At 40.5% G+C, this 72,089-nt stretch overlaps 2 protein-coding genes across 4 annotated transcripts; both read left to right on the top strand.

Moving 5' to 3' along the window:
• Positions 1-15,659: 15,659 nt before the first annotated feature.
• Positions 15,660-50,394, top strand: RESF1 (retroelement silencing factor 1). Of its 3 annotated transcripts, none has more exons than XM_028144136.2 (7): positions 15,660-15,770; positions 17,687-17,774; positions 20,260-20,319; positions 33,527-33,588; positions 37,730-42,709; positions 43,777-43,854; positions 49,678-50,394. In XM_028144136.2, the coding sequence occupies exons 5-7, from the start codon at positions 37,789-37,791 to the stop codon at positions 49,848-49,850; spliced, it is 5,172 nt and encodes a 1,723-aa protein (XP_027999937.2). In that variant the 5' UTR covers positions 15,660-15,770; positions 17,687-17,774; positions 20,260-20,319; positions 33,527-33,588; positions 37,730-37,788; the 3' UTR covers positions 49,851-50,394. The 3 variants fall into 3 exon arrangements, with proteins under 3 accessions (XP_027999937.2, XP_008138755.2, XP_054575150.1); XM_008140533.3 differs by having other exon boundaries at positions 15,663-15,770; positions 43,771-43,854; XM_054719175.1 differs by lacking the exon at positions 33,527-33,588 and having other exon boundaries at positions 15,663-15,770; positions 43,771-43,854.
• Positions 43,992-48,023, top strand: LOC129149812 (polypyrimidine tract-binding protein 1-like). The gene has a single exon (XM_054719179.1). It carries the CDS (start codon positions 44,059-44,061, stop codon positions 46,519-46,521), a length of 2,463 nt encoding a protein of 820 aa, XP_054575154.1. The 5' UTR covers positions 43,992-44,058; the 3' UTR covers positions 46,522-48,023.
• Positions 50,395-72,089: the final 21,695 nt, after the last annotated feature.

Raw genomic sequence — 72,089 nt, 5'->3', positions numbered from 1 at the left:
AGCGACCCTTTGTGTAGGACCGCTTTTAAGCACATTAACCACATCCGGTTTTTACAGAACAAGTAACCCAAGACAAAACAGTTTTTCCCAAGCAACATCAGGATCATGCCAATGACGACCATGTTATTCACAGGGTCATCCTGTTCTTCAGAAAGCTGACAGTGTTCTGTGAAAGAAGGCTACGTGCTGGGAAGGGGCCATGAGACCATATCTCAAGGCTTGGCCTGGTGTCAGCACTGACATCTCTATCTGGGGCATAGTCCACGGCCTCTCTGGAAGCATGCTCAAAAATTCCCACTCTCTAACATAGCTTCTGGTTTTTTATCTGATCCTTGCCCCTCCCACATTCTGTCTTAATCCTTTTGTACCATTGGTCCTTTAGCTGGTAGGCTTCCTAGAATTTAGTTTGCCTGCTTGGCTTGTTGGGTTTCCTAGAATTTTCTTTGTCTACAGGTCTCTTGTAAGATTTGCCCTTTTGCCCTGGCCAGTGTGGCTTAGTTGGTTGAATGTCGTCTAATGAACCAAAAGGTCATGGGTTCAATTCCTGGTCAGGCCACCAAACCAACCAACCAACCAAACAAACAAACAAAAATGCCTTTTTGGTGCTGTAAGTCATTTTAACTGTATTTGTACTTTTCTCCCTGTTTCTGTCTGTGATGATTGTATTTTACTCCCTACCTCTCTGTTTTATTCAAGTCTGATCCATTCATCCTGCTCATGTCTAATTACCTATTCGAACAGTTTCAACATGAAGAACAGATCAGGAACAGGGCTTACTCAGCCAGCCTGTCCCTGCAGTTTGAAGTGATACGTCAAGGGGTCTTGGGTAATGTTCTCTTCTTGATGTGGCTGGGGGCTGAGCAGCAGAGGGTCCAGTTCTGATTGAAATGGAGGCACCACAATTTTAGAAAATGGACCAGAACACTGTTATGTTAGCATAAAACTTTATTCAAGAATGCTGGGTATGAGAAGGCTTCAAATGAGCAATCTAACCTGTGAAAGGATGGCATCTTAGCCGGAGGAGTCAGGTGAACTTTGGCTGATTTGCAGAATGGTTGGTCAAAGATAGGTGGTTGGGAAAGAGAGCAGTAATTCTTGTGGATGAGCTATGGTTTAGTTGAGAGGAATTTAGGAGGATGATAAGTAGGGGTTATACTCATGTGTCAAGGGGTTATACTCGTAGCCGCCCCCCAAAAAAACAAAACAAAAACAACTTCAAAGCTCTAAGTACCTGAATTGCTGGGCTATTTCCCATGATTTACGTATTTATGTATATATTTTTATATATATATTATATATATATATATTTATATATATATAAATATATTTATTGATTTTTTACAGAGAGGAAGGGAGAAGGAGAGGGATAGAGAGTTAGAAACATCGATGAGAGAGAAACATCGATCATCTGCCTCTTGCACACTCCCTATTGGGGATGTGCCCGCAACCAAGGTACATGTCCTTGACCGGAATTGAACCTGAGACCCTTCAGTCCACAGGCTGACGCTCTATCCACTGAGCCAAACCGGTTAGGGATATATATATATATTTATAGAGAGAGAGAGACAGAGAGAAGAATAGGAAGATAGAAACATTGATGAGAGAGAAACATCCTCGAGCAGCTGCCTCTTGCACAGCCCCCACAGGGGACAAAGCCACAACCCCCAGGCATGTGCCATTACCGAGAATCCAACTGGTGACCTCTTGGTTCATGGGTCGATGCTCAGTCATTGAGCCACAATGGCCGAGCTATTTTCCTTTTTGATGACTGAACCCTGTGGTCAATGGCTCAGGTTTTGTTTCCTGTTTTCCAAATTGGCCTTGAATTTGCTTTCTTCAATTTACCAGATCTTTTTCCTGTTAAATAAACACAACAATGAGATGACATAGATTGAGAAGTTGGTACCCATTGTCAATGATGGGGAAAGATTAACTTTCTGGGTATTAATGAAAGGAAGTATTCTGGCAATATTTGTTATGTTGAAGTTATAGTTCAATCCAGCAATCTCCCTCTTGGGAATCTTTCCAATACTTTTGGATTGTTCACAAGTGGCCAAAATTGGAAACAAAGTGAATTTCAATAGGATAAGGATGAATTTTAAGTGGTTATGAAAAATGTCTTAGAGCTGTCACTGTGACCTGGAGAGATTGTTATGGTCTGTTGAATAAAACAAGAATCAGGAGAGTATGTACCATATGCTATTTAATGAAACAGCGACTAAAATACTTCTATATTTATTAATATATGGTTAAATGAGCATGGAGAAAAGTACAGAAGTATACATTGATTAGTATATAGCTGGTTTATCCTTACACCAATTCCAGATTTCCTGTTTGTTATATAGTAAGTCTTGAAATTAGGTTGTGAAATTCCTTCAGCTTTTCTTCAGCACAGGCAGTCCTTGGGTTATGTCGGACTCGATGTATGTTGTTTCATAGTTATATCACCATCTCCCATTTATTTATTTAAAAAAAATTCTGTCATTTTGATGTATGTACGTATGTGCTTTATGTTTTTTATTATTTATTTACCACAAGTAAAGGTCAGGAATTGTTATCTTTCTTTTAAAATTTTTTTACTGTTTCACTTCGTTACTGCTGTGTATGTGTTCCATGTGAGTGATGTAGGTGCTTATGAAGGTGGGTTCCGACTTATGGCAAAAATCGCGTTACGTCGCGTTGTAGGAACGGATCTCTGACGTAACCCGAGGACCTACTGTATTCTTTTTTGCTGTTCTTGGTGTTACTGTTACTAGACAGGGAACCTGGCCCTGAGTGGGTCTGCCTAGGGCTGGCTGATAGTGTATGGGTTCTTGACTTCATGCAGGAAAAAATTCACAGCATGAGTCCAGGTGAATATGCGAGAACATTTAGTAAAGCTGGGGACAGTTGAACAAGGAAAGTCTAGGCTAGGTGACTTTAAATGACTGGGAAGTCAAAGAAAAGGGGACCTTGATTAGCTCAGAGGAGCTACTGCTGCCTATTGCTCACCTGGTTGCAAGTCTCATGGGGGTCCCTTGGAGTTTAGGAGATGCATGCCTTGCGGGGGGGGGGGGGGGGGGGAGGCAGAGGGGAAAGAAGGGGTAGGGAATGCTCCTGGGAGGCGGAGTGCATGCTGGGACCTTAGGTTTGAGGGGTTTTAAAGGCTGGGAATTTAGGTGAGGTCTTAGGAGAGGATCTCAGTAGAATATTCATCAGTTTTATGCTGATATGCCAAAATGAGATTTATTCCCTTAACTTTCCCCGTCCTTTGTCATGGTTGGCAAATGGCACTGATACATGATATTTGGATTGAAACATGCGATGTTCCCCTGGGCAGGATGGTTCCCTGGATTCTTTGTCTGTAGGAGTCGAAGAATGAATCCACAGACAGAAGATGGTATAGCAAAGGTGGAGATTTACTGAAGAACAGGTACAGACTCCCATATGGGGAAGGGGAAAGAATTTCACAGCACAGACTCCCACATGGGGAGGGGGAAAGAGTGCCTTTGACTTCCTGTTTCCATAGTTTATAAAGGAAAGTGCCTGTGTCCTGATATCCCTTCTGATTGGTCAATATTCCCTTTTGAATTGGTTACTATAGTAACTCAGGAGGCCCTCCTCCCTCATTGTCATCCTATTCCCTCTGGGCTTTCTTCCTTCTTCTTTATTTTGTAAATATAGACCTTTTTGCTATTCCCAGTTTTCTTGTCTTATGAAAATGTAACTTCTCCCAGTCTGTAGCCCTGTGTTTTTTTCCATGGACCCCAATTCTAAAAAATTCCCCAAACCTGCCTGTATTCCCCTAAAATTCCTATTTCAGCACTAATTGAATTTCTGCTTTCTAGCTCCCTGAGTAGGGTGATTCAAGCTCTTTATTCTCTGATTGGGAAGAAGTGTAAACCATTTACCATTCAAAAATTTCTTTATTTATTGCCCTGGCCATTGTGCTGGTTGTTTGAAGCTCCTCACAAACACCAAAGGGTGGCGGGTTTGAATCCTGATCAGGGTATATACCTATCCTACAGGTTCAATCCCCTGTCAGGGCATGTGTGGGAGGCAGCCAATTGATGCTTCTTTCTCTCTTTCCCTTCCTCTCTCTAAAATCAGTAATAAAAAGAAAACTTAAAAAAATTTTAAATTTACTTATTGATTTTTATTTGTTATTAGTATTAATATTACTATTTTAAAAAATATTTTTATTGATTTCAGAGAGGAAGGGAGAGGGAGAGAGAGTTAGAAACAACAATGATGAGAGAGAATCATTGATCAGCTGCCTCCTGCACATCCCACACTGGGGATGGAGCCCACAACCTGAGGATATGCCCTGACCAGGAATCAAACCTCATAGGTCGATGCTCAGCCACTGAGCCATGCCAGCTGGGCGACTTATTGATTTTGAGAGAAAGGGAAGGAGAGAGAGAGAGAGACATGAACTTGCTGTTCTTCTTATCTATGCATTCATTGGTTGATTCTTGTATGTGCCCTGAACGGGATCAAACCCACAACCTTGGTGTACAAGGATGCTGCTCTAACCAATTAAGTGACCTGCCCAGGCCTAAACCATTTACTCTTAAGTGTTCTTGGTTTAGGGAAGATAGAATTTTGTGATTTATTAGATGGCTGTAAACTGCTTGGCCATTTAACTATCTGTCTCAGTTTCCGTATTCTGGTTGTCCTGGCTTACTAGCTTGTCTTATTACTAAACCCAACTTCTTTTTCCTGATGATAATGTTACAGAAAACCAGAGAAGAACCAAGCAACGCTTAGAGAGATGGAGTTGCATTTAATATTATTATTATTACGCGTGGGCCCAGTCCAAAAAATCGGTATCACTTTGGTTGGTTTCAGCTGGAGGCCAAATATGTGTTTTGGTCTGTTGTTTCTAAAAAGCTACTCAATATCTTGTTAAACAGAAGAGGACCCTTTTGAGCTGGTTCTGCAGTTACTTTTGTCCTTTGATTTTCCAAGTGCAGGTCTCCAATTATGCTCTTCTTATCAAATCCAAAGGGTGTTTTCCAGTTTACTCTTATTTTCATCTTTAACAGTGAGATAGTCTAGGGGTAACATTTGGACTCCATCTTGACCAAAAGAACTCCATCTTTGAGGTTGGACTCATAATTTTCAGTAAAATTTCATAGTTAAATAAACCTTACCACATCCTTAAAGAAAAGAATGTATGATGATAACGTCTTTCTTAACATCATGTTCTGGAAAATAGTTGTTTTGTCAATTAAAAGGTAATCAGAATGTTTGCACAAACATTATTTTACAGGCCCTTTGGGTGGTCCACTGGAAAACATCTTTTTAAAAAATATATATATTTTTTTATTAATTTTTCACAGAGAGGAAGGGAGAGGGATAGAGAGTTAGAAACATCAATGAGAGAGAAACATCAATCAGCTGCCTCTTGCACACCCCCTTCTGGGGATGTGCCCGCAAACAAGGTACATGCCCTTGACTGGAAACGAACCTGGGACCCTTCAGTCAACAGGCCAACGCTCCATCCACTGAGCCAAACTGGTCAGGGCTGGAAAACATCTTGACTACCCAGGCAGGGATCAACCACTGCCAGATGATGATCTTGGGACAACTGACCTCATCCTCATTCCCAAGCCCTATACCCACCCCAAGATCCCTATATAAGCCATCCACAAGAACCCTTCGGGAGCTCAACCTTTTTCTGGTTGATTCCCATGTGCACAAGCTCTTTTTATGTTGTTTTTAAATAATTTCTTATTGTTGAAAATATTACAATTGTTCCCCTTTTCCACCCATTGACCCTCTCCAGCCCCTATCACACCCCTGCCCCAGGCCTTCAGCACCCTATTGTCTGGGCCCATGGGTTATGCATATGTGCATACTGCACAAGCTCTTTTCAATAAACTATCTGCTGGATCTTGTTCTGAGTTCAGTGCTCATTTTTCTGACATGGAGACTCAAGAACCTGGCTAGACAGACGATTTAAGAGGGAGCAGTGACCAGACCATAGACCGATAAGAACGTACACCAGACTTCTGTCACAGGCTCAGATTTCCAGCGCCCCCTGCCCCTTTATTTTCCCATTATTCAAGCAAGCATATTTACAGAAGCTAGAAATAGCATAGTTACTTATCTGGTTTACTTATATCCTAGAACTAACAGGTCAATGGACCATCTGTGCCTGAAAGGCAGTCCTAACAAAATTGATGGGAATAAAATGGAATGCCTACGGTTCAGATAGAGGGCAAGGGGACAGAACGGAGTCAGTTCTTTCAACGTCCATTTTTCATTGGGACGTATGAATTATACGGTTACAATAGGAGTTTTCAAGACTTGGTCCTGTGTCCCTTTTCTCATTCTACACTTTACATCAAGTAATACTTTCATATTCAGATTTTTAATCAACTTTTAAAAGATGGAAATGAAGCTCGGACAATGTGGTTCAGTGGTTAAGCGTCGATTTATGGAATAGGAGGTAATGGTTCTATTCCTGGTCAGGGCATCCTGGGTTACAGGCTCCATCCCCAGTGTGGGGTGTGCAGGAGGCAGCCGATCAATGATTCTCTCGTATCATTGATGTTTCTATCTCTCTCCCTTACTCTCTGAAATCAATAAAAAATATATATTTTTAAAAGATAGAAATGTACTTCTCTCTCAGAAATAGTCTAGCTGGTCCAGGCTGGAGGAGATCTTCTTTACAGATCTAGTTTTCAGCATCTAGTTTCCTTCAATTTTGTTCCTTAAACATTCCCATGGGCAGGTGTTATAGCCTGGAGCCCACTATTTTAATAGTTTTCTATTGCTACTGAAGGGGAGCAAAGTTTTACTACCATGAAACTCCTTTGGGGATATTGATTTTCAGCTGATTATTCAGAAACAAACAAAAAAAAAAACACATGTAAAGGACCTTTGACTATCTCCCCTTTCTTGCTCAAGAGGTTCAGACAGAAAAATCTGCTTCAGAAAGGAAATCTTAGGATGTTCACCTCAGCCTAATTTGAATATATGCATAGTAAATTGGAGGGGCTTTAGGAGGGGCCTGTTATCTGCTCACTGCCTGTGTCCCATTGTTTTTGGGTTGCCTAGCAAGGACTTGCCTGCAATGTTTGCTCCACTTTTCCTCTACCTGTGAATTGCCCATTTTCACTTCTGACATCTAAAACCTCTCCCCCCCTCCCCTTTTCTCCTTTGTCCAAAATATCATATATATAGCCAATGTTGCCTCTCTGTCTTTGGAATTTTCATGCTTCGAAGAATTCCCCACGGGCATGTATTACAATTTTTATTTTCTCCCATTAATCTGTCTCTGTTAACTTGATTGTTAGCCCAGCTAGAAGAGCTTTGCATGTGGGAGGAAAAGTATTATTATGACATAATAAATTACCATGAACTGAGCTCCTTAAACAACACACTAATTATTTCCCAAGCTCATTCAGGTTGTTGGCAGAATTCATTTCCTTCTCCTGCTTCCATGTGAGTTGAGTCCTTCTCATGCTTTCAATCACAGACTTGCCTTCCTACATCTCTCTGGCCTCCTTTTGTATCTCCCTCTTCTGCTTTTTAAATCTTTTTAAAGATTATTTTTATTTATTTTTGAGAGAGGGAAGGAGGGAGGGAGAGAGAGAAAAATATCTATGTGAGAAAGACACATTGATCGGTTGCCTCCTGCATGCCCTGCTGGCGGGGCTGAAGCCTGCAACCCAGGTATGTGCTCTTGACTGGGAATTGAACCTTTCAATGTGCTCTAACCACTTAGCAACACCATATGTGCCCTGTTTTGATTGAACCCGAAACCCTGGTGCATTCAGATGATGCTCCAAGCAACCTTGAGCCACCCAGCCAGTTTGGAATGAACTAGTTCCTTCAATTATGAGTGTTGGCAACAAAGGCACAGTAACATAGCAGTATTAATAATAAAATTTTCACCATAATAATCACAGGTATTCTTATATTATCACTAGAGACCCGATGCATGAAATTCATGCAAGAGTAGGCCTTCCTTCCCCCAGCTGCCAGTACCGGCTTCCCTCTGGCACCCAGGACCTGGGCTTCCCTCTGGCCGCCAGCAGGCACCCGGGACCTGGGCTTCCCTCGCAGCCCCGGCTTTGTCCGGAAAATCTTCCGGAAGGTCATCTGGTCTAATTAGCATATTGCTCCTTTATTATTATAGATAGTTAATGAAGATTAACTAGAACTATCATTTATGTCCATCAGTTTCAAAATCACAGTTGTTAGATCTGCTACTAGATCTTACTTACTGTTTTAAGAAATAATTTATTAAATTTTTGGGATAATTTTCACATTGAATTAATTTCCTTTGTAATCTTATGTGTTTTACTAGAGGCCCGGTGCATGAAATTCGTGCATGGGGGTCCCTCAGCCCAACCTGCACCCTCTACAATCCAGGAGCTCTCAGAGGATATCCTACTGATGGCTTAGGACCACTCCCCATGGTTCTCTGCTCTCTGCGGGGCCTGGAGGTTTCCCTGCAGCCATGGAGATGAAGCCCCCATGCCCTGCTGTCGCTCTCTGCCTGCTGCCGCCATGTGCCACGTAAAGGAAGCCCCAATGCCCTGCAGTGTGCTCTGTCTACCGGGCCTGGGGGCTTCCCAGACATGGACACACTAAGGAAGCCCCCATGCCCTGTTGTCCAGGCTCTGTCTGCAGGGCCTGGGGGTGTTCCCACTGCCACTGCCCACTAAGGAAGCCCCCAAGCCCTGCTGTCTGGGCTCTGTCTGCCATGTCTGGGGACTTCCCTGCCACTGCCCCACTAAGGAAGCCGCCATGCCCGGCTTTGCAGGGCCTGGCGGCTTCCCAGCTGCCGAGATCAGGAAGCCGCCATGCCCTGCTCTGCTGGCACTGGAGTCTTCCCGATCGCCTCGGCGACCATCCGGAAGACGCCATGCCCTGCTCCTCCGCCGGCTCCATGTGCGCAGGGGTTGGTGTCTTCCCGATTGCTGTGGCGACAGCCCCTGCTCCTCCACCAGTTCCGTGTGTGCAGGGCCTGGCGGCTTCCCGATTACCGCGGTGACCATCGGGAAGACGCCATGCCCTGCTCCTCCGCCAGCTCCGTGTGTGCAGGGCCTGGCGGCTTCCCGCTGCCGCAGCACTAAGGAAGCAACCATGTCCTGCTCTCAGTGCTCTGTTTGCTGGTGGGACAGGCCAGACACTCCAGCAGTGGGGCTGAGGGGACTGGGCGCCGCCATCTTGTGGGTATGGGGGCTGCCACTTTTGTCGTGGAGTGACACCTAATTTGCATATTACTCTATTATTAGATAGCATTATAAACATTCCAAAGCATAATTCTAAGAAGGGGTCTATTGGCTCCACCAAACTGCCGAAGAGATTTATGGCATTAGAAAAATGAAAATAGCCCTGGCCAGGGAATATACAAGTGTTAATGTAAAAACACTAAAACCTGTAAAGAATTTTTGTAAGTTTGTTTGAGCCAAACTGTCCACAATTGCCGGGAAGCAGAACCTCAACGGATTGAGATAATGCTCCAGAGAATGTCAGGTTTTCATCTATTTTTATACATTGCAATCAAAGGAGGAGACATAGGTAGGTTACATGAAATCCATTGGTGATAGATTAGAAGTGGGAGAAAGCAAAGCGAGGGAGGCAGGGGGACTTCTGGGATTGGATAAAAAGTAGAATGATGGACACATACTTAGGTGGGTGCAGGATAGTCAACAGTCAACAATTAACACGACAATAATAACAATGAAGGACCCCAAGGAGTCTGGAAAAAGGGAAGTTACAAGTTACCCAGACATTTCAAGGATATGTAATCATAGATGCAAAAAGACAGATAGGCTCAGTTAAGGTAAAGGTTGACCTTGTCAGTGAAGATACTGGCCTAGAGGTAACTACCCACCACAACTGCTTTTAGTTAAAGTTTAATTTCAGACCATCCTTTGTGGTTACTTTAGGTCTCTGAGTTTGCAAGACCGCCATGCAGGCCTTCCCTGAGCTTGTCAGGTTAGCATGTGGCCCCTTTCGTCCACACAAGAAACAACTGATGAATGCATACTGAATAAGTGGAACAACAAATCAATTTTTCTCTTTCTCTCTCCCTCCCTCTCTCTCTCAAATCGATACATTTTTAAAAATTAAAAAGAAAAATGATCTCAGGGATTATATTCCTTTGCATGGCTCAAATTAGGTTACTGCCATGACTACATTCCAGATCCAAACAAATGAAGAAAGATAAAGGAATTTCAGGGTAAGGCATTCCCTTAGGCACATGTGCATACAATATTTCTGCTCCTGTGTCGTTTTGAGAACTGGAACAAGTCTTAGCTGCAAGGGAGGCTTGGGGAATGTATTCTCCAGGTAAGAGGCCTTGGATCCAGATAAAAGAATACTAACAGGAAGGGGAAACAGAATACAGGGGATAACCAAGAAAAGAAAACGAAAACCAATGACCTTATTTACAACTGAAATGACTAATAGGCACCTTTTATAAATCAACATAATTATGCTAGCCTAAAAATAAAAGGTCAAAGTTCGAGGCAACAAAGCATTTATTTGAATCCAAAAGTAGCTATTTGAAAAGCACTGATTTAGGTGGAAACCCAGTCTTCTGACTAGGACAGTGATGGGCAACCTTTTGAGCTTGATGTGTCAAACTTCGCCAAAAAACTGAGCATAACTCGGGTAGTGTGTCACTTTGAGGAAAAAACATTATTTCGCAAATGTTTCATCCTCAGGAGCAGCAAATGTTTCATCCTCGGCATGCGGCCGCCTCAGCGGTCGCTTGTCATCAGAAATGGCTACGCGTGTCAGTGCTGACACGCGTGTCATAGGTTCGCCATCACTGGACTAGGAGGTGAAGGCAGGAGTTACTTATGAGAAAGGGAAGGGGAACAATTACATGAATAGAAGGAAATTTACCCATTTTAAACATTCCAAAGGAAGAAGACATGCAAGACAACTCCCCTGGGCTGACAGTTCCCAACTCCATTTTGAAGCATCTCCATTTATATTCTTTTTTTAAAAAATTTTATTTTATTGATTTTTCACAGAGAGGAAAGGAGAGGGTTAGAGAGTTAGAAACATCGATCAGCTGCCTCCTACACACTCCCCACTGGGGATGTGCCTGCAACCAAGGTACATACCCTTCCTTGACCAGAATCGAACCTGGGACCCTTGAGTCCGCAGGCCGACGCTCCATCCACTGAGACAAACTGGTTAGGGCTCCATTTATATTCTTTTTCACAATTTCTTACTATAGACATGCTAATGATGTTACACACTTTTCTAATCATGTTTTATAAGTTTCAGAGTTAACAATTTGAGCTAAGTATTATGCTTTTTGATATAGTAGAAAAATATTTGTGTGAAACTTAGTGTGATAAACACCTGTGTGATGTTTTGAACATTTTTGGAAAAACATGTTTCTGAAGTAACTTAGAAGCGTGTACCCCATAGATAAGGACTTGTTTTGAACTTACTTTGGTTGAAACATGTTTTTAAGTGCATACCTGTGGCACGTTGACAGAAGCTTGTCTTGCACCCTAATTGATAATCACCTGAACTGCCGGACTGCCTTGGGTAAACAACCTGGCTATATAATGGGGACCCAAACCAGAGACGACTGATCGATTGGCCATCCACACTCGCTCAGTGTCCTGCTCCACGCCAAACAGCAGAAGACGGCAAATACCCCCCATCGAGCCTCGATTCAACTCCGTGACCTGTCAGAGACGAGGTTGAGTTCGGAGAGTCTTCTCAATATCTTGGGTGGTAATGAAACATCCATCTTATATAAAAACTGCTGTTTGAAATTTTAACCCTGCCATTTGGCTTCTGTAAATGCTTGCTTGCTTAAATAATAAGGAAAATAAGACTACTCCCACTTCAGAGAGGCCATTAAACCTTCCCGGGACAAAATTATCAGTGCTGGCACCAGGCCAGGCTTTTGGTTGAGGTCTCAAGGCCCCAGCACATAGGGGCTCTTTAAGAACTTGCAAAAGGGGCTGGAAACACCCCATATTTGGGAGACAAAGAAGGTAAAAACATATAAATAGGGAAAATTGCTCCATATTGGGGCCCAGAATTTGAGAGACATTTTCCTCTGACCCACGCGTAATAAATGTAACTCCAAACTCTCCGAGCATTGCTTGATTTATTCTGTTCTCTGTAACAGTAAAAGCCGTGGAAACCCACCAGATTTTGCCAGCCTCCAGATGGCCCCGCAGCTGCCTCCAGAGGAAGCCACTCTTTGGGGACCCCGTTAAGGCTGTACCCACGGCACCAGGAATTTGTGAGTAATAAAGTGCTGTGTGATTTACAACTGCATATATTTGTGTGGCATCATTCCTCCAGCAGTCCTAACTATCCTACATAATAAAGAGCTAATATGCTAATTAGACTGAACAGCAGAATGACTGTCCAGGTGAAGCTGGGGCTGCAAGGGCCGAGGCATCCAGGGCTGTGAGGGCTGAGCTTTTTGCATGAATTTTGTGCATCGGGCCTCTAGTATTAATATAAGGTCAGGTGATGATGCCTACCCTTGGTCCTGCTTGCTTAGAGTAGTCTCTTCGCTAGCTACTACTTAATGTCCGAACACCTGCCTGGTTAAGTTTATCTCAAGGGATGCCTTGGATAACACCCCATATACTCTACTCTTGTAAGATTAAGATAGCAACTGTAAAGCAATTTGAATGTTGGGAAGCGTAAGGAGAGGATCTATGATTTCCACAGGGGACATAGATAAAAACATCAATGATGACAGAGAATCTACTGAGTCACACCGGGTAGGAGAGCTATCTAATCTTTTAGGGGAATCTTCCCCCAGCCAGATTAGATGGATAACGAAGTTCTTTGTTTGACAGAGTTGTAAATATCAGAAGAGAAGACTATACAAAGCCCAGCCCTTGATTAAGCTTACTTTCAGGTGCTGGATAATGTGCCTTCCCTTCTAAAGTCTCCTTCCTGGCGACTCCTGAGGGCTGCAATATTGATGAGTTTTTGATACAAGACTGTCGGAACCTGTAGAGAATTTTTATAAGAGTTTATTTGAGACAAACAACTGACATGTTGGAAAGCAAAATCTCAAGTGCTCTGGAGAATGACAGTTTTGCTGTTCTTTTTATGCATTCGAAATTAAGGAGGGACTGTAAGTAAGATTATAAGAAGGTGGGAGAAAGCATGGAGGGAAATCTTTGTGATTGGATGATAGAATAGTTTACAAAATCATGTATCCTTAAGGATGGTTGCCCTAAGGCAGTGATGGCGAACCTATGACACGCGTGTCAGCACTGACACACGGAGCCATTTCTGATGACACGCGGCCGCTGAGGCGGCCGCATGCTGAGGATGAAACATTTGCTGCTCCTGAGGATGAAACATTATTTGCAAAATAATGTTTTTTCCTCAAAGTGACACACTACCCGAGTTATGCTCAGTTTTTTGGCGAAGTTTGACACACCATGCTCAAAAGGTTGCCCATCACTGCCCTAAGGCCTGGAAAAGAAGATCATTTTTGGCATTTCAAAGCTGTGTTAACCTAGTTGCATAAGAACAATGGGCAGGGCTTGCTTAAGGAAAAGAGAAACCTTTTATAGACCTGGGGGATGACTATCCACAATGACCTGCCCAGTTAGGAATTTATGATCAGATCATGCTTTGAGATTACTTTCAGTCACTGAATGTATCAGATTTATTACATAGCTCCCTTTCCATTCACAAATCTTTTTTTTCTAAATCTTTATTGCTCCAAGTATTACATATGTCCCCTTATTTTTCCCGTTGACCTCTTTTAGCCCCACCCCCACCTTCACCACCCTATTGTCTGTGTCCTTGAGTTATCCATAAATGCATACCAGTTGTTTGGTTATCTCTTCCCACACACCCACCCTCCCCCACCTTCCCTCTGAGATTCCACAGTCTGTTCCATGCTTCTGTCTCTGGATCTATTTTGTTCATCAGTTTATTCTGTTCATTAGATTCCACACATGAGTAAGATCATGTGATACTTGTGACAAATCTCAGTTGTATGTTAGGATTGGTGAAAAGATCAAACTGTCTCAATTATGCCTCAATTAATTGATGATCTGTCTAGACTTGGTGGGACAAATGCAGGTGACCAGGAGTCAGCAGTAACGGCCTATCCCCTGGTACTTCAATGTCTAGACAGCTGAGCCGAACCGGAACACATGATACACAAGACAGAATTAGTATGCAATCACACAGGGTTTATTTACCTATTCCTAGTGGGTCCTAGGCTCCAGCAAAGGCCACCCGGCGATGCACACTGAAGGACAGACGACGAAAACAAAGACAAACAGGCGGCCGCAATTAGTTCAGGCTCACACAGCAGAGCAATCAAGGACTTGTCTCTCCGAGCGACGTGGAATCCTCTCTTCCTCTTATCGGACAGGAGACCTCAACTAAAGACGCTCTCAAAATTATATAGACCATGATAAACAACTTGTGTCCTTATCAGTGTAGGCCAGATGGTGTACCTTATGCTGGGAGCAAAGCGTTTATACTTTAAGGGCTCAGAGCTTTTACATCAAGATAGTAAAGTGTTCATTAATTTTAAAAATTACAAAATATCGAAGATTTCCATACAACAAACATTTCACACAATAATTATTTCGTACATTAGAAAGATTACATTATTATAACACAAACACTTTTGGGAAATCAGACAGGCTTTATTTATGTAAAGGAGACAGGACAAAGTGCAAACACAGACAAGGATGCACCACAGAGAGGTCATCAATTTTATTCCAAATAGACTTGAAGTTTCCTGGGCATTAAACCTTCCTGAAGCTGCAGAGGAGTGGGGTTTCTATCAGACTTTCTGGCAACAAAACTCCCTCTCCCCTGGGTTCATTTCTGCTTGCTGATCCTTGTGGCTTAGGTTCTGGAAAACCTCCTATCTGATCTGCTCTATAGTGTATTAATTTATATAACTATCTCAACGATCCTATTAGGTAAGTATTAGCGTTACGCTTGTTTTACAGATGGGAAAACTGGGCAGAGACAGGTTAAATGATTTTCCCAGGGTGGTATGTCTAGTGAGTAGCAGAGCCAAGAACTGAACCTCAAGAGCAAAGGAATATTCTGCTCTCCCTATGACAAGAACTATACATCTCTGCCGCTTTTCATTCTTAAGTCACTCAGACAGGATCCCCTTGTTTACTTCCTCCTATAAAAACCCTCCTATAAAAAAAAGTCTAAAAAAAAAGAGGAAAAAAAAATAAAGATATTTCCTTTTTTTTTTTAGAAGGTTCCTCTGCATTAATGGACGTTCTTCCTACTGCAATAGGCTAAAAACAACCAACCAACCAACCAATACAACTCCTTAGGCTTTATACTTGGTGCACTTTTTTTCACATGCTTTATAGAAACTTTGCAGACCTCATAACTGACCCACTGGTTCTGAGACCAGCAGCAACAGTAGACCTAATGAATTGGTGATTCCACAGGTGGTGCTCTTTAATCCCTTTTTAACCAGCCGCCACGGGCGATTCTGATTCAAATTAAAGGGAGAGGACCCTGGCTGGAGACGTTTACACCACTGGAAGCGCGAACATGCTTTGCAAACTTCCGCGTGATCCACTGGAGGGCGGGGCTGGCCGCGGCGGCTGCGTAGCCGGGCGGCACTAGGACCGCGGCGGCGCCGGCCTCGCAGGGGCCTTGGTTCCCCCTTCAGGGCGGAGCCCAGCTGTTCCGGGAGCCCCGGCCTGGCCACTGGACCCGCCCCTGGAGGCGGGCCGAGTTGATTAAAAACTCTGGCACCCGGGAGGCCGGCGCGTCTCTTCTCTCGCCCCGGCTGGGGTCTGTGCTGGTCGGTAAGTGTGGGACCGCGCAGCCCGCTGTCCCTCGCTCACCTTCTCGCGTCCCTGGCCGGGCAGGGGGCACCGGGAGCTCAGGTGCCCGCGGGCAGACACAGGGCGCGCGCCCGTCCGCCGGGCGCTTTTGTTCAGAGGCCGTGACGGAGCCGCGCGGGCTGAGGGTGCTGGGGCGGCTCCCGGTGGGGAGGTTCCCCGTCGGCTCGCGCGCCCCGCGGGCCGCCGCCCGGGCCCGGCCGCCCGCCCCGCCCGACCCGCCGACCGGCTCGCGGTGCCCGAGCGGCTGGGGCCAGGCTTGCCTCGCGGGAGCCCGAGGGCGCCGCCTCGCCGTTGGAGGTCGCCGGCAGCCCCCGCGGGGACGCACTTGGTCCAGCTACTACGGGGAGGCTGGATAGGTGGGGAGGTGTAAGAGCAGCTTCTGGTTTCACTTACTTTCTGTCGCTGGGGTGGGGGGGGGGAAAAAAAATCTTTGTTTTGCGCTTCGTCTGTATTGGCCGTTCCCTTCCGCCCCACCCCCATGATTGGGCTCTTCCTCCCGAAACAAACGCCCCACTTGAACTCCAAGTGGCCCGCGAACGCGCCGGTGCCAGGGATGTTTTCGTTCCTCGGCAATAGTTCGCTCCGACCTGGAGGCATTTTTCGGAGCACGGGTGCCCCCCGGGTTTAGCGGGAGGCGTTCTCGAGGGACGCGGCCGCCCTCGGCACAAGCCCCGAGGGTCCCGGGTGCAGCCGCCAGCTTTCGGGGAATTGCTTCAAGTGGAAACAGTTTAGTGGTGATACTTGTCTTCACGGTAAAGGGCACAGGCGATGCTGCAGGAGCTTACAGTGCATTTCAATGGGCCGGGTTGCAGACCTTAATGTTAGCTGTAAGTTCACATCTGTAGTATTACAATGCACGAGAGTTTAGGTTTCGGTTACTGACGTGTTTTTTTGTGTTGTTTTTTTTTTTCCCCCCCTGTACTGTTGGGTTCTTTCACTAATCTAATAAAATTGTTAAGGTAAGGAACTTTTTTTTTTTTTAACTAAATTCGAGGATATATTTTTATTGACTTTACAGAGAGGGAGACATCGATGTGTATGTATCATCCTTTGGTTGCCTCGCATACCCCAACCGGGAATGGAACCCGTAACCTAGGAAGGTGCCTTGACCAGGAATGAACCCAGAACCTCTGGTGTAATGGAGGACGCACCAGCTAACTGAGCCACCCGGCCAAAGGACTTTTGTTTGGGAATGAAAGGACAGTAGTAGACCTGGCGGAAGGGTACATGAATTCTAACTTGAGTAGTGAACGGCAATTTAGGCCAGACCTAGTGTTTTGTGTGTGTGTTGTGTGTGTGTGTGTGTGTGTGTTAAATATATTTTATTGATTTTTTACAGAGAGGAAGGGAGAGGAATAGGGAGTTAGAAACATCGATGGGAGAGAAACATCGATTAGCTGCCTCCTGCACACCCCCTACTGGGGATGTGCCCGCAATCAAGGTACATGCCCTTGACCGGAATCCTACCATGGACCCTTCAGTCCGTAGGCTGACGCTCTATCCACTGAGCCAAACCGGTTTCGGCTGTGAGTGTGTTTTTAAAAAATACATTTTCATTGATTTTTTCGGAGAGGGAGGGACATTCAGAAACATCAGTGATGAGAATCAATGATCGGTTGTCCTGATCCTGTTTCATGGGTCTATGCTCAACCATTGAGCCACAACCTGTGGGGCCTTGACCTAGTGTTTTTCTTTGCACACTTGAAAAATTCAAGAAAATTAGTATGCTTTTCTTGCAACTTTTAAGTAACAGCTTTGCCCAGCAGTGTCATCAAGTGAACAGATTGGCATGTATTTTTATTGTAAATGTAATGTAAGTAAAGGTGATATATAAATTTTATAATAAGTAATTATATAGTAGTTTCTTGATGTCCCAGGATCAAAGAAGTAAACATTGTGGAGGGACACTGACATGTTTGGAGAGAAATGGGAACACATACTATAATGAAAGAGCTACATTTAGAGGTAAGTATGCCACTTTTAGGTAGCCTAATATATCTGCTATGGAACAAAATTATTAATTAAATGAATCTGCATTGGCTAAAAATTAAACTACAGTACACAATGGATTTGATGACAAAGCTTAGAAATAATGTGATTAGCTTAGCATGGACGGTGAGTACCGTAATTCATCTTGGCAAGATAATGGAAGAGATTTTTTTTTCAACATATATTTTTATTGATTTCTGAGAGGAAAAGAGAGAGAGAGGGAGAGGAGAGAGCGAGAGATAGAAACATCAATGATAATACAAGAATCATTGATCCGGCTGCCTCCTGCATACCTCCCACTGGGGATCCAGCCTGCAACCCAGGTATGTGCCTTGACCTCCTGGTTCATAAGTCCATGTCCAGCCTCTTGTTCAAATTTTTCTTTTTTTCTTCATCTTAAAGAAGACCCTTCAACAGTTCATGTAATACTGCTTGGTGGTGATAAAACTAGGTTAGCTTTTCCTTGTTTGTGAAGCTCCTTATCTGACTTGAAATTCTAAATGATAGCTTTGCTGGGTATAGTAATCTTGCTTCTAGGTCCTTGCTGTTCATCTCTGAATAGTTCTTGCCACTCCCCTCTGGCCTGCAAAGTTTTTGTTGAGAAATCAGCTGGCAGTCATATGGGCGCTCAATTGTAGGTAACTAAGCTCCCTTGCTATTTTTTTAAAAAAATGTATTTTTATTGATTTCAAAGAGGAAAGGAGAGGGAGAAAGAGCACATCAATGATGAGAGAGAATCATTGATTGGCTGCCTCCTGCATGCCCCCTCCTGGCGATCAAGCCCGAAACCCAGGTATGTGCCCCTTAACCGGAATCAAACCTGGGACCCTTCATTCCGAAGGCTGATGCTATCCGAAGGCTTCATTCCGAAGGCTGAGCCAATCTGGCCAGGTCTCCTCCTTGCTGTTTTAAGATTCTTTCTTTGTATTAAACCTTTGGCATTTTAATTTTGATGTGCTGCTCTGTTTCTTATTTGGTTGCTTTTATTATTTCTGGCACATGGTGTTGAACACCAGCACAACTTTGGGTGAACCATTCTGTGAGAGACCAACCAATAAAGCCAGAGTGGTCACCTCCTGGGCTTTCATCTTATAAAATGCAAGAGGGATGATTAAGACCACAGTGTTTGCAATCACAGCTTCAGATCTTGGCTCTACTACTTTTACTCTCAGTACAACCTTGGGGAGATATTTAACTGCTTTGTCTCAGTTATCTGATCTGTAAAATGAGGATAACTGTAGTAACTACCTCTTGGATTGCTGTGTCAGGACCTGTTCCAAATGCACTGTGTTATAACACAGCTCCTGACACATGGTAATGGCTTAATAAATTTTAGCTGTTGCCATTTTAGAGGAAATACATTTTATGACCTAAGACAGTATACTAGATATTATACAAAATTCAGGTAACTAATTCCAGCTCTACATGAACTTAATCGGCTTTGTATGGAGTTTTCACTATAGATCCTATTGTAGGTTCTGTTCTTATAAGGAAGTACCAGACACAACTCTTAGTTTTTACCTGTAGGCTTTTTTTGAAATCATGAATGCCTCCATTAAATTCTCCACGAAGGGCAAATTTGCTCCAAAATTTTACTTTTCTATATTTTCTGTATTACTTCCCTGAAGTGCTGAAAGCTCCCACCTCAAGTTATTATGGTCTTGGACACAATAGTAACAAATATTTAGAGATTTGATCTAACCTATTGTTTTAAAAGCCTTTTATAAAGGTGAATTTCAAATCTTTGTCTATCTAGGTTTTTTCTAGACCCCTCATCCCCCACTGGAGGCATACTGTGTGAAAGAGACATAAAAAACATTCAATGTGAGCTAGAGATAATAATTTACCAACCCTGTTTATAGAAATGCAAGTTAAAATTTACTTTGTGCCTGGCCTATGTGGCTCAGTGGTTGTCATGGGTTTGATTTCTGGTCAGGGCACATCTTCAGGGTGCTGGCTTGATCCCCAGTGGCAGGTGTGCAGGAGGCACCCAATAAAGGATTCTCATTGATGTTTCTATCCCTCTCTTCTTCCTCTCTCAGAAATGAATAAAACACATTAAAAAAGTTTTAAAACATTTACTTTGCAATAAGCCTTGTAAAGAAAGAAGTAATTATGTGGACCTTGACGAATTCTAAATGTTTTGTTGGGAGGTAGCTATGCAACTATTTATTCTTAATATCCTAAGAGTGCTTGTAAATTGAAAAGCAAGTGAGACATTTGTTAATAGTTAATAATGATTGCAGAGATTTAATGAGTCACTATGGTTCTCAAATTACAAGACTTTATTTGCAAATAAAGTTTTTTACTTGTGGTTAAAGTTGCAAACTGTTATAAGGAATTATTGTACTCTTATAAAGTTTAAGAGATAGAAACCATCAGTAGATTACTGTGTTTTTTTAAGCCCCAAAAGAAAATTTATTGGGTCACATAATTAAAGGTTATGTAATTTGACCTCCAGGTATGGCTTGATCCTGCATCTCTGAATTGTGCTTGGCTTCAGCATTGACTTCATTCTCAGGTACAATTCCCTTCAATGTGTGGTCCCAGTATCTCTAGGCATTTATCTGTCAATGAGTGTCCAAACCTATAGAAAAATTTTATAAGTTTATTTGAGCCTAACTGAGGACATGCATGGAAGCAAGACCTCAACAGACTAAGAAAATGCTCTGGAGAATGTTAATTATGCATTTGTTTTTATGCATTTGTAATCAACAAAGGAAAAGGGATTTACATGAAATTAATTGGCTGTTGATTACAGAGGCTGGAGAAAGCAATGGGGTGGAAATCACTGGATAAAAAGTAAAATGGAGAGACAGGATATTAACATTTTACAATAAATAGGCATGGTATACTGGCAATAAGATCTTGTGCTCCCTTCAGGTTGTACCTCAGGTAGGGGACTGGCAAAATTACTCTGGCATTTCAAAGGTGTGTTGCCCTAGGTGTACAAGAACAATGGACAGGGGCTTGCTTAAGGGAAAGGTACACCTTTTACTGAGTAAGTCTTAGGCCTGGGGTAACTACCCACCATGGCCTGCCCAGTTAGAAATTTTTTTCGTTTTTAAATTTAACTTTATTGTTGAAAGTACTCTGTCCTCTTTCTCCCCCCATGGACCCCTTTCCCTTCCACTCCCCCCCCCCCCCCCCCCCCCCCCGCCCCAAACTATTGTCTGTCCATGGGCTATCCATATAGTGGTTAGGAATTTATGCTGATCACCCTGTGAGGTTATGTTGGTCACTGAGCTTGTTAGGTTTAACTACCTGCTTTTGTTCACATACCCAACAGTTTCAACTTGCACTGATCATGCCCGTTGTCTGCTTGCTCCACCAAAAATTCAAATTCCATTGGCTCTCATTGGGTCATGTGTATGTATTGCTAGTAACAGGAAAATGCTGTGTATGTATTTTTGTTTTTGTAAAGTAGCTTAGAGGTAATTCATATACCACATTCATATTATTCAATTAACCCATTTACAGTGTACAGGTTTTAAGTATATTCACATATGAGTATCATACAGATGAAATCATGTGGTCTTTTGTTCTCTGATCTAGAACAGTATTTTCAAGGTTTATCCCATGTTGACACATATGTACATTCCTTTTATTGCTAAATAATGCTATATTGTGTAGATAATGCCAAATTTTGTTCTTATCCTTTCATGTTAATAGACATTGTGTTGTTTCTACATTTTGGCTACTATGAGTAATGCTGCTGTGAGTATTAAAGTACAAGTGTTAGTATAGACCAGCAGTTCTCAACCCCTTTGGGGGTCAAACGAGACCCTTTCACAGGGGTCGCCTAAGACATCCTGCATATCAGATATTTACATTACGATTCATAACAGTAGCAAAATTACAGTTATGAAGTAGCAACGAAAATAATTTTATGGTTAGGGGTCACCAGAACGTGAACTGTATTAAAGGGGCGCGGCATTAAGAAGGTTGAGAACCACTGGTATAGACATTTTTGGGCCTTGGGTATGTATACCTAGGAGTGAAATTGCTCTGTCACATGGTAACATTTGAAAGTTTTCATTTTCAAATAAATAAAATTTATATATGTGGAGAGCAGCTACAGCGTTTGTACAGGATCAAGCCTTGGACTAACGAGAGGGCAAGGTCTCTTGTGGGAAAGCCACATACAAGTCCCAGCTTGGAGGGCAAAGCCCTCCCAGCACAATTATAACCAAAGGCTATGGTTGTATGTAAGGTTGACCTTATAGTCCGACCTTGTAGTCCGACCTAGGTAGCTGAGGGCTGTGGGCTGTGGGAGGTATAGCAAGTGCTGCCAAAACAAAGCTTGATAAAGAGTTCAGAGAATTGCAGTAATAGGAAAGAAGCAGATTTGAAACTGGAAAGAACATTGTAAATACCTTGACCACTGCCTTGTTTTGGTTTGTGTGATCTGACTATAAAATAATTTGGCTTACAGGCGGGGGTGGGGGGTGGGGGATGGGGGGTCAGGGGGGTGGTAACTGTGTCCTTATCCAGGCACAGTGATCCACTTGGCTCCAACTATATTCTCTTGTTTTCTTTAATCCTTCACTACCCCTCCTCAGGTTCACCATTGGCCATGCTGGATGAGGTTTGATATAAACGTTTTTTAGTTTTTATTATTAAATCTTCCCCTGAGGATAATTTTTCCATTTGACCTTTTGAGAAACTGCCAGACTGTTATTCAAAGGAGGTGAGCCACTTATATTCTCAGTATCAAAGCATGAGTTCCATCCAGTTTGCCCACATCCATATCAACACTTGTGTTTTTAATTATAGCCATCATAGTGAGCAAGAAGTGGTACCCTATTGTGGGTTTTTATTGTATTTCCCTGATGATTAATGACAATCATCTTATTAGCTATTTGTGTATCTTGTTTTGGAGAAAGGGGCTATCCAAAACCTTTATAGACTTTATGTTCTTTAAAATATGTTTTTATTGATTTCAGAGGGAAAGGAGAGGGAGAAATAGAAACATCAATGATGAGAATCATTTATTGGCTGCCTCCTGCATGCCCCTACTGAGGATCGAGCCCAAAACCTGGGCATATGCCCTGACCTTGAATCAAACTGTGACCTTATTTTATGGGTCCACGGATATGACCTCCTGGTTCATGGTTTGAAGAGCCACACCTGTGAGACAAAACTTTTATGGACTTAAAATTTGAGTTGTCATTGTGTTGTTGAATTGTAAGAATTTGTGTATTCTGAATTCTAGTTTCTTACTGGTGACCATAAATGTGAAGGTTGTTTTTTTTTAATATTTTATTGATTTTTTTACAGAGAGGAAGAGAGGGATAGAGAGTTAGAAACATCAATGAGAGAGAAACATCAATCAGCTGCCTCCTGCACACCCCCCTACTGGGGATGTGCCCGCAACCAAGGTACATGCCCTTGACCGGAATCGAACCCGGGACCTTTCAGTCCGAGGTTGACGCTCTATCCACTGAGTCAAACCGGTTTTGGCAAATGTGAAGTTTTTATTTGGTTTCTATTCCATTGATTAATATCTCTTCTATGTCAGAACCACATGGTCTTATTTACTGTAGTTTTGTATTATTAAAATTTAGCCCAAAAATTTGAAGATCTGATTGGCTTTATTGAACGATCCCCTCTAGTAAATACAGAGGTACTGCAGGAAGTAGTAGAAAATAAAGTATTACATGTCAACATAATTGAAAAATTAAATAAAAATAAGTGGAAATGGAAGGGTTTTATAAGAAACTGGTTGGGGCAAGAAAAAAAAAATTCCTTATTGACAGTAATACATAAGTCCCCCTCTTTACTCCAGTGATCCCCTCTCCCCTCTCTCCCCCCTAGTTGGGGCAAGAAAATTAATTAAAGAAGGAAGGATTGTTTCAGACAAGGTCACCTGACTTTGATATTTTCAGATAGATTATCTCACTAATTTGTGATTACTTCCCCCTGGGCCTGAAACTGCAATTAAGACTTGATTTGCTGTCTTGGGGGCAAGTGGCTTAACATTTAGCCTTTTGATTCTTTTTGACAATACTAATCAGACAGCAAAGATATAATATAGACCCAACAGGAAAGAAAAAATATGCACAGGCAAATTCCATAGAGGTGTAAGGTGTCTGCTTCCATCTTTTTGCCGCATGAGAATTGCATGGGCATACTTTTCCTGCAGCTGCAAACTGCAGGGGCACATGGACTCAAGAAGAAAACTCTTCAGGATTCCAAAGAACATTTGTTTATGTAGGTTACAACAATATTCACTACATTAGAAACGAAAACGGAGGAAATTTAAAAAATGTTTAAAAGTACAATAAAACTTTACATGTTTATTATATAAATATTTTCCAAAGATAATAGAGAAAAGAGTAGCATTGTTTTGTATTTTTGCAAATCTCTTTAATGCCACATGTAGTTTTGGTTTAAAGTAATTGAAAGGTGTTTACTGAGTGATAGAAAAATCATCTCAGGTAGGTGACTGCTTCATTATGGTCCTAAAGATTCACTGCCACACTATTCTTACCAGCTTTCACCTTTTTTTTCCTACATGACCATGTCATTGGACAAAGTATGTTGTGGCTAGTGTGACTTAGAGCATGTGATCAGTCAGTTTCACAGAGTGATTGCCATCCCTTCTCACCCAGCAAAACTTGCATAGTTCCCCTGTTTGTTAGGGAAGGAAGACAATAGACCCGGGAGAGAGTCTCAACCATTAATCTAATTTACCCAAGGTTGTTGCCACCATCCTCAACATAACTGCTGGCCAATGGGAGATCTTAATCCAAGGACACTTAGAAACTTTCAGCAGATGCTGACTTTGGGAGTGAATGTCCTTGGGGTTTGTGTCTTTGGGAGAATCCCTGAATACCTTATCCTATTAGTCATGATTTTCTGTGGTTCCTGATTAAGGGACAGCAGAACACCCTTGTATGTATTAACTAGGCAATAATTATGGCTCTGAATTTAACTGATTGCTGGATCTGTCATCCCTTACTTGATCCTGCTGACAAGAAAGTATATTCTGTCCAATAGGTCTCTTCTGGTACTTGAGGTCCTCTTGCATCATTAATCTCAATGTTCAGTTTTATGAAGTCTGGCTATTTACCCATCCCCATAAAATAACTGTATTGTGGTTCTTGCTACCCTCTCAACAGAACCTGGACAACTGGAATGTGATTTATAATGAGGGGTTAACTAACAGGGAATAACGGTTCTATCAGATTTCTCTTCAGTGGCATTTCAGCCTGTTATATGGGACATGGTCACTTTTATGGAAATAATCTTTCTATGTCAGGAGGCACAAAATTAGCTCATTTTAGTAAGTGATACTTAATATTCCTAATACAGTTTGTACCCGAACAGAATACTGCATCCTTATATAGCTTATACTTGGCTGCTAAACATGAATCCTTTACTTGCAGTTGTCAGATTTTTAGATGTTTGAGACCATAATGGATCTTTTTTTTTTTTTTTTTTGTACTAGGCAGAACTCCAAGGAAGGTTAACTGACTCCATGTGTATTCTCTTATCTTTAATTCCCACTTTAGGAAATAACACAACAAGAAAATTGACCCTTGAACAACATGGGTTTAAATGGTGAAGATCCATTTATACAAGGATTTACTTTTCAACAAATACAGTAGTATAACTTTGTAAGAATACAATATATCATACATGTGACATTCAAAGTGTGTTGTTATTAGTAAGGCATTTCAGTCAACAGTAGACTAGTTAAAGTTGTGGAGTAAAAAGTTACACTTGGATTTTCAGTTGTACGGGTGGAGGGTGGGGAAGGAGCCAGTGCTGCAAACCCCTGTGTTGTTTTCATGGGTTACCTAAAGTGGAAACTTTCTTGCAGAATGGTAGTTGCATTGCTCTGCTAGCCAGTCATGGATATAATGATTTGGATACCTGGATTACTTAATCAGGAAAAAGAGGAGTTTACTTTCCACTCCTGTTTTTCATGTGGCTCTTACTGGTGAACCTGGGCATGGTATATGGGACATATTTAGCTAGCAGGGAGTCTGGTTGTGGGCTGACCCAAGAAAGGCCTGGTCTTCCTGTTCAGAGTCGAAGTCTAGTCACTCAGCCTGGTGTTGCCTAGGAGAAAGTACGAAATTAGAGTATTTGATTGAGTGGCCTGAGAGTCTGAAGAGAGTAGATGGATACATGCAAGATGGGAGACTAGAGGTAGGCAAACGGCTTCACCATGGTGCTCTGATGACCTTTGCCTTCCCATGGGCTGCGTGGTTCAACTCTGTCTGACCCACACGTTGGCAGGGGACCCTGCAAGTCCTCCCAGAACAAATGTTGATACGCAGCCCTGTGAGAAGTAGCCACAGTGTTGTTTCTTGTGCCTACTTTGAGTTGAGCACAGGATTTTACCACCCTTACCCTGGGGCGTGTAGTTGCAATGCTATACAATGGCTACAGATGGCTCCTGCAGAGCCTGTGTTCTCATGAGCCCCTCAGTATGACCTTCTAGGACTGGAACACTGCTACTGGTTTTCCTGTTTGAGTAAGTAGTAAATGTCATGTGAATCCCTTTGGTCTTTCTCCTTTCTATGTGGCAGTATGGAGAACCACCAGCTTTACAGCGGTGATTGTAGGACTTCTTGCCCTGCTGAGCATGGTGATACTGCTTAGGGAAGACTGCTTAACTTCATTTATTGTGACAATTAAATGTGATCATGTATTTAGAGCATTCAGGAAAATTCTTTGCATATAGTAAATTCTCAAATGTTAGCTATTAGTATTAATGAAGTTGTTTTATAAATAATAGTGTTGTATTATAAATATTGTAAAATTTAGAATACTGTAGTCTTTAGTCTTCAAAGCCTATTTCAAGGACTGGTAACCTAACTTCTCTGATGATTGAGGATACAAAAACCCAGAGCTACAACAGGTTCAGTAAATCACAATACTTTTGGAATTCCTGAAAAGTGGCTCTTACACTTAGAATGTTGGTGTTTGTGGTTTTAGTAAACTTTTTTTATTAGAGGTTTTCCCAATGCAAATCAGTTTTTCAATGAAATGCTGGTTTTCCTTAATTTAAGCATATCAGTAGGCACTCTCCAAATAAACTTTGGCTTGTGGAAGTGTTAGACATAATGGAAAATTTCAATTAAAAATGCCCAAACAGTCCAGCCTGCATGACTCAGTAGTGGTTGAGCATTGACCTATAAATCAGGAGGTCACGTTATGATTCTTGGTCAGGGCGTATTTGCTGGGGTTGCTGGCTGGTCCCCCAATGTGGGGTGTGCAGGAGCCAATCAGTGATTCTCCTTCATAATTGATGTTTCTATCTTTCCCTCTTTCTCTTTGAAATAGATAAAAAAAAATTTTTTAAATGCCAAAACAGATTTTCTGTGGCTTTTCAGTTGAGAAGTCTTATGTCATGTGTATATGTGTGTGTGTATACATATGTTTTTTAAAGAAGGTATTGAAATACACATGAAATCACGATTGGCATAGACACATCTATAAATTAAAATAAGGACTTATCTTAAATTTGGTTTTGAGTCACTACAGATGTTTATTCATTCAATAAATATTCATTGAAGCTTGCTAGATAGTGTATAAATATCCATCTTTGTGTTACCCCAATTCAGTCTCTCTCTTTTTTTTAAAATACACTTTTTTTATTTTTTACAGAGAGGAAGGGAGAGGGATAGAGAGCCAGAAACATCGATGAGAGAAACATCGATCAGCTGCCTCCCGCACATCTCCCACTGGGGATGTGCTCACAACCAATGTACATGCTCCTGACCAGAATCGAACCTGGGACCCTTAACCTTTTGCACTCGAATGTCGAGACTCGACACGGTTAGCATTAGAAAAAAGGAATCAAGAAAAAAGCAAGCGAGTGCAAAGGGTTAAGTCCACAGGCCAACGCTCTATCCACGGATATAAAGTATTTTAAAGTGAAAAAATGTATTTCACATACATTTTTTGTTGTTGTTAATCCTCGCCCGAGGATATTTTTCCTTTTTTTTTTTTTTTAAGGAGAGTGGAAGAGAGAGGGAAAGACTGAGAGAAAGAAACATTGATGTGAGAGAAACATATCAATTGGTTGCCTCCTGCACAATCCCCAACCAGGGTCCTGTCCCAGGGCCAGGGAGGAGCCTGCAACCAAGATACTTAACCTTGACTGGAATCAAGCCTGGAACTTTTGTGGTCTGCAGTCCCTGACACTTGATCCACTGAGCCAAATCTAGGGCATAAGTCTCTTATTTATTTATTCAAATTCTTTCTTTAAAGTATTACATGAATCTTTTTCCCCCATTGACCTCTCCCAGCCGCTCCCACCCCCAGCACATGCCCTCACCCCCTACTCTCTATGTCAGTGATGGGCAACCTTTTGAGCTTGGTGTGTCAGACTTCGCCAAAAAACTGAGCGTAACTCGGGTAGTGTGTCACTTTGAGGAAAAAACTAACTCCAAGACTCTAGTCGCAAATGTTTCATCCTCAGGAGCAGCAAATGTTTCATCCTCAGCATGCGGCCGCGTGTCATCAGAAATGGCTATGCGTGTCAGTGCTGACACGCGTGTCAGGTTCGCCATCACTGGTCTATGTCCATTGGTTATGCTCATATACATGCCTACAAGCCCTTTGGTTGATCTCTTACCCCCTTAACCCCCCGCCCCCCCTCAACCTTCCCTCAAAGGTTGGACAGTATGTTCGATGCTTTTATTCATTACACAAATGAATGAGATAATGTGATACTTATTTTGCTCTGACTGGCTTATTTCACTTAGCATAATGCTCTCTATTTCCATCCATGCTGTTGCAAATGGTAAGAATTCCTTCTTTTTACAGCAGTGTAATATTTCGTTGTGTAGATGTACCACAGTTTTCTAATCCACACATCTGCTGATGGGCACTCAGGTTGTTTCCAAATCTTAGCTATGATAAATTGTGCTGCTGTGAACATAGGGGTGCATACTAGGTGTATTGGTTAATGTGGATTTTGTAATAAAAGAAAACATGATAATTTCAAGAGAAACATCAAAAGTGCTTTATTTAAAGTAATGTCCATTGCTCGCTACACATTTCCCCCATCTTTCAGATAATTTATGGATAGCATCCCAAAAAACTTTTCTTGTTTTGCTGCAAACCATTCAGAGACCAAATTTTCCACTTCTTTGTACGTTTTGAAGTGCTGCTCAGAAAGTGCGTGTGCCATCAATTGTAACAAGCAGTAATCGGAAGGAGCAAGGTCTGCTGAATACAGAAGGTGTGTTAATACTGCCCAGGCAAGATCTTTTAATGTGTCTTTAACTGGTTTTGAAGTGTGATGGTGCATCATCATGAAGCAAAATTACTTTGCTGTGTCTTCTGGCACATTCTGGTCACGATCAAAGCATGGTTTAAATTGATTATTGTTGGTAGCGATTAGTATTAACGGTTTCACATGGTTTTAGAAGCTCATAATATACCACACCTTCCTGATGCCACCAAATGCAACACAGAGCATTGTCTTCTTTCCAAAGTGATTTGGTCTTGCAGTTGATGTTGATGGTTAACCTGGATCAACCCATGATTTTGTGCGTTTGGGATTCTCAAGATAAATCCACTTTTTTTTTTTTTTTTAAAATGCTACTGAAGTAATTTCTATGGAAACTACTGACTCATAGTCTTTCTTTTCTTTTCTTTTTTTTTAAATATTTTTTTAAATATATTTTATTGATTTCTTACAGAGAGGAAGAGAGAGGGATAGAGAGTTAGAAACATCGAGGAGAGAGAAACATCGATCAGCTGCCTCTTGCACACTCCCCACCGGGGATGTGCCCACAACCAAGGTACATGCCCTTAACCGGAATCGAACCTGGGACCCTTGAGTCCGCAGGCCGATGCTCTATCCACTGAGCCAAACCGGTTTTGGCGATAAATCCACTTTTCATCGCCAGTCACAATTTGATGCAAAAAAGACTTTCTTTTTGTGCTGTTGAAGCGACATTTTACTGATGAATTTTCGGTTTTCCATTTGTTTTTCATTCAGTTGATGTGGTACACACTTTCCTTTATTATTTTTAAAAATATATTTTTATTGATTTCAGAGAGGAAAGGAGAGGGAGAGAGACAAACATTAATGATGAGAATGATGAGAGAGAATCATTGATTGGCTGCCTCCTGTACATCCCACACTGGGAATCGAGCCCACAACCCAGGCATGTGCCCTTGACTGTAATCGAACCTAGGACCCTTACCAGCTATGGCCCATTCTCCTTTCTTTAAAATCTTTCCCATTGCTTGTAGGTGATTGGAAATTGTTGGCTGAGCAACTTTTAATCTTTCTGCAAGTTGTTTTGAGTTGGACATGCATCTTCATCCAATAATGCTTATAATTGGTCTTCAAACTTTTTTCGTTGATCTCGACATTCTTTTACATTGAAATCATCACCTTTAAAGGTTTAAACCAGCATTCACAAGTATCTTGAGATGGAGCATATATTCACCATAAGCTTCCCATATAATTTTTTCTTCAAAATAAAGTAATGAATTAAAACTCACCGCAAATGCTTTTTTTGTCACGAAATTGGACATTTTTAAGCATAAAGTATCTAAGATGCTAATACCTTCAGAAAATTGGACATAATGAAGTTTTGAAGTTTGTTGCCAATACAACAAAATAGCATACATATCAGTTCTATTGAAAAATCCACATTAGTAATGGGTACACCTAGTATATCCTGTTTTCTTGGGAATATATTCCGAGAAGTAGGATTATTGGAGCAAATGGGACATCTGCATGTATTAGATTTTAGTAGATTTAGGTCTTCATTTATAGCAGCTATTCACTTTTTTCCCTGCTTCACAAATTAATTTGTATTTTGGAGTTCCCACTTTGGTATTCACAACTTCTAAAGACAATATGTATATATGTTTGTGCGTGTGTGTGTGTGTGTGTGTGTGTGTGTGTGTGTGTGCCCGCGCACGCATGTATGTATATCTTTATGGGTTTTAGGAAGGGAGAGGGAGAGAGAAACATCAATGATGAAAGAGAATCATTGTTTGGCTGTTTCCTGCAGGGGATTGAGGCCCCAACCCAGGCATGTTCCCTGACTGGGAATTGAACTGTGACCTCCTAGTTTATATATTTGATGCTCAGTCTCTAAACCACACCAGCTAGATTCACAACTTCGAGTTTGGCTTTTAGTGACTAGCTTTATTGCCAGTTTTCTCATAGGAAGTAACAGTAATAATATACAAGTTTGAAATCCTGAAACTGTCAGACCTAAAGATAGACTTTGTCTATTTCAAGCATGTGGGATTTTAAAAATATATATATATGTATTTTACTGATTTTTTTACAGAGAGGAAGGGAGAGTGATAGAGAGCCAGAAACATCTATGAGAGAGAAACATTGACCTGCTGCCTCCTGCACACTCCCCCCCCACCCCCCGGATGTGCCCGTAACCATTGTACAAACCCTTGACCGGAATCAAACCTGGGACCCTTCAGTCCGCAGACCGACGCTCTATCCACTGAACAAAACTGGCTTCGGCCAGGATTTTTTAAAGTGAAAAATTTAAAGACCTTTTTATGACACAAAGGATATAACCATGAATTCTCAGAATAGGAATATGTGAATTATGCCTCTGAATTTGCAAGAAACACTTGCCTCCCAGGGAGGGATGCCACATCTAATCAGCATTAACATACTAATATTACCTATTCTGTTAATTTTAAACCTTACCGTCAGAAAGTTGGGGTTAGTAGTGCCAAACTTTTTAATATTTTAAAAAATTTTTGCAATAAACATGAATATTTCAAGAAAAACAATTTTAAGTATAATGTTACATGCAATAAATATTAATATTTCAAGAAAAACAATTATAATAATATTACATCACAAATAGAGCCAAATTTGTACAAACAGTATCTAGGATTATCATTTAGGGTTCACTAATTTACCTATAGCTAAGTCAAAGCAAGGATGTTCCCAGGAGAATTCCCTGCAACCGAATATAAGATTCCAGTGTTTTGATGTTTTGGTGGCACCTGTTTCCATTTCTGGGTTGCTGGCTGACCCTTTTACCAGTTGACAAGAGTTCTTGAACTATTGGATCTAGCCCACAGTAACTACTAGAGAGGATAGAGCCTTAAACCTACATGCCACCAATAGGTCACTGACTTACAATTCACTGTATTGTTTTATTTTTACCGTTGTGTTTTTTTTTAATAAGAACATTTATTTATAAAATCACAGGTAGAAAAAGTAATTCCTAGAATAAATGGGATTAGGAAATAAGTTATAGAGGCAAAGGAAGGTCACTTGGAGCTTGGGAATGGGGAAGTTAATGGTACCACAGGTAGTGGCGTGAGGGGAGTGGAGAGAAGAAAAGGGAAAGGTGAATTTAGGAGTGTATAATGTGTTTAAAAGTATTTTTCTTGATTTTTTTTTCTGCCAATTTGTTGAAAGGGGGGAATGGAAGTCTTAGACTCTGAATTACTACTCCCTTGTTTATATTTTTTGCTTCTTATATTTTAATGCTGTTAGGTGCATATTTGTTTATAATTGCGATATTTTCTGGGTGGCTTGACCCTTGTATGGTTATAAAATGTCTCTTAATCTCTAATAACATTTTTTTATTACCATTTTATCTGATAATTAAGTCATTCTCCCCATTTACTTTCAACCTACTTGTATCTTTGGATCTAAAGTCTGTCTATTGGAGACAGCATATTGTTGAGCTTTTTATTTTTAAACTAGAGGCCCGGTGCATGGAAATTCATGCACTGGAGGGGGCAGTCCGGGAGCCCTCAGTGGTGGGAGGCGACCCGGCAATCAGGGGAAAGCTATACCCCATCAAACCTCTGGTGCTGCCACTGCTGGCAGCACGAGCCTCAGCCAGCCCTGGTTACCTGAGCCTTGGGCGGCCCTGGGTGGCTGGGCAGCTGCCATCTGGGGCTTGCCTGCATCTCGGGCCGGCCCTGGGGGCTGAGGGGACTGAGGGACTCCAGAGGCAGACGTGGGGAGCAGCTGGGCCCGCCTGGGGGCTGAGGGGGCTGGGCACCACCATCTTTGAGGGCTTCGCCATCTTTGAGGGCATGATGGTCAATTAGCATAGTCCCTCCTTATTGGCTGTGGGAACCGCCATCTTTGAGGGTGGGCAGTCAATTAGCATATTCCTTCCTATTGGCTGTGGGCGCTGCCATTTTTGTGATGGCGTGAGGGTCAATTAGCATGTTCCCCCCTTTATTACATGGGATTTTTAAATGGAGAGAGATAGGAACATTAAAGATGAGAATCATTGATTGGCTGCCTTCTGCACACCCCCCTACTGGGATTTGAGCCTGCAACCCCAACATGTGCCCTTGCCTGGATTCGAACTCGGGACCCTTCAGTCCTCAGGTCAACACACTATCCACTGAGCAAAACCAGCTAGGGATAAAATTATTTCCAATGTAAATAAAATTTTAATATAATGAGGTAGAATTACTGGGCAATGTTGAGTTGTTTTTTGTTTTTTTTAAGCATTTTTATTGCTATCATGAAGGGAGAGGAAGAAAGAGATAGAAACATCAATGATTAAAGCCATTGACTGGCTGCCTCCTGCACACCTCTTACTGGGGATCCAACCCACAACCTGGGCATGTTCCCTTAACTGGAATTGAACCTGGGACATTGTGTCCACAGGCCAACGCTGTACCCATTGAGCCAAACCGGTTAGGGCCAATGTTGAGTTTGATCTTTATGTTCATGAAGTAAAATTAGTCTGCTGGCTTAAGTGATTTCATTTTTGTTTTCTCAGAAAACTTGGGCTGCTCCTGTGTAGAGGAGATTCATATGTTCAGTCTAGCTGGAGTTTTTCAGGTGAGTGCCACTGTTGTAACAGCTGAGGGTTTGATAAAGGATGCAGGCAAGGTGGAGATTTTCTGGCAAAATGATTTCTTTTTTCCAAGAGAAATTAAAACAATAGACTGGAAATCTATCTCTGATGAAGTCTATTTTTTGCATTTCCATGTAAACGGTATAAGAGTAAGTACATTGTATTCAAAAGTACAGACTGCAATAAAAAAAGTCAGAAAACAGAACTTCCCTCTAATTTCAGGGATCCTTTTGCAGGCCTTAAGTGTCTTCTGTCTCCTCAAGGAGAGAGAAGGGGTAAAATATGCCAAATTATTCATAAGGGTCATTTCTCTTCATACCCATATGATCTGTATTAGTCTGCTCTAACAAAATAACCACAACCTGGATGGCTCAGTTCTAGAGCCTTGATGCATAAAATCAGGTGTTTGGTTTCTCCTGAGGTTTCTCTCCTTGGCTTGTGGATAGTCACCTTCCCTATGTGACCTCATGTCAACTTTCCTTTATCTGCATACACTTAGTGTTTTCTCTTATAAGGACACTGGCCCTGTTGGGTTAGGGACTTACCCTAACAATCTCACTTAACATTAAAGACTATCCTAAACGCCCTATCTCCAACTGCAATCACAATGGGGTTTAGGCCTTCAGTCATGTATCTAGGGGTACACGCAATTCAATTCATTACAGACTACCCCCAAATTCAGAGATGGGAGAATTTATTAGGTATCAATAACTTTTAGAAGTGTTGCTTTTAATTTTGAATTAAACTTCTACCTGGTCGATCAGTTATCTTATTAAGGACCTTATCTAGGAGAACACATGTAAGGAATACATAGATTTTTCTCCTTATATTTTGTTCAGACCATGAATCTTATTTTTCTTGAGTTTAGTGAATAAACTATAACCTATTCTGTCATCTGATCTTGTTCCAATTCACATCTATACATATAAAAGTTTGTCTTTGTTATTATCTTTTTTTTTGCATTTCCATGTAAATTTTAGAATCAGCTTATAAATTTCCACCAAAATCTGAGGATTTTACTTGGATTGCATTGAATCCTATTAATAAAAGCTTATGTGGTTGAGATGCCCTCACGCCAAAATGAGCCATCACCAGGAGGCTGTGTGCACAGTGGGGTGTGCTTGGGTGGGTGGGGCTGGTTGTGTACAGGTGGGCAGGGGCTTGATACTGAGTGTGTGGTGTAGAGGTGGTTCCCACTTCTCTACATTGTAGGCTCTGGCCTACCTCTTTGGTGCAATCCATTGAAGAGCCCCAGATGGGTGGCCGATTGATCACGGGGCTCCTGCACTGTGGGAGGGCCCAGGCCAGGCTGGGAGGCCCCTCCCCCCCCTCCCCGTGCATTAATTTCATGCACCAGGCCTCTAGTTTATAGGTAAATTATGAGATAATTAATCTCCCTAGTTGTCTTCAAATGTTTGAATATGGCTTATCCTTACACTTAATACTTTGTTATTTTTGTCAGATCTGCATAAAATATATTTTTTAGTGTGCCTGGGAATTGTAGTAATTAGTTTGTACACTGTGATATGAAAAAGGTTAAAATCACTGGTCTAGAGGTTAAAATCAAGTTCTTTGCATCTATTGAAGTGATCCATTTTTTAAAAAATTATTGTAATTACTTTGGTTAATATTTAAATGGCAAATCTTGTGTTCCTAAAACCCGATTTAATCATAATGTGTTATTCTTTCACATGTTACCCCATATGGTTAGCTAACATTTTTTAAAAAAAATATGTTTTATTGATTTTTTTACAGAGAGGAAGGGAGAGGGATAGAGAGCTAGAAACATCGATGAGAGAGAAACATCGACCAGCTGCCTCCTGCACACCCCCCACCGGGGATGTGCCTGCAACCAATGCACATGCCCTTGACCGGAATCGAACCTGGGACCCAAGAGTCCGCAGACCGACGCTCTATCCACTGAGCCAAACCGGTTTCGGCGGTTAGCTAACATTTTGCTTAGGATTTTTACAGTTGTCTTTTTGATGGAGATTGGCTTGTTAATTTTCCTTTTCAGCTTTTGGTATGCCAGACTTATTAAATGAGCTGTAAAATAGAGTCCCCTTTTTTTCCTTTTTTAAAAGAGGTTATATTGGATTAATGATTCTATAAATTATTGTTAGAATGCTCCAATAAAGACAAATGTTAAAAGAGATGATATTATGTCAGCTGGTGAGGTGTGTTTTTAAAGGAATGTCTTCTTTTCACCTAAATTTTGTATGTATTGGAATATAGTTACTTACAGTAAATATTTATAATTTTAATGTCGCATGATTTAGTGATATCCTTCTTCCCTGGTATAGTGTTGTGTCTTTTTCATGGTCAGTGTTGTCAGAGAGCTGAAGCTTAATTTATTTAGTTTTTTTTTAGAGAATCAGCTTGAGTTTGAATCTCTGTATTTTTGTTAATTTTTTGTTTATTTTACTGTCTTTATTTCATTTCTGTGGTTCAATTTATTCTCGGTTCTTTTGATGTTTGGATTATTTCTCAGTTTCTTTGTTTTAGTCTGTTTAATGCTATAAATTATCTTCTGGTCTTTTTTTCTTTTCCTAAAATTTTTTATTTTTGAAAGTATTACTTAGGTCCTCCTTTTGCCTCTATTAACTTCTTCAACCCCTCGCATTCCCTCCTCCACCAGTCTTCAGGTCTTATTAGTGAACATTGGGATGATAGGAGACTGTTAAGAACTAAATTGTGTTTCCAAACCCCCAGCCCTCACATCCAATGTGATTGTATTTGTAGTTGGGCCTTTTAGGGATGTAATAAAATTTAAATGAGGTCACAGGGTAGGTCCTTAATCCAAAAGGACTGGTGTCATTGTAAGTAGAATAAGAGACACCAGATTCATTCTCTGTCTCTCTTTTCCCTCAAGTGTATCAAGCATTCTTTATTTCTCAATTGTTTTGCAATTTATAGTTACCTTTGGTCCATAATTTCTAGGTTAATTCCACTTAATTAATCTGAATCATTTTTAATCCTTTGAAATTTGAGATTTATTTGTGGCCTAGCCATATGATTAATTTTGGTAAAAATTCTTGTGCACTGGGAAAGAATGTATATTCTTAAGTTGTTGGTTATAAATATGTTTAAGTCAAGGTTGTTTAATTTTATTTTACCTGTCTTTCTCCTATCATATAGCTTGGTTACGATCGCGCCTCTTACCTTCAATTTGTAATGCAATAAAGGAAAGTGCAATAAATTTACAGGGTACACCTGTATTTAGTCAATAGAGGACTGTTTAAATGGTGGTGCAGCCATAAAGTAGAATGTTATCCAAACAATGAGGTAGATAGGTTAGTGAAATGATAAGATATCCTTGGTATGGTAATGAAAATCAGGCAAAATGCAAAGTTTGGTAGGATTCCATTTGTTTTTAAAAAAGGAGGCTTCATTTATATATTAGTGTTTTATTTTTTAATAGGTTTTTATTGATTTTTAGCGGGGGGGGGGGGAATGAGAGGCAGGAGAGAAGGGAGAAAAGAAAGGGGGGAAGAGAGAAACACAAAGTGGTTGCCTCTCATCTGTACCCCTCATTAAATAAGCTGTGAAGTATTCCTAGGCATCAAACCTGCAACTTGATTCTATATGCTATGACCAGGAATTGAAACGGTAACAAGAACCTTTCAGTGCATGGGCGAACTCTCAAACCAACTCAGCCACACCAGCAAGGGCTATGTGTTAGTGTGTGTGTGTGTGTGTGTGTGTGTGTGTGTATGTATCAAAATTTTCTGAAAGAGAAGGTGTAACAGCTGATACTCACTTATGGTGTATAGAAAGTAGTGATAGGTAGTAACATTTTCTGTCTTTTTAAAATAGTGAATGTGGATTACTTAGAATAAAGAGATACTTGAAACACCACTTAAATGTAACCAAGTGTTAACTGTAGTGTGTAGGATGAATTATACTACACACTACAGTTAAATATCCTAGAAATATTGACATTTGCCATGTTGTTGCATCCTCCTTTGCTATTTCTCTTGTGGAAATTAAAATGAGGATTTGTCTAATCTGAATGTTCAGGAAATATGATAGATATAGTCAGAATTGGTATTCAGGTAAAGTAATTTTAAAAGAAGTTCTGTCCAGGCAAACAGCTTAATAATAAAAGGCCTTTATTTTTTACAGATTCCTCACATCAAAAACCTGGTTTTTAATATACTTCTACTACTTCTAATCAATCAACAATGGATTGGAATGCAAAACCGAAAAGTGTCACCTTACCACCAATGTATCCTAAAAAACAGCCATCATTTTTGGATCCAAGTATAATAAGTACACCATTTCAAGTACCTTTAAACCCTCCTGGAAGTAACCACCCTGCATGCATGTTTCTGAGTAACTCAAATCCAGTTCCACAGTCAGCCCTCAACATCAGAAATACAGCTCCTCAACAAATCTCTGCTTCTGATATGCATAGTAGGACAATTTTTGCCTCACAAGCTTCAGTGGAAAGAAAAACATATGCAAATGTAAAAGGATCCAATCAACTAAATAACAGTTTGCAAATATCTCCAGGAGTTGCACAAAATGTGTGGGCAAACTCACCAGTGAGTAATTCTATGTTTTCTCATACGGGGACAGCTGTTTCTCAACCAACTAGTTTTAGAACTAATCCACCAAATGTAAATGCACTACAGAATCAATTTGTATCATCAGAAATCTATTCTAGGCGAGGACAGATGGTCCCTTCTAATTCTGTAAGAGTTCCTGTAACTTATCAAGGAAACCAGAGACTTACCTCATCTTTATCAGAGCGACAGGCTGACTGGGCACAACAGTATACATCCAATGGACTGACTTATGCAGATTACAGACCACATCCAGAGCAATACAGTTATCCATCACAAAGCTTTTTGCAAAGTCCTGCTCTTCAGAAACAAAATCCTATGCCACTTACATCAGTACAAGTTAAAAATAGTCATCCTTCAAATTCTGCACTGACATTACAGTCAAAGCAGACTTCACCACTACCATCCTATCAAATTGCAGTTCTTCAGACTGAAAAAAGACTTCCTACTCCTTATGATTGTAGATATGTAAGCCAAACTTTGCAAAATACTCAGCATGTTACTACTCACTCTTCTAGTGACGTTCCTCAGAGTCAAGAAGCACACATTTCAGAAATAAGGAAAGACTTTTGCAGGAGCTTTCAACAGCAAAACCTCAATGAAAATGTAAGCATGGTTGGAAATTTTTGTAACGTGAAAGTAAATACTAATATCAATCAGCCTTTTAATGACCCCACTAGATCTTCTGCGGATGATGTTCAGATTCTTCCTCAAAGTAATCAAGAAGAAAAAGTAGATTTTTGTAATCTGACTTCAAGTCAAGTACCCGACACAAGTCTTGCAAAAGAAAAGTTAGTGAAGGATATTAAACAATTAATAGAAATGAAAAAAAAATTTTGTGAACTGGCTAGGAAAATTAAAATTGATAAAAATGTTTTAATGTCATCAGGTTGTATTAAAGCTAATAGTGAATCAACTCAAAATTCTGAACTTTCACTGAAACAAACTGGCAAAATCCATTTTGGATCACAGGTAACCCCAGCCACTCCAGAGACTGTAGAGGATAAATCACCAACAGTAGTGGAAATAGAAAAAACTACTTTGAATCCTAACATTCAAGAGACCAATTTCAGAAATTCTCACCAGGTTAATTCCATTTCACTAAATTCTGTGTGTGCGGGAAAGGGGCCAGTGCCAGACCAGATACATAATTTAAAAGATAGCACTTCTTTCAAGATACCAGCTATGGAGCAAAACGAGTTTTCATCAGGAAATGTAGTCAATGTTGAAAAAAATGTGCAAACAAGTTCTGAAACAATTTCAGTTACTCAGTCTATGGCCTTTGAGTCATGTGCTTCAAAATACCTAAATGAAAATAGGCTACTTATTAATCTCCTTAAACATGGAGATGAAATTGAGAAAAGGGTAATGGAAGATGGTTGTGAAACTATTCAGGATTCGAAACCACAAAGTTCTGAAATGAATGTCAATACCCAAATCACTGATAACCAACTGAACTTGAAAACCATGGAGACTCCAAGCTGTTGTAATATAAATGCCAAGATACCAGAAAATTCTTTTTGCCTTGACCATAAATCCTCCCCAACTGGAGTTACTCTGAATGCTGATAGTCATTCTTTGGAATTGCTAGCAACGTGTCTTAATCTGTGGAGAAAACAACCTTCCAAACCTACAGAAAAAAAACAGTGTAATGAGTTAAACACACACAGAACAGCAGTTGGACTCTTGAAAGCTGGGGAAATCTGTGATAAAACTCCAGTTTCACTTGTGGGAAATTCTCAGAATAAGAAGGAAAACTGCTCACAAGTTACAACTCTGCCAATGGTAGTGCAAAATTATGAATCTTCAAGTGCAACTACTGTAAAGGGAACAGAACTTCAGATTGCTGTGGTGTCACCCTTAATTTCAGACATCAAAACATTGCCTGTCAAAGGAATACCACCTGATCCTTTACCTGCACCAGTCTATCCGGTTATTAAAGAAGGCAGTGTTTGTAGTTTACAGAATCAATGGGCAGAAAACACAAGAGTGACTGCTGTTTTGAAAGTGAACGAACCAGTTACAAGTATAACAAAAACCAAGATTTTCCCACTAATTCAGGAGGAAAAGCAAAATGCATCAATTAACAGTAAATCAGAAGGTGTGCCTAATACCAGTCAAGGAAATCCGATAAACTCTGAACCAGATACTCACTGTCCTGTGAGTGATCAGCAAACCTCATCTAACTCAAGAGACAGTGATACTGAGAGTAGTGAGTTGTTGCAGATTGACAATATATGTTCTCTTGTTGAAGGTGATACATCTTATAATTATCAAATAGCAAAGATATTCAACCCACCTATTGAAAAGATTGAGCCACAGAAATTACCTAATCTCCAAGTGATTAGTACTAAAAAACAAACCGTACAATTAGACATTATCACTGAAAAAGAGCTTGGTTTACAAGAAGGTAATTTTTTACAGTACACAGATGTTTCATGTAAAATACTTGATCAATCAAAGTCACCACAACCTCCAGAGTCATCATTTTTGAAGCATGCTGACTCTAGTGAAAATCCAGCGGAAAGCAATTTGAAGCATTATACTAAAAAAGTAAGCACAGCTAAAGATATGTGTTCATCACCTGCTCCTCAGGAAAGTAACTCTCAGGAAATTGATGTGTCCTGCAATCACACTGCCCAGGATCCTGCAGTAAATGAGATTCTTGATAGCACATCCATCTTCCCACACAATCAGCTTTCAGAACTTGCAAAAGAATTTCCCTATGGTATTGAGCCTGTGAACATTCATGAAGAGTCTCCAGTACAGCAAATAACAGTCCCAAACTCAAAAGATGAGTCTTGTGATGAAACCAGCTGTGACTCCAAAGATGCAACTGACCAGATAAAGATTACAATATTAAACTCTGAGCAAATGAAAGAATTATTTCCTGAACAGAATGATGAATCTTGTGAGGCAGATAAATTGACACAATGTGAGACAGAAAACCCTGTCACAAAAAAAATCCAGTGTGACTCAGCAGTACATACAGATGGTTCTAATAGTGTAATGGATTCAGAGAAAGATGATGTCCGTTGTTGTGCATTGGGTTGGCTTTCTAATGTTTATGAAGGAGTTCCCCAGTGCCAATGTAATTCCATCAAGACCTTGACTTCAAAGGTCGAAAACGGGAAAGATCAGTGTTCTCTGGAGACCAACAGTTGTAAGCAAGGAGAGAGTAACTCTGATAAAGATGATTCCATAGTACTTAAGAGTTCTGCAAATAACAATACAAAGATTGCTCTGACTTTTCCAATTGGGAAAAAACATTTTTCTGAAATAGAACAAGGCAGGACTATGAAAGATATATCCAAACCAAAATACAGCTCACTAAGGACAGAACAAGAATTAACCGGTCCATCTTTCTCTAAAGGGGTTAAAAAACTAGATTCCTTACAAGGTCACATAAGGAAAGGAAAACTGAAATTTCATGAGATACGTTTTCACTCTAGTGATAAAAGAAAGTTTTCTGAAGAGAGCTCACAGAGAAAGATCATAGGACAAAATTCAAGTCCACCTAAAGCAAAGCCAGGTTTCTGTACAAATAAAAATAAAGATTCGCATATAAAGAATGGTTCATTTGTACAGGAATTATTGCCAGAAGAGAGAAAATTGGAAACAGGTGATAGTCAGCAAAAAGTTTCAGTGAAAAGGAAGTTAGGTGAAGGGAGCATACTTAATTCAGAGATAAAGAAGATGAAGTATTTTAAACAAGATCAGAATAAAAATGGAGGTGTTACTTTGAAAACGGGTACTCTTTTGTCAAACCCCCATGAAAGATCCAAAATTAAAGAAAAGTCAGTATCTGATGTTAAATTATCAGGCTCTTCATCTAAGGATGGTTTGCCTAAAGTTAAAGTTATAACGCTAGAGCAGTATTTGCAAAGACAGAAGCATAAAGAAGCAATGGGTGTCAAAGCATCAAAATCGAACTGTGAGAAAAGTGTACCATGTGAGACTCAATCCATGAGGTCCAGTAAACTTACTATGAAAGTAGGGAGTTGTGGGAAATCTAATGAGATACACAGTAGCAGTGTGCACACCTCTGAAGAATCATTAAGTATTTGTTCAAGCCATGCTAAGAAAACAAAAATCCACCATTCTGAGGTATCGAAATCATACCTTTTGGGGAATGTTAAAGAAACGGTTGGTGGAAAGCAACCTGATAAAATGTTCATTGATAAAACAAAATTAGATAAAAATTTCAGCAATATAAACAATGGAGTTGAACCCAGTCATTTGTCTCCTCAAGCAAAGGAGCAAAGGAAACAATATCTGAACAGAGTTGCATTTAAATGTATTGAACGAGAGAGCATTTGCCTCACAAAACTTGAGAGTTTACCGAAAAATGTTAATAAAGAGAAGAGAGTGGAAAATAAACCTAACAGCCCTTTACCTAAGAAAAATACCACAGAAAAACAAAGCATGCTGGAGTTTAAATTATGTCCAGATGGCCTGATTAATAAGAAGACAAACTCCACTGAAGAACAGGACGATCTGCAGCTTTGTCCTAGGAAGGAGCAAGCCCCTATGCAAGGTCCAGTATGATAGTCCTCTGAATTTGAAATTTTGATTTAAACATTATGAGATATGTAATTATTAGTGGTAGCTTTTACCATCTTTGAAGCAGTTGTTGACTGATGTCACTATAGTTAAAGTGTTAACATCCATTGTACTCATAATAGGGGAGGCATGTGGAAGCAGGAATGTCACCAAACCCAGGGTGACAAATGCGACTTTTCTCATGACTTGGTTAACTGAATTATAGAATATTCAATGTAGTATGGGAGGAAAGGAGAAAATAGATGACTGATCATTTGTGGTGGTATGCAAACATTTATTTAGGAGTTGTGAATATTATGTAAAAAGTATTGTGCTGAAAAATTCAGATCGAAAAACGGAAGGATCTGAATGGAAATGTTTCTCTTCTGCTTTTCAGACACTCTGTTAAGGTGCCTTATAGGCACATTTTCTTAGAGGGTCAGAGAGGTATTATTTTAACTATTTAATTTCATGCTGTTAATCAGGTACGTAGAATCTGAGGCATGGATGTAATGTGAATCTTGAAAGTGGGTGGAGGCAATGTGAATTACGTTTGTTATGTGCTCTTTAATACCTTGAGATGTGATGGTGTTCAAGTGGAAGTAATTGCATAGCGAATGTTGAACTTTTAAAGTAAATTGTTTTTCAAATTTGAGAAAATTAGGCACTTAAAATATGAGAAAGAATTTTCCTGGTGCCACCCTTTTTTAAAAAATTCTCACCTGAGGATATTTTACATTGATTTTTACAGAGATTTGAAGTGAGGGGTAAAGAAGGAGAGAGAAAAATCTATGTGGAAGAGACACATTGGTTGCCTCCTGCACCTGTCCTGACTGTGGCTGGGGTTTTGAGTCTGCAACCGAGATATGTGCCCTTAACTGGAATTAAACCAGAATCCTTCAGTCCATGGCCGATGCTCTATCCCTGGAGCCAAACCAGCTAGCGCTCTTGAACCCTTTTAGAGTGATGTGACTATAATACCTTTTAGGCTTAATTTGATATTTCTTCATTGGTGAATAACAATATCTAGACATTTCAAAATGAATATTTAAATAGTTACAGGAATAAAAAGTTCCAAAGAAGACTGGATAAAAGGTGCACCTGAGGAGAAAAGAATTCCAGAAGCCAACCAAGAAATAGGTAAAATCATATACTATTTAATATTTTTCTTTATTTCTCTGTTAGTCTGTCATATATAAGCTGGATTATATTTATGATACTATTGTGAAGTTTTATTTTTATTTATATTCATTTAAAAATGATTTAGGAGTCTGTAACTCAGAGCCATTGTTGGTTCGGTTCCGGCGCCTCCACTCCAACCCCCGTGGGTCTCTTCTGTATGCAATGGATGGCATTGTCTTAGACAAAGCAGCTGGTACAAAGCGCGGACCTGATGAGTTATCCTCTGCCTGCATTACTACAGGACCTAACTCAGCTTCCGTAGCAAATGGAAATGACAGGAAGAAGTTTAAAGGTGACAGCAAGAAGTTGAAGGTGAGAGGTGAGAGCAAGAAGTTGAAGGTGAAAGGTGAGAGCAAGAAGTTGAAGGTGAAAGGTGACAGCAAGAAGTTGAAGGTGAAAGGTGAGAGTAAGAAGTTGAAGGTGAAAGGTGACAGCAAGAAGTTGAATGATGACAATAAGAAGTTGAAAATTGACAGCAAGAAGTTGAAGTTGAAAATTGACAGCAAGAAGTTGAAATTGAAAGGTGATAGCAGGAACTTGAATGGTGACAAGAAGTTTAAAATTGGCAGTGAGACATTGAAGTTGAAACTTGACTGCAAGAAGTTGAAATTTAAAGGTGATGGCAGTAAGTTGAAAATTGACGAGAAGTTGAAATTAAAACTTGATAGCAAGAAGTTGAAGTTGAAAGGTGATGGCAGTAAGTTGAAAGGTGACAAGAAGATGAAAGGCAACAGTAAGAAGTTCAAAGGTGACAACAGAAGTTCAGATGTTCCCTCCCGAGTGATCTGCATTGGAAAGCTCCCTGTGGATGTCACTGAGGAGGAGGTCATTTTTCTGGGACTGCCTTTTGGGAAGGTCACCAACCTCCTGATGATGAAATGGAAAAACCAGGCATTCATTGAGATGAACACAGAGGAGGCTGCCATCACCATGGTGAACTACTATACCTCCAAGACACCCATGCTTCGAGGCCAGCCCATCTACATCCAGTTCTCCCACCTCAAGGAACTGAATACCAGCAGCTCACACAACCAGGCACAGGTCCAGTCAGCCTTGCAGGCTCTGAACTCAGTTCAGTCCAGGAAACTGGCTTCTTCGGCTGGTTCTGTGGGTGCAGGCACTATAGATGCAGGTCCTGTGGGTACTATGAATGTGGCAGCTGTGGATGCTGGAGCTGTGAATGATGTGGATGTGGGGGCAGGCCCAGAGGGCTCAGAAGCTGTGAGTCCAGGCTCTCTGGGCACGGGTGCTGTATGCTCAGGCTCTGAGGATGTAGGCCCTGTGGGCGCAGCTGCTGTGGATGCAGGTATGGAGATGACTGCCCGGAGCCCAGTGCTCAGGATTATCATAGAGAACCTCTTACACCCCTTCTCCCTGGACATGCTTCACCAGATCTTTTCCCATTTTGGCAAAGTTTTGAAAATCATTACTTTCACCCAGAACAACACATTCCAGGCACTGCTGCAGTATGCTGAACCGTTGAGCGCCGAGCTTGCAAAGATGTTTCTGGACCAATGGAACATCTTTGGTTGCACAGTTCGCATCAGCTTTTCCAACTCATCCATCCTTAATGCGAAGTACAACAGCAGCAAGAGCCGAGACTACACCTATCCTCACCTGCCCTGGTGTGACAGCCAGTCCTCAGAGGACCAGGTCGTAGCCTCAGCCTTCAGTGCTGCTCCGATAATGTCAGCCCCTCTGAAATCAGGAGCTGGTTTCCTGTCTACCCTTTTCATTCCTCAAACTGCAGGCCACTGTTATCCCAATGAGCTCCAGGCCCTGACCCCTGTGGCAATCGCGTCAGTGTCAGGGGCAGCAGAAGCAGGCCAGATTGCCACCCCAGGGGCAGCAGCAGCAGAAGCAGGCCAGATTGCCATCCCATCGGTGTCAGGGGGAGCAGAAGCAGGCCAGATTGCCACCCCAGGGGCAGCAGCAGCAGAAGCAGGCCAGATTGCCATCCTAGGCCCAGCACCTGTGGCCATCCCGTTGGAGTCAACAGCAGCAGGGGCTGCAAATTGTGTCCTGCTGGTCAGCAACCTCAACCCTAACAGAATCAAAATCCAAAGCCTCTTCATTATTTTCGGCGTGTATGGCAATGTGCAGCGGGCAAAGATTTTCTTTAAGAATAAGACACGAGCTCTGGTGCAAATGGCGGATGGCATCCAGGCCCAGCTGGCCATGAGCCACCTCAACGGGCATAAGCTGTATGGAAAGCCTATGCTCATCACGGTCACCCCGCACAAAGATGTGCATCTGCTCCGTGAGGGCCAGGCAGACCTGGGCCTCACCAAAGACTACAGCAACTCACCCCTGCACCGCTTCAGGAAAGCATGCTCCAAGAACCTCCAGAACGTTTTCCCACCCTCACAGTACCTGTACCTCTCCCACATCCCACCCTTCACATCTGCGCACCACCTCAAGGCCCTCTTCTCCAGCAACGGCAGAATTGTCAAAAGGATCAAGTTCTTCAGGATGCACAGGGGAATGGCGCTGATCAAGATGGGTTCAGTGGAAGATGCCATCCAGGCCCTCATCGACCTGCACTACTACGACCTAGGAGATAACCACCACCTATGGGTGACCTTTTCCAAAATACCTCATCATTCCAGAAAAGAGCCGTTTTAAAAGCTGCTGAAATGACTTTTAAAATACCAGAGATTATTTTTTTAAGAGAAATCAGTTTACCTGTGTTTTTAATATAATTCACATTGCTCACCTTGTGGGGATGGGGTGCCAGCCTCAGGTTTTTGGTGCCAGGTGCACAGGATACCTCCTCCTCCTCACTGGTGCCCCTTGCCTGTGCCTTCTGCTGCCTGTGCAGTGGGCGTTCCCAAACCTCCACTCTGCCTTTTTGTGCTTTAAAATGCACTGCTCAGGCAGGGCTTTTTTGGTGGTGTTAATGCACAGGGGTTTGGGGACTGCCTCCCTCAGGGATCATGTACTTCATATGGCAAGAGGCTGCCAGCTATAGGATGTCTCCACATTTCAATCTTCCGTTTCATAAAGTGTGTCATTCTCCCCACCCCTGGCTTAGATGCCCCTCCTGTGATGAGACACCTGAAGGTGTGTTCATGGTGCTGCTTTAGCATGGAGCTTTGTTTCATCATAAATTTCTGAATTGTCCTTTGATGCAGTTGCAGACCTCTGCTCCTAGCAATATTTCCAGTTGACCAAATATTCTAGTGTTCACCTATATATAAAAGAAATAAGGAATAACTTTATATAGCAAGGTGATAAAAATGGTATGTGTATAATCTAAATTTTCTCCTTATATGACCTTTTGTACTGTACCTTTTATTTTATTCCTTGGAGTTAAGTTGCAAGGCAGAATCTAGTTTCCAGCGTAGACACAGTGGGGGTCACTGAGAAGCCTGGGTTCTTTCTAGAAAGCCCCAGACTTGAGACCTCTGGGTACAGATGCCTTACACCTAATCTGTCCTCTAGGAGGACAAGGGTTCTTCATACTTGCATGATTTCTTTTTTCATGCAAATTTGGACTAAAGTTTTTTTTTTGTTGTTGTTGTTTTTGGTCTGCCTCTTAAGGTGGGACAATAGCCCTCAAGTCTCAGCTGTGTCTTTTTCCTTGTGAAGTTCTGCATTCATGAGTCCTAGGGGCTTCCCTCTGCACAGACCAGACTTCATGCCGGCTGGACTGGCTTCTCTTTTTAATGCCTAGAACCCTGAGCTTACATGTATGGGTGGCAACAAGGTTAAAAATATAAGTTTTTATACATGGCAGAAATGAGGTTCATCATGTTTTTTATAGTGACACAGATGTGTATTTTGATACCAGCTATTTACAGGGTCAGTATTGTTAATGTGGAGGGAATATGGCACATTCCACTGCCTACCTGACGACTTGTAATGTGGAAAGAACTGAATTAAAGTTATTTTATAACAGCTTTGTCTATTCCCCAGGCTTTCTGTTCATGTTGTTGAAGGCAGTTTGGCCAGTCTGTGCTGGACTTTGAATAAACTCTGTATTCTGAAGAAAAAATAAATTTCGGTGTATGTGTTTATCAGTAGTAGATATGGGGAGGGAAGCAGTGATCTTATTCCTAAGTGTGGAATTGAGTTATTTTCATAATGAGACTATGCTGATTTTTATATCTGGGGAGGTATTTGAGCTGAGGACCAACCATTGCTTTTAACATTCAGTTTAATTGGTTGAATCTAGTTGACTTTTAGGGTTTTGCATTAAGAACTAGAAACTTGGGTTCTGGAGTTTTATTTTGGTTTATATTAATTGAGTGTCAAGACAATAGTCAGTTGAAAACAAAAAGTTTCACCAGAAAGCAACAAGAAAGCACACTTTCATAAAAGAGGAATAAGTTGAGAAAACAGTTGAAAGCACAAATACTCAGTGAAATTGAGTCATACACATTGAATGTGCAAATAGGAAAATTGCTCAAATTGAATCAAAGGAGAAGTGCAGGAAAACAACCAGAAAAGAGAACCCGATATTTAAAAAATATATATTTTTTTTAATTGGAACACTGGAATTCAAAAAGAAGAGTGAAAGAAATGAGCATATAAATGAAAGCAAGAAAGGGCCATAGAAACAGCAGACATTGGTATTACTCTAAAGAGAAGGAGAGAGCCATACTTGAAATCTGAACAAGAAAATATTCATAAGATGAATACATGCACGGGTTGACCATTGATGTTCAGACAGGTGGTAAATGACAGGGATAAAAACAACCACAAACAGGATGAGCAATAAACTGAAACACCGCTACCTAGAATCATGTTGGGAGAAAAAACCACCTAAAACAAACCAGAGAAGAAGCTCGGTGAATATCTGTAGCTGTACAAATGAATGGTTGGAAACATGCTCTCCTAATTTCTCCATTGTATGTGGAGAGGGGAGCAATGATCTATTTTAATGATGATGGAAGGCCCAGTTATACAAGTTGTAGAGCTCTGTCCAAGTCTGATGATACTTCGTGAGAGGAGAGAGATCAACTGGACATTGTGAACCTATGTGATGTGAGACGAGAAATGCTACGACTCCTAAAGAACTATAACCTTTTTAAAGGATTATATACCTAATTTTGGTATCAATGTTTCGTGTGTGGTTGGAGCAACGTATAAAACTTTTAAGTCCAGGTTATTGTAGAAGAGGAAGTAACTGACTAATGGAAAGCAACAGACACCTCTAAGGCAGCAGCATTACTGTCCTCATGAGAAGAATGAGGGTGGAGAAGAATAAGAGGACAGATCCACCCAGGCAGTATGTAAAACCTACCTTGTGTGGAAAGGGATGGCTGGAACAGGAATGAAAAGTATTGGAATTCTGCATCTGGGGAACCGGCAGTGAAATAAAGAGGCACATCAAGAAGTGCACATGAAATGCTGGCCCCATGATTTAAAGGAGTAGTGAGGCTAATACAGCACTGAAGCCGTTTGAAGTAAAAGTATAGGCATGTTTTAGAATGCCTAAGCCAGAATTTTAAAACGAATTGGCTGGTGTTTGTTCATTTAAATAGCAATTAAAAAGATCATGCAATTGTGTTCAAATGTCAAGTGAGATTTTTATTGAGCAAGGGAAAAAGCGGAACTGCTTTACCTTAGGCAGGAGAGAAGGAATGAGAGTAGAAAACCACCCAAAGGACAGGCAAGAAAGAAGTTTTAATTTGATTAGTTGAGAAAAGCCATAGTTCATCAAGCTTTTAATTCCTTGTCCTAATTTTTTATACCAGAGAAGATTCTGTGATTTCTCTGTTTTGCTCACTAACGTTAAGAGAATAATAAAGTAAAATGAAATTTCTGTTTCTGTAGATGACAATGTCTTGGCTAATTCAAGAAACATCAACAGAACCTTCAGTGCAGATGGACTTGAGACCCTAAAAAACCCAGTAAAGGATTCAAAAGCAATATTTCAAACCTACAAGAAGATGTATCTGGAGAAGAGAAGCAAAAGCCTTGGTAGCAGTCCTTTAAAAGAATTCTGAGACTTTAATTCTTACGATTTTGTAACTGGCATTAGAAAATTTTTATTATTTCCTGTTCAGAATATGTTGTTGTAAATATACATAATTTCTGTGATAAAATTCCTCAGTCAGAGTTGGTTACGACTTGTTATATATGTCATTGAAAACCTTATTTGTGGGTAACAGACAAAAGTAAATGCTATTTTCAGGGAAACCATAAGGCATTGAATTTCAAAATTATTGAGCCAAGTATATCATTATTTTAAAAGGAGTTATACAAATCTTATTTTGAAATGCTAACTTACCTTTTCTGAGGGCAAAATAGTCTTCAGTTAAGGACTTGGTGATTTTAGCTGAGACTTTAAATATATTTTTGTTTCTAAAACTTGCAGAATTTAGTTTTCAAAAGTGCTCTCTGAATGTCAGTATATTCCTAAGTATTTTATACCTAATTGTTAACTATTATTGTCAGAAGTCTTTTATACTTAGTAAACTGACAGAATTTTTGATAATATTGAAATATTACTTTTTATACTTGAAATAAACTTTTAAAAAACAATTGAAATCAAAATGGATTGATTTGTGTTTGATTTCCTACCTTTGGGATAGGACACATTTTAGGAAGATGTTTTATTTTTTTAATTTTAATTTATGAAAGTAACAGTGCTTACTAATGTAAACTTCATATTTTCTTTTTCAAAAACATTGATTTCAGAGAGGGAGGAAGAGGGAGAGAGAGCGATGGAAACATCAGTGATGAGAAAGAATCACTGATTGGCTGCCTCCTGCATGCCCTCAACTGGGGACCAAGCCTGCAACCCGGACATGTGTCCTTAACTGGAATTGAACCTGGGACCCTTCAGACAACTATCCACTAAGCCAGTGATGGCGAACCTATGACACGCGTGTCAGCACTGACACGCGTAGCCATTTCTGATGACACGCGGCCGCATGCGGAGGATGAAACATTTGCTGCTCCCACTCCTCTCAGCCCTGCTGGAGTCCCCCAGTCCCGGGAGGGGAGGGGGCAGCTGCTTAGAGCAAGCAGCATGAAAGGCCTGTCAGAAAGCTTGCTTCTTCACCGTGGTGACGAGGTAAGCGTTCTGTGCCTGGCCACGGATGGGCCTCTGGGCAGTGGACGAGGAGCCACCAAGCCCTGCAGAGAACTACTGGTGCACTGATTCTTGTGCAGGGCTACTAGTTATAAATAATGCTACAGTGAACATAGGAGTTCATATGTCTTTATGAATTAGTGTTTTTATATTAGGTAAATACCCAAAGGAAGAATTGCTGGATCATATGGTAGTTCTATTGTTAGATATTAGAAGAACCTCTGTACTGTTTTCCGTATTTACATTCCCACCATCAGTGTATGAGGATACATTTCCTCTACATCTTCTCCAATACTTATTTCTTGACTTTTTGATAACCATTCTAAGAGATTTGAGGTGTTATCTCATTACCCTAATAAGTGATGGTGAACATCTTTCCACATGTCTGTTAGCCATGTGTATGTCTTTAAAAAAATGCCTTAACGTGTTTTTGGTTGTGGAGTTGTATGAGTTATTTATATATTTTGGATTTTAGTTTCTTCCTTGAAATATCCGTTACAGATCATCTTCTCCCAAGTTATTAGGTTGCCTTTTTTGTTGTTTTCTCTTGCTGTGCAGATACTTTTATGTAGACGATTTTTGTTTTGTTTTATTTGCCTTAGTATATTAAGTTCACAAAAGGACTTCTTAGACCAGAGCCCATAAGCTCAATGTCTATGTTATCTTGTATGTATTTTACTGTTTCAGGTCTTAAATTCAAATCTTTAATTCACTTTGAGTTATTTTTTTGTGTATAGTTTAAGGTAGGTAGTGTTATTGGTTTGCATGTAGCTGTTCAGGTTCCCAACAAATTATTCACGAGACTTTGTATTCTCCATGTTATATTCTTGGTTTCTTCATTGAAAATTAGTTTTCCATGTATATTTGTTTATTTCTGGTCCCTTAATTCTCTTCCATTCTTCTGTGTGTGTTTTTCTGCCCATTCCTACCATTTTGATTACTAGAGCTTTGTAGTATAGTTATTATTATTATTGGTTAACCCTCATCTGAGAATATTTTTATTGATCTCAGGAAGGGAGAGGGAGAGAGAGATAGAAACATTGATGAGAGATAATCATTGATTGGCTGCCTTCTGCACACCTTCTACTAAGGAATGAGCCCACAACCCCGGGCATTTGCCCTTGACCTGAGTTGAACCTGGGACCCTTTGGTCCACAGGCCAATGCTTTATCCACTGAGCCAGACCAGCTAGGGCTCAATTGATATTTTTTAAAAAAATACATTTTTATTGATTTTTACAGAGAGAGGAAGGGAGAGAGGGAGAGAGAGAGAGAAACATTGATGAGAGAGGAACGTCATTGATTCGCTGCCTTCTCTATGCATCCCCACTGGGGACTGAGCCAGCAACCTGAGCAAGTGGCCTGTCAGGAATTGATCCTGTGACCGCCTGGTTCTAGGGTTGTTTTTCAACTGGTGAGCCACTCCAGTTGGGCTTCAATTGATTTTTAGAGCGAGTAGAAGAGTGGATCAGAGACAGAGAAACATCAATGTGAATGAAACACACCGATTGGTTGCCTCCCGAATGCACCATGACGGCTGGAGATTAAGCCTACAACCCAGGTATGTGTCCTTGTCAGGGATCAAATTCAGGACCCTTCAGTCAGTCGACCAATAGTCTATCCACTGAGCCAAACCAGCTAGGGCAGGTAGTAGTATATAGTTTTAGATTGAAGTCTGGGAGTGGGATACCTAGGGCTTTTTTTCTCAGAATTGCACTGGTTATTCGGGGAATTTTGTGGTTCCGTACAAATTGGAGGATTTTTTTGTTCTATTTCAGTGAAAACTGCCATTGGGATATTGATAGAGATTGTATTGAATTTGTAGGTGACTATGGTTAATGTAGATATTTTAACAATACTTATTCTTCTAATCCATTAGCATAGAATATCTTTTAATTTTTTTGTGGGTCTTCAACTTTTAACAATACCTATAGTTTTTGGTGTACTGGATTTTAAAAAATATATATTTTATCGATTTTTTTACAGAGAGGAAGGTAGAGGGATAGAGAGAAACACTGATGAGAGAGAAACGTCGATTAGCTGCCTCCTGCACACTATGTGCCCACAACCAAGGTACCTGCCCTTAACCAAAATTGAATCTGGGACCGTTCAGTTAGCAGGCTGACACTCTATTCACTGAGCCAAACCAGTTAGGGCCAGTGTATAGGTTCTTTACTTCCTTTATAAAAATTGAATTTATTAGGGCTATATTGGTTAATAAAATTATATAGGTTCCAAGTGTAAAATTCTATAATACGTATCTGTGAATTGTTTTGTGTGTTTACCATCTTATGTGTATTCTTCCATCACCATTTATCCTGTATATACCCTATTCTATCTGGTCCCACCCCCATTTCCCTCAGGTAATCACCATATAGTTTTTTTGTGTCTTTTTTAAAATATATTTAAAAAATATATTTTTATTGATTTTAGAAACAAAGGGACAGAGAGATAGAAACATCAAGGATAAGAGAAACATTGGTAAGCTGCTTCCTGCATGCCCCCTACTGGGCATCAATAGCAGAACCCAGGCATGTGCCCAACACCAGCCTGGTGGGGTTTTTTTTTGGTCTTTATACTTAGTTTCTTCACCCTTTTCACCCAGCCCCTCAAACCCCCTCCGTCCTCCATGACAATTGTCAGTCTGTTCTCTATATCTATGAGTCTGTTTCTATTTTGTTTGTATACGTTGTTAGATTCTAGATATAAGTGAAATCATATGGTATTTGTGTTTTTCTGACTGGCTTATTTCACTTGGGATAACTTCTAGGTCCATCTATGCTGTTGCAAAAGGACAGATTTTCTTCCTTTTTACAGCAGCGTAGTATTATATTGTGCAAATGTGCCACAACCTTTTGTTTTTTCCATTTATATTGATTTTTTTAGAGGCGAGGGAGAGGGAAAGAGAAACGTGAGAAAGGAACATGGATCCTCTGTCTTCTCTACACATCCTACCAGGAATTGAACCATTTTGGCACAATGAATGTTACCCAACCCACTGATCTACACCAGTCAAGGCACCACAGCTTTTTCATCCACTCATCTACTGGTGGGCACTCGGGTACTTCCCAATGTTGGCAATTGTAATTAGTACTGCAATGAAATTTTTGAGGAAAGTTCATGCTGTTTTCCACCATGGCTGCACCATCTACATTCCTACCAACATTGGGCAAGGCTTCCCTTTTCTCTACATCCTTGTGATTTGTGGATTCATTGATGATAGCCACTCTGACAGGTGAGGTAATATCTCGTGGTTTTAATTTGCATTTCTCTGATTATTAGTAACATTGAGCATCTTTTCATATGTCAGTTGGCCATCTGTATGTGCTTTTGGGAAAAGTATCTGTTCAGCTTTTTTGCCTATTTTTTAATTGGATTGTTTTTGTTAGTGTTGAGTTGAATGAGATTTTTGTAAATTTTGGATATTGCTCTGGCCAGGTAACTCTTGGTTAGCATCATCTGAAGATGCCAACATTACTGGTTTGATCTTCAGTCAAAGCACATCCAATCCATGTTTCTCCCTTACTCTTTCTCTAAAATCAATATTTAAAAATTTTTCTGGCTATTAACCCATTATCAGCTGTATCATTGGCAAATATATTCTCTCATTCAGTAGTGGTTGCTTCATTTAGTGATGGTTTCCTGTCCTGTGTCCCTTTAGTCTTTTGTTAAGCTTACTCCTAGGTATTTTATTGTGTTGGTTGTACTTGTAAATGAGCTTTTCATTTCTCTTTAGGTTATTTTGTTCTTAGTATATTAGAAATGGAACAGAATTTTGTATATTCATCCTGTATCTTTGAACATTTACAGTATTTGTTTATTTTACTTATTTGATGGAGTCTTTAGGATTATTTTATATATAAAGTCAGGTCATCTGCAAATAGCAATTTTACTTTTTCCTTGCAATTTGGATGCCAATTTATTTACTTATACCTAATTTTTCTGGCTAGGACTTCTGTACTATGTTGAATGCTAGCAGCTAGAATGCACATCCTATTCTTAGAAGCAAAGTTTTCAGTTTCTTACAGTTGAATATGATGTTAGCTGAAAGTTTGTCATATATGGCCTTTACTATGTAAAGGTACTTTTATACCCAGTTTATTGAGATCCCTCCCCCCCCCCCTAAATCTTATATTTTGTCAATGCTTTTTGTTCATCTATAGAGATGATTTTATACTATTATCTTTTTAAATGGGTTGTATCATAATGATTTGTGGATATTGAACCATTCTTACATTCCTCGATTTATTTTGGTGTATGATCATTTTATTATAATGTTGTATTTGATAATGGTACTATTTTGTTGAGGATTTTTACATCTATGGTCATTACAGATACCTGCCTATAGTTTTATTTTGTGATGTACTTTCTTGGTTGATATCAAAGTAATGTTGGCCCTGTAAAATGAGTTGCAAACTATTCCTTCTTCTTCAGTTTTCTGGAAGTATATGAAAAGGCTAGGTATAATATCTTTGATTGTTAGCTAGAATTTACCAGTGAAGCCATTTGGCCCTGGACTTTTGTTTTTTTGGGAGATTTATTTTATTTTATTATTGCTTCTATTTCCCAACTAGTGATTGGTTAACTTGGGTTTTCCATTTCTTAATGATTTAGTTTAGGATGGTTGTATTCTTCTAAGATTTATCCATTTCTTCTAGGTTGTCCAATTTAGATGGCATATAGCTTTTCATAGTATTGTTATATACTCTTCTCTGTTTTTGTGGTGCCCATTGTAACTTTCATTTCTTACTCATTTGAGTTTCCTCTTTTTATCTTAGTGTGTCTGGGTAGAAGTTTGTAAAATATGTTTTGTTTTTTTGAAGGATCCTTCTCTTCATTTCAGTAAATTTTTAAATTCTCACCCATCTCTGAACTGTTTCTCCTCTTGTCTTCGTGGTTGGAGCAGCCCTGTTCATTCCTCTCTGTTGCAGGAATCCACATGGTCTTGGAGTTGTTTTCTGAAAATATACAAACATATTCTCAACCAAAAGTTAATAAAGGAATCTTTTTTATATAATTGATTTGGGATCCTTTTTATTTTTGCCCAAACGATTTTCCTTTGTCTTATTTAGACACCATGTGTGTTTTTCATGGGTGTCTTGCTGTTAGCATTACAATTGAAAACTAATTTTGTAAAGTAAAAGTTTTCTAGATATAATTTACTTATAGGATATTTTTCCTTATCCCCCCTTTTTTGGTTAATGGAGGCTTTTGTAAATTTCATAATGCAGTCTTGATAACTTTAAATTTTAATATTTTTGCACAAAAATATGACTGTTTTAGGTTCATTGCATGTTCAGGAATTTTACCATGAGATGAACTACCAATAGAAATTTTAGTTACTACTTTAGGAACAGCTTTTTGTCCAGTACAATTAAATTTTCTTGAATATTCACTTATTTCAATTAGCCTATTTCCAGAGATGGAAGATGCTGACAATGCCTTGCCATGCTAGCAGTCAGCATCTGTGCATTCGCTGCAGGTTGCCTAGGACCAAACCAGAGAGGGTCGGACCTGCATTCCCATTATCTGTCCATCATCCAGATATCATTGCTGACATGTACACATAAGGAACTGTTGGACATTGAAATTGGGACTCAAACATTTTTTGTTATTATATGTTTATTTCTCGTCTGCAGAGGCAAGATTTTTTTAAAGGAAAGAAATGGGAAAAAAATAGATACAGAGGCAAAGAAGCATTGAATAGTCTGTCAAACTACAGCGGGGGGCAGGGGAGGTTGTGGGGGGGCTGTAAGAGATCAACTGAAGGACTTGTATGCATGCATATAAGCATAACCAATGTATACAAGACACGGGGCGGGGGCAGGTGAGGGCATGTACTGAGGGGTAGGGGAGGCTGGGGGGAGGTCAATGGGGGAAAAATAAGGAGACATATGTACTACTATTTGTAATACTTCAAACAATAAAAAAATTAAATAATCTAGGGGAAATAATGAACAACATAGACTGATGAACAAGAACAGACCCAGAAACAAGGAGGCATGGATCAGACTGTCGGGCCTCAGAGGGAGGGTAGGGAAGGGTGGGGGTAAAGGGGAGAGATCAACCAAAGGACTTGTGTGCAAGCATATGAGCCTAACCAGCAGTTAAGGACAACAGGGGGGTGGGGGTATGTGTGGGGAGGGGTGTGGGATGGGAATGGGGGAATGAGGACAAATATGTGATACCTTAATCAATAAAGAAATTAAAAAAAAAACTAAATAAAATAAATCCTCACCCAAGGATATCAGTATTTTTCCATTGATTTTTTTTTAAGAGAGGTTGAAAGGGAGGGTGAGAGAGAAAGAGAAGAAACATCAATGTGAGAGAGACACATCTCTTGGTTCCCTCTCACACAAGCTCTGACTGGGCCAGAGAATGAACCTGTAACTGAGGTACATGTCCTTGACCAGGAATTGAACCCAAGACGCTTCTGTCTGTGGGTGACAATCTAACCACTGAGTCAAACTGGGCTAGGGCTCTCATGAAATAAATATCTCTGGAAATTCTTCAATTGACAAGATTGTTAAAAAAAAAAAATCTCTTTTTTTTAAGAGTGGTTAAGTGGTGTTTCAGGAATAAACATAATTAAGTGGATATGATTAGTCTTCCATGGTTGCCAAAACGTCAACATTAACTTTCAAATACTTAAATTTTATAACCATTTAGAGTTGCTTTGAAGTACTTAATATTGATTTGGCTGTTATCATTATTCTTTGATTGTTTAATAGTTAATATTTTAAAAAATATATTATTTAACCCTAGCTGGTTTCCTTAGTGGATAGAGCATTGGCCTGCGGACGAAGATCCCATGTTCGATTCCGGTCAAGGGCACATGCCCGCTGCATGCTGATCAGTGATTCTCATCATTGATGTTTCTATGTCTTCCCTCTCCCTTTCTCTCTGAAATCAATATAAATATATTAAACTATATATACATATATATTTATATTTTTTAGCCCAGCCTGCATGGCTTATTTGTTGAGTGTCCACATATGAACCAGGAGGTCGTGGTTGGATTCCGTATTAACAATACCTGGCAATGCCCTGGCTGGTTTGGCTCTGTGGATAGGGTGTCGGCCTGCGGACTCAAGGGTCCCAGGTTCGAGTCCAGTCAAGGGCATGTACCTTGGTTGCGGGCATGTCCCCCGTGGGAGGTGTGCAGGGGGCAACTGATTGATGTTTCTCTGTCATCGATGTTTCTGACTCTCCCTCTCCCTCTCAGTAAAAAATCAAAAAAATATACTTAAAAAAACAACAACCTGGCAATAATTTTAACTAAGGATGTAAAAGACCTATACTCAGAAAATTATAAAACACTGAAGAAATTGCAGAAGAAACAATAAATGGAAGTACATACCATGTTCATTGATAGAATTAACATCATTAAAATATTTATAGTAACCAAATCATTCTATAGATTCAATTCATTTGCTATCAAGATATCAATGGCATATTTCACAGAACTAAAATATTCCAAAATTTATATGGCACCACAAAAGACCCCAAATAGCCACAAGAATCTTAAAAAAGAAGAACAAAGTTGGAGGAATCATACTACCTGATACCAGACTATACTACAAGGCCGTAGTACTCAAAACTGCATAAAACTGGCATAAAAACGGAATTATTTAGAACTCATAAAACCATGCCTTTATGGGAAATTAATATTTAACAAGGTAACAAAATGGGTGAAGAGTTTATTCAATAAATGGTGTTGGGAAAATTGAACAGATATGTGCAAAAAAGACTACCTTATACACAAGAATAAAAAGGAATTAAAGACTCTCATAGCAATGTTTTTCTGGTATATCTCCTCAGGCAAGGGAAACGAAAGAAATGTGACTACATCAAACCAAAAGTTTTTGCACAGCAAAGAAAACCATCTCCAAAAAGACAACACATTAAATGTGAAAACATATTCACCAATGATACATTTGATAAGTGGTTAAAATCCAAAATTTATTTTTAAAAGTTACATAACTCCAAAAAAGTCCAATTAAAAAATGATCTAAGGTTCTTAATAACTTCTCCATAGAAGACATACGGATAGCCAATAGGCCTAATGAAAAGATGCTCAACTTTACTAATTATCAGAGAAATTCAAGTTAAAACCACAATGAGATATCACCTCATCTGTTAATGTGGCTATCATCAATAAATCAATAAGTCTTGGTGAGGAAGTGTAGAAAAGGAAACCCTCATGCACTGTTGGAGGGAATGCAGATTGGTGCAGTCACTGTGGAAAACAGTATGGAGTTAATGAAACTGCATTATGACTTCTGGGACTATCGCCGAAGAAACCCGAAACACTAGTGATATGCTGACATTGGGTGTATGATCTCCAATCGGGGCACATAAAGGAAACAGTCAATGAATACATTAATAAATGGACCAACAAATTGATGTCTCTGTCTCTCTAAAACTCAGTAATTTTTTTAAGAGTATATGCACCCTTATGTTCATTACAGTGCTATTTATGGTAGCCAAGATTTGGAAGCAACCCAAATGCCCATCAGTAGATGAGTGGGTAAAAATTCTGTGGTACATTTACATAAAGTTAAAATGAAGGAAATCTTACCTTTGGGACAGCATGGATGGACCTGGAGAATATGCTAAGTGAAATAAGCCAGTCCGAGAAAAACAGATATATGATTTTACTTATATGTGGAATCTAATGAAAAAAAGAAATAGAAACAAACTCTGACAGTTGTCAGAGGGGAAGGATGCTGGGAGGCTGGGTAAAAGGTGAAGGGATTAAGCAAAAAACAAACAAACAAAAAAAACCACACCTCATAGGCACAGACAACAGTATGGTGATTACCAGAGGGAAAGAGAAATGGTGCAGGCAGAAGAGTGTAAAGTGGGGACAAATGGTGATAGGCGACTTGACTGGATGGTAAACACAAAATACAATATACAGATACATTATAGAGTTGCACACTTGAAACAATTTACTAATGGATCCCAATAAATTCAATTAAAATAACAAAACCTGGATCCTACCTTGTGATATAAATTCCTGAGTTCCAAACTCCTTATTTATTTTTAAGAAATCAAAATACCAGAAAATGAATCCAACACTTAAGGCTACTTGGGCTGAGGATAATATCAAGTTGTTACGCATGGGGAGAAATACCTTAACTCAGTTTCTTTTTTTTTTTTTTACATTTTTTTTATTGAGGTATTATATGTGTACATATCTTACCATTACCCCCCCCACCCCACACCCATACATGCCCTCACCCCCCAGAGTTTTGCGTCCATTGTTTATGCTTATATGCATGCATACAAGTCCTTCATTTGATTTCATATCTCCCCCACCTCTCCCTAACTTTCCCCCTGTAATTTGAAAGTCTGTTTGATGCTTTACTGTCTCTGTATCTATCTTTTTGTTCATCACTTAACTCAGTTTCTTTTAGGTGCCTCAAAGAATCTCATGGGAAGCTAAAGTTCATGGATAGTTACATTTTTGTGCTTAGATTCAATTGCATCCTTTATTAATTAGCCTTATTAATCTCTCATTAGTGATTGTTCACAATAAACCAGGCAGTTATATTGCCCTTGCTATATAACTGAGAACACTCATAAACAGAAAAAGAATTCAAACAGCTTTTAAACAAATGTACACCTAAGAATTAATATAATTATTATACTATTTCTAGTTAGATTCAAGCACTAAAATGTGCAATTACAGCCCATTTCTTACCAGGGAACATTTCCATGACATGATAAATGTCAATACTTGTCCTTTCTCCATGATTAGAAATTGGCCAAAATATGCCTCCTAAGGCATTCCAGCATAGTACTCACACAATGTCCCTTAGCTCCCACCTGTATTTGGCGTTGTACTTAAAATTTCAAATGGCTTTGTCATTTATTTTCTAACTTTTCCTCTCTGGGTCAGCATGATTTTCCCTTATTGCCTCCCTTTTCTTCATTTGTGATAATACCTACCCCAAATCAGCTTCAAGAAGCATTCAGCAAGATTGTTCATTGGCAGATATTTGACAGCTGTTTTCTTTTTGGTAATTATGGAACGAAGTTTGGATTTGGATAAACAGGAATTTGTTTACAAGGATCCTGAAATAACCAAACATGCAGAGATATATATCACAGGTTGGTGGAATTTTATGCAGAAAGATTTGGAGAGGTTGTGGTTAAAGTAATTGAGGATCATAGTCCTGTAGACAACTAAATCAGATCCTAACAAGATGGTCGTGCCCCTGGGGAAACTTCATGAACAAATCAGACTTGGACCTTTCTGACTGCTTCTCATGTTTTTCCTTGTGTAAACGGGTCAATGTCACTAACAAGGTAGGAAATTATCTTAACAACAATTGAAGTTGTTATAGCAGACATTTCAGTGTTTTCCTAAACACAGGAATTGACATGTGTAACACATCTGGATCCAGCAGATCCCAAAACGTTTCAGATGGTACCCAAAATGTTCCTTCGTGAGATCTGTGGGCAGAACAGTTGCTCAGGTTTTCCTATCTGATATACCCAGTGGTCCAAAATTCTTTAGGCGTCATAAAGTGTGACTCTGCTTCTAAGATTTTGCTGACGTTTTATACTGCTGTAAGTACTTGTCATGTTATATTGCAATTAACCTCATTTCCCAGATAAATTCGGAGCTTTTTGAGTGCCGAGGCCCTGCCTTAGTTATATTTGTGTTCAGAGTACCTGTTGTCTAGCATAGTGCTGTGTAACAGAAATGATATGTGAGCAAATATGTGATTTTAATTTTCTAGTAATTACATTACAAAGAGTAAAAAGAAACTGGTGAAATTAATTTCAATAATACATTTTATCTAATCCAATATACCGTACTTTCCGGCGTATAAGACGACTGGGCCTATAAGATTTTCCTGGGTTAAAAAGTCGTTTTATACGCCGGAAAATATGGTATATTGGACTATATTGATGGGATAGATATAATGGATTAGATATATTGGACTACAGTATTTTCCGGCATATAAAATGACCTTTTAACCCAGGAAAATCTTATAGGCCCAGTCGTCTTATATGCCGGAAAATACGGTATTTAAAATATATTGTGAATATGTTTATAGAAATTATTAGGGAGATATTTTACTCGCGCCCCCCCCCCTTTTTTTTTTTATACTGAGATTCAGAATTCTGTGTATATTTTACATGTTCTGTACAGGACATCCTAATTCAGATGAACATTTCAGATTCTCAATAGCCATATGTGGCTCCTGGCTACTGAATTGAACAGCAGAGGATAATTTTTTAAAAAGCTACTCTCAAGTATCTGTCAGTACTACTCATTTTTTGAGAATTTTGTCAAGTGCTCTGCCAATATATTGCCTGACACATGGTATATATTATCTAATTTAATATACATATAACCTGAAGATGCAACTATCATTATCTCCAGTGTTAAACTATATATTTTCTTCACCATTGTATATCCAATTCCTGGCTGACTTTTTTAATACATATTTTTATTGATTTTAGAGAGGAAGGGAGAGAGAGAGAGAGAGACATAGAAACATCAATAGTGAGAGAGAATTATTATTATTATTTTTTAATATATTTTATTGATTTTCCACAGAGAGGAAGGGAGAGGGATAGAGAGCTAGAAACATCGATGAGAGAGAAACATCAATCAGCTGCCTCCTGCACACCCCCCACTGGGGATGTGCCAGCAACCAAGGTACATGCCCCTGACCGGAATCGAACCTGGGACCCTTCAGTCTGCAGGCCGACGCTCTATCCACTGAGCCAAACCGGTTTCGGCGAGAGAGAATTATTGATTGGCTGTCTCCAGTACATTCTACACTGGGTATTGAGCCCACAACCCAGGCATGTTCCCTGACCTGGAATCGAACTGTGACCAACCTGGTTCATAGATTGACGTTCAACCACTGAGCCATGCTGGCTGGGCCTGGCTGACTTTCTTTTTTTTTTTATTTATTTATTTTTTTTATTTTAATCTGTTTGCATTTTCTTTTTTTTTTAAATAAATCTTTATTGTTCAGATTATTACAATTGTTTCTCCTTCCCCCCCCCCCCCATATTTCCCCATAACCCGGTTTTCTCCCCCCCGTTGTCCTTATCCATAGGTGTATGATTTTTGTCCAGTCTCTTCCCATACCCCCCACACAGACACCCCTTTCCCCCTGAGAATTATTAATCCACTCCCATTCTATGCCTCTGATTCTATTATGTTCACCAGTTTATTCTGTTCCTCAGATTTCTAATTCACTTGATTTTTAGAATCACTTGTTGATAGATATGTATTTGTTGTTCATAATTTTTACCTTTACTTTTTTCTTCTTTTTCCTCTTTTTAAAGAATACCTTTCAGCCGAAACCGGTTTGGCTCAGTGGATAGAGCGTCTGTCTGCGGACTGAAGGGTCCCAGGTTCGATTCTGGTCAAGGGCATGTACATTGGTTGCGGGCACATCCCCGGTAGGGGGTGTGCAAGAGGCAGCTGGTCGATGTTTCTCTCTCATCGATGTTTCTAGCTCTCTGTCCCTCTCCTTTCCTCTCTGTAAAAAATCAATAAAATGTATTAAAAAAAAAAAAAAAGAATACCTTTCAGCATTTCATATAATACTGGTTTGGTGGTGATGAACTCCTTTAGCTTTTTCTTATCTGTGAAGCTCTTTATCTGACCTTCAATTCTGAATGATAGCTTTGCTGGGTAGAGTAGTCTTGGTTGTAGGTTCTTGCTATTCATCACTTTGAATATTTCTTGCCATTCCCGTCTGGCCTGCATAGTTTCTGTTGAGAAATCAGCTGACAGTATTATGGGTGCTCCCTTGTAGGTAACTAACTGTTTTTCTCTTGCTGCTTGTAAGATTTTCTCTTTTACTTTTGCCCTTGGCATTTTAATTATGATGTGTCTTGGTGTGGTCCTCTTTGGATTCCTCTTGTTTGGGGTTCTGTGCGCTTCCTGAACCTGTAAGTCTATTTCTTTCACCAGGTGGGGGAAGTTTTCTGTCATTATTTCTTCAAATAGGTTTTCAGTATCTTGCTCTCTCTCTTCTGGCACCCCAAAAATTCGGATATTGGTACACTTAAAGCCATCCCGGAGGCTCCTTATGCTATCCTCACACTTTTGGATTCTTCTTTCTTTCCGCCTCTCTGGTTGGGTGTTTTTTTCTTCCTCCTATTCCAGATCTTTGGTTTGACTCTTCAGGTGCGGTAGTCTACTATGTATATTCTTTATTTCAGACAGTGTATGCATAATTTCTGACTGGTCCTTTTCCATTTTTTTGGTATTCTCATTTAGGTCCTTGAAGGTCTCTTCATGTTTCTCAGCGGTTTTTAGAAGATTCTTGAGTAACCTTATAAATATGGTTCTGAACACTGTGTCGGCTATTAGTTTGCTTTCATCTCTCTCTCCTACTTGTGACATACTTCGATGTCTCCACATTTTGGCTGCCTCCCTGTGTTGATGGAGTGGCTTTGTGTGGTCGGTGACCTATAGGGGTTGGTAGCTCAGCTTCCCCAATCACCCTAGGTGGTCGCTCTTGATACTCCCCTTTGTGGGCTGAGTGGAAAGTCTTGGTGTAGTTAAAAGCCTTGATTGCTGTTGGTACACTGGGAGGAATTGACCTCCAGGCCAATTGGTTGTGAGGGCCTGCTGTGTCTATAACGGAAGAATTGCTGTGCTGGAGACACAGTAGGGCTTTGGTGCTCACTGAGTCTGCCTCTTGAATGTGTCCCTTATGAGAGTGGTTGAAATCTGGTGTCGTCCACACCGACAGAAAAGTCACTCTCACTCTCTGACCGATGGCCGAGAGTCCTGTAGGCGTCTGGGTCCCCCGCGTGTCCCCAGAAACTGGAGTTCAGAGTGGTTGGGATTGTTGGTATCACTGGCGGGAGTTGATCTCCAAGCCAGTTGGCTGTGAGGATCAGCAGTGTCTCCGCTGGGAGAGCTTCTGTGCTCAGCTTGGATGGGGCGGAGTCTCAGGGTGGCGCAGACAAGCTTTGGTTTCCCGTCTGCTCCGCCCTAAGAGGGGCGGTTTCTCTGTGCCTGAATTAATGGCTGCGTGCCTCTGAGAGAAGGCAGCTTTTGAGCCTCTCCTGCTGCCTAACAGACCAGTTTCTCCCCAGCTGGGGCTGGATTTCAGTGCAGACCAGAGGTTTTGTTTTTCTCCCGAACGAGAAATCCAGTCACTGGGAGGGCTGTGCTCAGCTTGAATGGGGCGGAGTCTCAGAATGGCGCAGACAAACTTGGTTTCCGTCCGCACCGCCCTAAGAGGGCCGGTTTCTCTGTGCCCTAATCAAAGGCTGCGCGCCTCTGAGAGAAGGCAGCTTTCGAGCCTCGCCCGCTGCCAAACAGACCAGTTTCTCCCCGACCGCAGCTGGATTTCAGTGCAGTCGGGAGGTTTTGTTTCTCTCCCAAACGAGAAAGCTAGCCATGCAGCGTCTGCTGCCCTCCCTCTCCACGCGTTGCGAGCATGCCCGCTGAGTATTCAGCCGCCCGCCCTTTCCACGCTCACGGATCTCCGCACCTCCACAGCTCCTGAGGCTCAGCGTCCCCTTCTCTTTTTTTCTCTAGTTGTAGGTTTTCCACTCTGCCAGCTTTCCAGTGGTTCTGGACGGTGTGCGCTCTGTTTTCCAGTTGTAGTTTCAAAATTGTTGTGGTAGGCAACAATTATGCCGCCATCTTGGTTTCTCCCTGGCTGACTTTCTTAATAAATATTTATCTTATGAATAAATTTAAGACTATTGAGTGAACATTTGGTTTTAAAAAGGTTAAATTGTTTGTCTAAAGTGAGTGACCGAGCCCGGATTCAGACCCAGCTCTGTGACTCAACTCCTGGGCTCCTCACTCTCCTGATATGCCTCCTCTATGGATGGATGAAAGAACCATTAATGTTATTCCTACGTGGCACATTAATAAGCATATAAAGCCCTAAGAAATAAAAGATTCATCATGTATCACTATGTGGAGCAGTTGTTGAATAACTAAATATCTGTCAGGAAATGCTTAAAAGTGGAGTTATTTAAAAAATTAATATCAGAGGCACTTGTGGTATATGTGTCCAATAAAAAAAGAATTCTTCTTGTAGCCAACCTGATTATGTCCTGCCATGAGAAACAAATGAGAATAACTTTTAAATAGCCTTTGATTTTCTTATACTGCAACACCCCACAGCCTTTTTATGAACAAATTCTTGAATATGATTAAATGTGAAGCAGACACAGCCCTAGCTGGGATGCTCAGGGGGTGGAATGTTGTCCTGCGGACTGAAGGTGACACATAGAATCCTAAAGGGAAGCTGGGAAAGGGTGGGATGCCAGAAACTAGTGAGGTCAGGTGAAGGGGTAACAGGAATAGCCCCTGAGGGAGAAAGTCTACATGTTGAGACTCCTGTGAGTTCAATCCCAGTGAATTACTTTGATCCCAGAGAAATCACAGTTGAACAATCCTCCTAGATCAGGCGTCCTCAAACTACGGCCCGTGGGCCACATGTGGGTGTTTTTGCCGTTTTGGTTTTTTTTTACTTCAAAATAAGATATGTGCAGTGTGCATAGGAATTTGTTCATAGTTTTTTATAACTATAATCCGGCCCTCCAACGGTCTGAGGAACAGTGAACTGGCCCCCTGTTTAAAAAGTTTGAGGACCCCTGTCCTAGATAATAAAAGCCTAATATGCAAATTGTCCCCTTGACCAGGAGTTCTACTGAAGGGCGGGGCTGGCTGGCCAACCTTCCACATCCCCTCCCCCTGGCCAGCCAGGTCCTGATTGGCCCCTATGGGGCAGGCTGGCCAGACCCCACCTGTGCATGAATTCGTGCACTGGGCCTCTGGTAATAAGAATAATTATAGTTGACATTTATTGAGCATTTACATTTTATTGGGCATTGTTTAAATCAGTGCCTGGTTTAAATCCCAGATATGCTAGATACAATAGCTCTACTCTATTTGGTAATGTGAAAGAGAACATCACAGGCCCCAAATGGCACCACTTCTGCTAAAAGCCCATGATACCAAACCTAGATTTTATACCCGATTTAACTGTAATTTTAGTCTCTCCCAGAAATGTAATATCAATCAACCAGACTGAATTTTTCCAGTCAAGCACCAGGTAGGTAATCTGTCACATGGACCCTCTCCATCTCTCTCATCTCCCCAGATACAATCTGCATAGGAAAACCCTTGCTGTTCTTCCTCCTCCAAAGAAGATGGTCTGGGTAAAAATAATCCTTTCTTTCGCATCTGACATAGCCTCTCCCTATAAAAAAAAACTTTCATTTTGTGCAACCCCTGGGAGTGCCATTTTAGTTGCTAGACGGGATGCTGCCTGATTCATGAATCTTTATTTTTAAGATGCCTTTATTGATTTCAGAGAGGAGGGGAGAGGGAGAGAAAGAGAAACACCAACAATAAGAGAGAATCATCAATTGGCTGCCCCCTGCATGCCCCACACTGGGGATTAAGCCCACACTCTGGGCATATGCCCTGACCAGGAATCTAACTGACCTCCTGGTTCATAAATCCATGCTCAACCACTGAGCCACACAGGCTGGGCTGATTTGTGAGTCTTTTAATAAAGCCAATTAAATCTTTAAATTTACTCTGTTGAATTTTGGTTCTTTATCAGCAATAAGAATGAGCCTTGGTAAGTCACTCATTTGGAGTGGGGATTGGAAACTGGCATGCCAGTCCAGAATCTGGGCGCAGAGGTAAGGGGCGGGGCCAGGGAGCTGAAGTGGTTCTGAGCTAAGTTCCCGGGGCTAAGTTCCTGGCTGCCCTCTCTGCTGGACTCTTGGAGGCCCCAAACGCGGGTCCTAGTTTGATGACCCTCTATGTCCCCTGACTGCCTTACCAGTGCCCAAAGTCAGGCGACTTATGGGGACTCGCTTAGTCCTTCCCTAGGCACCAAAGGAGGGACACAGGAGAAAGATGTTGGAATTTTTGCATAATATATTAGGTAACAAAAAGAAAAATTTACAAATGTCTATGAAGACCAATGTCTTACATGACTATTCAGCTGAGAAGTGTTATTGTAAGAACATTTGTCCTAGAGGATCATTCCATGAAGGGTCTGGGTGGAGGCAGCTGGTCATTTTCCTGGCCACTGCACCTCAGATCTGCTGCTGCCAGCCTCCCCATGAAAGTGGTTGCACCTGAGAGCGATGCTGGAAGGAACAGTCCTTCCGAAGTCTGGGTTCCAGTTGTCCATCCCACTGCAGGGCGACAGACAGAGGGAGTCTGCAGGGCGAGCCACAGCTGGGCCTCTGGGCATCAGGCCCTCCACTCCTGGCAGCCTTTCTGGTTCTTGGATCTTGGGTGTGGGGTCCTCCACTCCTGGGGCCTCATTGATCGGCTGCCTCCTGCATGCCTCCTACTGGGGATCAAGCCTGCAACCCTGAGCATGGGGCCCTGATCAGAATCCAACTGTGACCTCCTGGTTCACAGGTCAACATTCAACCACTGAGCCACACTAGCTAAGCTGCAGAAGCTTTTTAATGTGATGTAGTTTCATTTGTTTTTGTTGTCTTTATTTTTTGGTGTCACATCTAAAAACTCATCTTGAAGAATGATGTCAGGAACTTACCTCCTATGTTTTCTTCTAGGAGTTTTATGGTTTTGGGTTTTATATCCATGTCTTTTTAAAAAATATTTATTTTATTGATTTTTTACAGAGAGGAAGGGATAGGGATAGAGAATTAGAAACATCCATGAGAGAGAAACATCGATCAGCTGCCTCCTGCACACTCCCCACTGGGGATGTGCTTGCAATCAAGGTACATGCCCTTGACCGGAATCGAACCTGGGACCCTTCAGTCCGCAGGCCAATGCTCCATCCACTGAGCCAAATCGGTTAGGGCTATATCCATGTCTTTAATCCATTTAGTGTCAATTCTTGTGTATGGTGTAAGATAGAGTGTCAGTTTCATTCTTTTGCATGTGGCTGTCAGGTTTTCCCAGCACCATTATGAATAGATTGTCCTTTCCCCATTGTATAATTTTGGCTCTTTCATCATAAATTAATTGACCATGTGAAAGAAAAACAGCAAAATAGAATTGGTATTATCCAGAGAGCAATTTAAAATGGGTGGCATTCAGGAAGCTGAGTTAACCCACTCCTTCCAAGTGAAACTGAACTTTTAAACTGGGCTAAAACCAACAATACATTATGATGCAGTTTCTTTTTTAAATATATTTTTATTGTTTTCAGAGAGGAAGGGAGAGGGAAAGAGAGATAGAAACATCAATGATGAGAGAGAATCATGGATTGGCTGCCTCCTGCACGCCCTCCACTGGGGATCGAGCTGGCAACCTGAGCATGTACTTTGACCGGGAATCAAATTGTGGCCTCCTAGTTCATAGGTCAATGTTCAATCAGTGTCCACACCAGCTGGGAATACAGTTTCTGGAACTGGCTCTGAGTCACTGAACTCTGTTAAAAAAAATTTTTTTTTTTTTTTAACCTAGCAATAGACATACCTAGCAGTTAGTCATTTATACCATAATGTAATTTGGTTTGCCAGCACCTATCATAGCTCTTTCAAAGCAACTTGTGCACCCCCTCTGGGAACCCCTTTTTTTCTATCTCTATAAACTCTGATCCTTTCATTCTCCCTCAGAATAAAGTTGGGTTTCTTCCAGATTTGCAATACCTAAAAAGGCTCCAAAGTAAAGCTTTTGTTTGGTTGTAGGTTTTGGTCAAATTCATGGATTTATTTCTGGGCTCTCAATTTTGTTCCATTGATACGTGTGTTTTTATGTTAGTACCATATTGTTTTGATTATTGCAGCTTTGTAATATACTTTGACATCAGGGAGCATGATGCCTCTAGCTTTTTTCCATTTTTTCTCAACTGTTTTGGCCATTTGGGGGTCTTTTGTGGTTCCATACAAATTTAGCATTGTTTGTTCTATTTCTGTGAAAAATACCATTGGGAAATTAACTTTTAATTTTAAAACCTGTCTGCTTACGTTTTTGGTGGGCAGGGGCTTTGTATCTTACCTCAATTGCTCATTTATAAGGGAAAGAGCTTATGATAATTTTTAGAATGAACAAGAACATAGGTGTTAAAACAAAATACAACTGGAGACCAGACTTGAAAATTCCCTGAACAGCAGAACCAGCTAAGCCATGTAAGTGAAATCTAATGTAGCTTATTCTGCAGTGTAAGCAAAACTTAACTAGGGTTGTTTCTTAAAAATGCCTCCGAAAGTCACTTAAAACACCTGTATTGTTGCCCAGCCAGTGTTGCTCAGTGGTTGAGTGTTGACCTATGAACCAGGAGGTCACAGTTCAATTCCTGGTCAGGGCACATTCCTGGGTTGCAGGCTTGATTCCCAGTGGGGGTGTGCAGGAGGCAGATTCTCTCTCATTGGTGTTTCTAAATCTCTCTGTCTCTTTCCCTTCCTCTATGAAATAAAAATTAGCATAAAATAACCACTTTTAATGAATCACCTGTCATTTGGGGAAGGAAACCAAATGCTATAACTAACTATATAGATTAATTAGCTTCAGTATTTTTACTAAGCCATCCTATAACAACATAGCTCTGGGCTCCGTAATACTATTGGTTTGATGATTCTGTTTGTGAACTGCTCATCTATACACAATAAACTCTTACTAAAGACAATTATATTGTTCTGGTTTTATTTTTAGCGGTTTCTGGATTTTGACAGTGGCCACCTGCCACCTTTACATTTGATTGGCCATAAGAATTGAAATCTGGACTCTGTCCAGTTGTTTTGCACAAAACATTCATTGTGAGGAGAAATTTACAAAAGCTTTGATTTGAATCAAAGGAAAGGAGTGTTGGAAATGATGTATATTGCTCATTTAAAATGAATTAATATATATGACTAACAACATATTATTATGTTTAAATTAGTTCCATTTAAAAATGTCTATTTAGACCCTAGCAGAGGGTCTAAATAGACATTTTTCCAAAGCAGACATACAAATAGCCAACAGACACATGAAAAGGTGCTCAGCATCACTAATCATCAGGGAAAAGCAAACCCAAACCTCAGTGAGCTATCACCTCACACTGGTTAAGATGTCAATCATCAAGAAGACAAGAGGTAAGTGCTGGAGAGGCTGTGGAGACAAGAGAAGCCTGTGCACTGTTGATAGGAATGTATATTGGTATAGCCACCAGGGAAACCAGAAATAGAGGCTCCTCAAGAAATTACAAATAAAACCATGACTTAATCCAGCAATCCCACTTCGGGGTATTTGTCTAAAGAAAACAAAAATACTAACTAGAAAAGATATCTTCACCCCATTTTCATTGCAGCATTATTCACAATAGCCAAAATATGGAAACAACCTGTGTCCATCGACAGATGAATGTGTTAGGGGCAGAAATAGAATAATGGGGACTAGCTATAATTATAAGAAATATTCATCATGCTCTGTTAACCATGATTGTTCTGATTAGAGAAGGCACATTTTACTCTGGCTGAGAGCTGTCCTCTCCGGGGCATAGGATTTACCCTGGGAATGCAGTCAATCCATTCTCCTTTTTCGAGAATGGCCCATCATCACGGAAAGATTAACAACCTTGTTGCTGAAAGAATCTGGTACCAGAGGCACTCCATCGTTGCGACCCCCTGGCCCACATTGCCTGTAACCTGTAACCATTATACCTTGCCTACTTTCCCATGTAATCTTTGTCCTGTGCATTATAAGCAGCTGGCTTATGGGGCGGGGTAGAGCAGATCTTTGGGATGACCTGCTGCTCTCCCATACTGCCGGCAGTATTGGAACAAACATTCACATATGATTCAACCCTGTATCTGCTTAATTGGCTCAAGTAGTTGACAGGCAACCTGGACCCATGGGTTGTCTGGTTTCAAGTGGATGAAAGAAGATGTAGTATATACATACAATGGAATATTATTCAGCCATAGAGAGAAGGAATTCCTATCATTTACAACAACATGAATGAAACGTAAGGGCATTTTGCTAAGTGAAATAAACCAGACAGAGAAAGACAAATACTGTGCGGTCTTACTTACATGTGAAATCTTTAAAAAAGAGCTTAAAAAGTCAAACTCATAGAAATAGAACAGAAAAGTGGTTGCCAGGGAATGTGGAGTGGGGAAAATAGAGGTTACTAAAAGGGTACAAACTTTCAGCTACAAGATTAATAAGGTCTGAGGATGTAAAGTAAAACGTGGTGACTATA

Source organism: Eptesicus fuscus, chromosome 7 (assembly GCF_027574615.1).
Source record: "Eptesicus fuscus isolate TK198812 chromosome 7, DD_ASM_mEF_20220401, whole genome shotgun sequence".
Lineage (NCBI taxonomy): Eukaryota > Metazoa > Chordata > Mammalia > Chiroptera > Vespertilionidae > Eptesicus > Eptesicus fuscus.
This window is presented reverse-complemented; position numbering and strand designations above follow the sequence as displayed.

Bases quoted from the DNA above. Each gene is read 5' to 3' on its own strand.
- RESF1 (XM_054719175.1), top strand. From the start codon at position 37,789: ATGGATTGGAATGCAAAACCGAAAAGTGTCACCTTACCACCAATGTAT. The intron at 42,710-43,770 runs GTCCAGTATGAT...ATATTTAAATAG, and splicing joins GGAGCAAGCCCCTATGCAAG to TTACAGGAATAAAAAGTTCC. The intron at 43,855-49,677 runs GTAAAATCATAT...CTGTTTCTGTAG, and splicing joins AGAAGCCAACCAAGAAATAG to ATGACAATGTCTTGGCTAAT.
- LOC129149812 (XM_054719179.1), top strand. From the start codon at position 44,059: ATGGATGGCATTGTCTTAGACAAAGCAGCTGGTACAAAGCGCGGACCT.